Genomic DNA, 59,187 nt, shown 5'->3' with positions numbered 1-59,187 from the left:
AGGAAAGTTCCCTTTTGGCATCGTTGTGAGAAAAAGCGTCAAAGCGCGACAAGCGGAGGCTGGCAGTACTCATGTGAACTTGATAGCAAAGTTCGTATGAAATTGGCGTTTGGAGGCAATCATTATTTATAAGGGATTTTGAAGTAACCGACTCGGGATTGAGATGGCGGTTACTCGGACGTGGGCAATTACATGGATCGTGGCAGAATGCAATACGGAAAATAAGGAGAAAGAAAGGGAGATTTTATTGACGAAAATCGGGATCTGAGCCGTCTTGATCCCCTCAAGCGATTCACGAGTAAACGTTCAAACTTCTTATTTTTATCTATGTACATATTCCTAGTATGACGTCGGTCTACTACTGCCTGCATAACCCGAGCGCAATCGGCTCGTTTCCTCTCTTCTAAGGAAGCCGCGAACGTTTTCGGTTGATCTTCTATAGAGGATCGACGAGAAAGTCTTGTCGATCGCTGACTTCGAGTCTTCTCTAGTTCTCTCTCTATCGCCAGCCTTTGTTGCTCCGGGGTAGCCTCCTTCTTATCTAAAGCAGCAAGCTCGTCGACAGCGGATTGAAGGGACTGTTCTCCTTGAGTTACAAGTTGCCTTGCCTCTTGGGTCTCGGAGCTAGGAGAAAAGAGGCGATCGGGAAAATTCGACAGAGCAAGCACCTTGTCCCGACACTGTCGAAAATGCATAAAGGGAGTAGGAAAGTGCTCCAAGAATGTTTTCAGCCGGCGGACTAAGCCTTCAGGAAGCTTCGCGCTAATTTCCTCTTTGATCGACCACTCCATCACGGATTGGATGTTTCGAATATTCGATGGGTTGTCAACAAAAGAGGCTACCCCTGAATGAACAAGGTCGAGGGAGCAAGATAGCATGATTCCCGGTTTGCTGAAAATCTACGAGTCGGGTGAGCTGCTTGATTCGGGCATACTCGGGTGATCCGAAGAGCGAGAAGATCCAGCAGGATGAGCTTGAACGTCTTCGATGGGCGACGGAAGAAGAGAAGCGCGGGGAAGATCCCGGATAATATCCGCGAGATGAAGGGTCTTGGTGTTGAGGGACCTTCGGCTATTAAAGGAGCTTCGACCATCGGGGTCGGGACAATGGCAAGGGTCATCGAAGAAGGTTCCCCTTGAGGCTCTGTAGGCGAAGGAGCCGCGGGTTCAGACGGATCCTCAGCAATGGTAATATTGCTAGACCCCCCAGCGGGTGGATCAAGATCTACCAAAGAATCTTCAGGACAAACGGTTGAAGACGCTTCGACAAGCCGAGGGACTATCGGAGATTCCACCGGAGATTTGCTCTTCTTCGCTATCATCTTTCGCCGTTTAAGAGAAGTGAGCGTCTCCTCATCAGCTCCGTCATCAGAATCGTCACCTAACAGCGAACATAAAACAAAAATCACCTCGGGCCGATATCTGCGAAGACCCGGGGAAGAAAGAGACCCACACAAACGGTCGTCGGACGTTTGCGACCACCAATCGAGAGGGCTCTAGTGGCACCCTTTTTCCCGATTTTCTTCAAAGCGGGACCAAAGGGCTGTATCCGGCTACTCCGGAGGATGGATGAGATGGCATCTTCGAAAGGGCTTTCGAAGGCAAAGGACGTCCACCAGGTCGTAAACTCAGATGTCACGCCAGGGGCTAGAACGAAGTATTGTTGGGATATCCCCGAACTGGCTGGTACATCATGGTGGTAATCTCGGCGCGGCCAGGTGAACGGTTCGTCAATCTTGATATTATACATCTTCTTGTCCATCGATGGGAAATCCATGAGATAAGGGATAGGCATAGGCACTTTGCTGTCGAAGACCGAATTGCCTGGCGCAGTAATGAGGAGAATATGGTTCGAAGCCTGGATAGAACCTACCCTTAAGACATAGCCGGATTGGAAGGTCTCTAGGGAATAGGACAAAGGTCCAAAAATCACGGTGGTTGAACCGTTTCAAGGTTCGAGAGTTGAAACAAGAATTGAACTCGCCTGAGCGGTAAGGAAAGAAATCTATTCGATCGGACTCGTGAGACGAGAAGGCGTCGAAGGAAGAACCGAAAAGGCTGAACATCACCGGGGACCTTTGAGGGACAGCTTGGAGTAGTCGTATACCAAGCTTCAAAGGAACCATGTTGGGATTGAAGGAAGGGACGCTTTCAAACATGAAAGGGAAGTAGAATGCAACCCAAGCTTGAAGAATCCCGAGCGGCCCTGACAATACACCATCCTCTTCGAATTCGACATTAGCCGAGCGGCATAAGAAACACTCCTGTACGAGAGACGCCCGAGCAAGAGGGCCAAGGGCAACAAGATTCCCTTTTGCTAGAAGTAGGGCGAGATCGTAATAGTCCTTGGACACTTTGAGTGTTGGGCTGAAGAATAGATATTTCGACGACCAAAAAAGAAGGAAGGGCATTCGTTCCTCGAGGGAAACATCCCCGGACGTTTTACTATGGGCATCGATGAACTTCCCATAAGCAAGAGAATCGTCAGAAATGGGGCAATCCTTAGTTTTTCCTAGATTCTTGACCGAGGCCCCATAAGGAGAGAGACCAGCTATGGCGAAAGTATCTAGAAGGGTTACAGACATGGGACACCACGGGAAGAAAAAACAATTAGTGGAGGAGGACCAAAAGCTTGTAACGGACCCCGGTAGACCTCTATTCAAATCGTGGGACAACATGCTGACCTCAATTGCTGTCTCGATTTGCGCTGTTTCCCGGAGGCCAACTGTTGGAATATCCTCCCGAAGCCTTTGGAACCAGGTATAAGCCTTGTCGTCAAACGACGGGAAACTCCTAAATCGCTGAGCCGGCATGGACCAAATGTCCTTTAGTGAAGAAGCTTGAATGGGAAGCTGCTCGTCGGCCCGCATTGGAAAGCAAGACCGAAGAGATGATGGAATGTGGTGGTGATCATGGAGACTAGGCCCGAGAATGAGACCGGCGTGCTCTCGTTGAGAGTTCAACAACTTGAGGAAACAGTGATCAGCGTCATCACTATTGATGATCCCATCGAAGCGGGCGATGAGTTGGTGAGGAAGGAACTCGGGAGTTTCGGTCGCCATGAAAGCTTGGAATGCTCAGAGAAAGGGGTTTAGGGTTTAAGGGAAAACCGCTGATGAAGAAAGACGACAATTGGGAGCTTTTTTAAGATCCTTAAAAAGCAAGATGAAAAAGGCCGATGCACGGTACGAAGTCGAAAAGGTTGCGCTTTGGGAAAAGAGATCAAAGGGAAAGCGTAATCATCATTTGTACAGTTGGAGATCACCAAACCAGAGGAAGATATTTTAAAAGAGGTAAATCTTCGATTTACATCTTTTAAGGGGGCATATGTTGACACTTAAAAGAGACTCGTGACAAGCACGTGAGGAAGCGATAATCGGCTACGGGAAGGGACACCGAAGCAAGGAACGTATCAATCAGAAAGGTGCCACGTGTCGGGATAAATTCCGGCGCCACTTCCTTCTAGAGCAAGAAAAGCGCGCGGAGGGAGGCCACGATCGAAGCGGTTGGCGGTAATCCCCACGAGGTGAAAAGAAAAGGCGCGAAGACTGGGAAACCGTCATCCACGTAGCTTATGGAAAAGAGCAAAGCGTGGGGCCAAAGGAAGAAACCGCTCGGCGGTTACCAAAGAGCTTACCTATAAATACCTCGCAATAGCAAGATACAAACACACACAACAAATCCAAAACACTTGCATTTTCCAAACTAGCTCTTAGCTCTTAACCTTTAGCCTTTAGCCTAGCCTAGTCGTAGCTTTCAGATCCCCGTCGTCGATTCAATTCCGGCGAGTATCATATCCAGAGTTAGGTGTCGTCGATTAGATTCCGGCGTCTACTCGTTAGGTTGAGCACCGTCGATTAAATTCCGGTGTTGCACCCTTCACCCATCCTGTCCGATCATCACGATTCAATTCCGGTATTGTGTCCTATAATTCCCGTCCGATCTTTGTTGATTGAATTCCAGCATTGTGTCCTACGTTATTCCCCGATCCTGTCGATTCAATTCCAGGGTCACGTCGAAGTCTGTCAACATACTATCAGCATTGCGCATTGGGCCGTCGAAGTTGTCGAAAGCACGTTTGTAACGCGCCCTTTTGTGTAAATCTATTGCATTTGACACTCTCTGTCCAAAACTGACCCCGAACCCCTTTTCGGAAAACGAACGGATTAAGTTCGATAAAAGATTCTCGCGTAAGCAACCTTCATTGGGCCACGATCAATCTGGGCTTAGAACCCATAACCAGCAAAACCTTGTCGAGGGATTTTAACGCGCAACAACAGACCTATTTCCAATTTTATTGTAGATCAACATTGGTGTCTAACACCCACCGATCGGTGGCCGAGTTGGTTTGAGTTCGGTTCCTTTCACGAAAGATCCTGGGTTCAAAACTCCTCGGCACCGGTGTCTTAAGTGGGGGGTCGTGGTGGTGGGTTCCTGCGCTAGCCCCTCCCGAGGACTAGTCGTGCTCCACCGCTGTGTTGAGCGAAGCTCGCCGGCCGCGCGGAACCTTGGTTATCAAAAAAAAAAAAAAACATTGGTGTCTAACTGCTACTTTCAAGAAGTTACTACATCCGTATAACCGTGTTCATTTTACAATGGCGTTTCTTCAAGAATTTCACGAAAAAAGTTAATAATTTTCTTAAAACAACTCCTTGATTGTTGTGTTAGTCATTTCATAAGAGAACACAAAGATTTTTTCCTTGGGAGGAATATCTCGTTGTCAATCCAAGCAAACTCTAAGGAATAATCTAGAATATGAAATTTGTCACCATTATAAAGTGGATCCAAACCTACGTTCTCGTGTTACAGATTTCTAACATTTTATAAGTAGGAGTACTCGAACTTACATAACAATATCTAAAAAAACATGGATTCAAATGTCATGCTCATTCATTGTTGGACTCTGAAGACATAATCGGCAGAAGAAAAGAATGTAGAGGACAGTATAAAAGAAAAGAACAAAACGAATGTTACATTGAGGTTACACCAAGGGAAGAAATGCTATCTTAAAATTTCAAATTTACTCGGGCAAATTTCTCCTGCAGGATCTAGACAAAAAAATTTCTTTAAGGAAGTGTTTTTCTAGGAAAAATGAAGCAATATCGGTTGGCCTTTACAACTCTCTCTCTGTGTCTTTTTTTTTTTTTCCTTTTTAGATACTAGAAAACTTTAAACATGTTTTTGAGCATCAGACCCTATTAAAGTGCACGATGACTAGACCCTTGGACTCGGACCGATGCTTGGACTTGGGAAACCAGGGGTCGGGCTTAGGACCCAAAGGATGGATTCAAGGGCCTGACCCTGGACCTTGGAAGTTTAACCGAGGATTTACGAGGGCTAGACGCGTCCGAGGCAGCAATTCAATCCGGACACCTGGATTCCGAGCCCCGAGGCTAGGACCTCAACATGGCACCTAGGCACCTGGAGCCGACACTTGATGCCAAAACTGTCATCTTGGACACTTGATGGACGATCCCTTACAAAATTCACGTTCTTGGGGCTAGAATCCCATTCACAATCCTTATTGTCTCAAGCCCAGTGTCAAAGTCTAGAACCTGGCAATTGTTGGGTTTCAGCGCACAAATCACAAACGAAAGTAAGCGTAAAAACAAGAAAAGAAAATCAAGACACAAGATTTATCATGATTCACCCTTTTACTAAGATTACATTCAACTGAGGATTCCACTATAATCAAAACCTTGTACCACTTTGTTATAGCCCTCAATTACAAGGAAAATACATAATATGTAACAATAGCTATTCAAGAGTCCAAGCCCAAATTATTAATGAAAAAATATGAACTTAAACTATAAAAGCTCATTGGCGGCTCGAGGGCGCAACCCCCGCGACTCCAGCGGGGGCGGCCTCTCGGATCCCCGCCCCCTCATCAGGAGACGGGACCCCGTGTCTTTCTGTCGATGAGGAGTATGAATCACAACTCAACAGCCATAAAGATCATAGATCCCACAATTTAGAATTTGGGCTCAACCGTTGAGATCAAGTCTTGAGCCTAGGTCTCGAGTCTTGCCCCGGGGCCAAAGTGTATGGGTCTAGCCCGCCCTAGGTTTGATACTCAATTCCAGAGTGGAAGTGTTGAGGTCTCGTGTTTGGGCACCAAGATTTGTTTCCTAACTTGTGGGCCACTTTTCAAACTCTCGGGGTCCTGATTTCGGTCCCGGAGTCTAGGATGAAAGCACTCGGGTGCTAGGTGACCCGCCAAGGATCCGTGAGGTGAGGTCGAGGTCGAGAATAAAGTTGCCGCCATTTTTTTTTATTGCACATAGCTCTTCGACACTCACAACTATATGAAATACAGCAACACAAAAATAAAAAAGGAAAAAAAAAACCGTCATATTTGAACACGGAACAATACAATCCTCCAATTTTCTTTCTATCACGTGCATATGTGATCGGATCTATACGGCACCATACATCAGATTTGAAAACCTTAATTTATATTCAAAAGCATGCAAACATCGTTGTCCTTCCCCAATAAAATAAAACGGAGCGTGCCCCACGCTTTCTTTTTAAATTCAGAAGGGATACTAAAAAAAATATGTCAACTCATGTCTTTCGTGATTCAAAAAGTCTAATTGAGCATTTGAAACATGTGTTGAGAATCATTTGAGTCATCAGTCTTCAGCAGACGCACTTTCTCAGAAGCTCCATCCAAATTCATCCCTTCAATCTTCCACCACTCAAGCAGTCGAGCTCAACCTATATAAAGAGCTCCCACTTTCAAGGCCTTTTCAATTCTTCACTCTTTGCTTCGGAAACCAAATCATTCCCTCAATCTCCCACAATCAGTGATCACAAAGCTATAAATTTCTGGCCAAAATCGAAAATGCTTCAAGAAATCACCAGTCCTTTTGAGACCGATCGATTCGATGTCTCGAAATCCATTTGGGAGCATCTTCTTATAGATAATGACGATGGTGTCAATGCAGCGTTTTATGCACCAACTCCCGCAAACATGTATTCAAGGAGCTCAAGCTTCAGCAATCTTTTGCTGATGGACAGTTGGAGCGAACTGCCCCTCAAAGTCGACGACTCGGAGGACATGTTGGTGTACGGTGCTTTGCGCGATGCGCTCAATTCCGGGTGGATGATGCCTCCGGCTTCAAATCAAGAACTTGATTTTCAAGTGACGTCCATTGATTACAACAGGATTGGTCGGGCGATGGAGGAGAAACCGGATATGGTGGAGCCTGAGGTACAAGTGCCGGTCGAGAAGACGCATTATAGAGGGGTGAGGAGGCGGCCGTGGGGAAAATACGCGGCGGAGATAAGGGCCCCCAAGAAGAACGGGGCGAGGATTTGGCTTGGGACATACGAGACGCCCGAGGACGCGGCATTTGCCTACGACCGGGCTGCTTTTAATATGAGGGGGTCCAAGGCCAAGCTTAACTTTCCTCACCTCATCGGCTCGGCCGAGTACGAACCTGTCAGGGTCAGACCCAAGCATCGATCCGCCGAGCCTAGTTCGCCGTCCACGTCCGGCGACGACGACTCGATGACAAGAACAAAGAGGAGAAAGAGAGAGGTCACCGTGGATGCTGAGGTGGATTTTGGAAGTCCAATCCCCTTTCCCATATTGGATATGGGTTTGTTGAGTGGGGAGGGACAGTTTTTATTTTGATTATGCATACTCCAAAGACGTTGTCTTGATCAATGAAAAGTCAATCAGGCAATTTTATCTTCTGGAGATTATGAGTTTAGCGTTTTAGCTTCAATGATCTTTCACTGACAAAGAAATCCCGCCTGTCTTGCGACAAGCAACTAATGTAACTGTTGATGAATCCTGTTCATGAGAAATACAAAGAAAAGATCAAGTTTCCACAGCCAATATGGTCTCGATCCTAACTTAAGGAACAACAAAGATTGGTGACAGATGTAAAAGGAGTTATTTTCTGAAGACTCTTGAGATCATTCTCAAGCCCTAACCACATTCATAAACCCTTTTCTCATTCTCATTCACTGGTCTCTACTCTGGCTATTCTTGGGTCAACGCTTGTAAACTCGTAACATCAAATTGTAATTGGCTAAGTTCGTATATAAGAGATTGCAATTGAATGACGAACAACTAACCTAAAGCCAATGCAAATGAGTATGCAGAAAGTTGATCCGAGCCCAACGTATTGTCGTTGTGTCCTTAAGACAAAATTCTCCCCCTCAATTAGTACCCGAGGAAATTGGACGATTGTCTCCCAGGATAGAACGGATCTCGTTCCTCTGAAGTGGTACGTGTTCGGAGGATCCCACCGAACGCAATTTTGCAGAAATAATCGCAGCAAATGAATGTATTGAAAGAGAGCAAAGAAAAAATGATGAAGAAGTATGTTTTCGGAAAAACCGACAGCTATATATTGTCACAAACAATTGAAGAGTCACGAGTGGATCAAATAGACGAAGAGTCACGAAACCGTACTGTTTCGTCTATGAAGGATTACGAACCGAAACACCTCCTTTCGAACAAACATGTTCGTTTAAAGAAAAAATTCCCGAACAAACACATTTGTTCGGACGAAGGAAGTGTTCAGAAATTTCAATAGTGTATGTTCGAATTGTGTCCATTCGATTTAAAAAGAGTAGAACAAAATAAAATAATGGAATGCTCGGACCCGGGCCCGGGCCCGGCCCGAACCGAGTCGAGCAGGCGGGCGGGCGGCGGCGGCGGCGCGCGCGCGTGTGGGGACACCTAGCTTTGCGTAGGTCCTCTCCCTTCCACAAAAGTGGGGTGCCCCTCGGGGCCTAAACCCATTTGTGAGGTTCCAATATTTAAACCCATCTTCCATCTACTCTTTTTCCCATGTGGGACTCTCCATTCTTCATTTCTCATTCACTTCTTATGGGATTTCTTGCAACCAAATCCCAACAATCCCTTACATGAATGAGATATTCAGATATCACGACTCTTCGTATATGCATGAGATGCAATGTGCGATTATTTCATGAGAGAGCGTAGCATCGGGATAAGTAGTCTAAGACTTTGAACTTTCCTTAGTGAAATCTATCGAACTTACTCGGTCAATCAGTAGACTTGATGTCTTTGAACTGTCGACCTTTGGTGTAAACCTAGACAATAGAAATCACACAACTGTCCCTCAAACAAAATTGGTTCTCACCGTTGTGTTCATTTTGGCCATGAACACCACCTGGTCTCATGAGTGTTTTAGAGAATTCGGCCTTTTCAATTCTCACAGAAGCGGCCCTTACTTCACACTCACATAGGTGATTTCCGAATGTACGATATATTGCACTCTCAATTCAGAATCATTAAAAGCTTTCGCTTAACCTTCATATATTAGTACTGTCTTTATCCGGGAATGAGAAAAAATTTACGGTACTTTACACTGTCTTCATAACTTGGTTGTCCCTTTGAACCTAGATTTTGGGATCTCCAATCAACAAGGTAGGGTTTCCGCTATGACGACTTATTTATCAGCCTTAACCCCATTCCGCTTGATGTTTTCACAACCATATCTCTAATTAGGCCTTTCGTTAATGGATCCGCAATATTATCTTTTGACTTCACATAGTCAATTGTGATAATTCCACTAGAAAGAAGTTATCTTACGGTATCATGTCTCCGACGTATATGTCAAGACTTACCGTTATACATGACATTCCTTGCCCTTCCTATTGCCGCTTAACTATCACAATGTATACACACGGTTGGCACCGGTTTGGGCCAATTAAGAATATCTTCTAGAAAATTTCGAAGACATTACGCTTCTTCATCGGCTTTATCCAAAGCAATAAATTCTGCTTCCATAGTAGATCTTGCTATACAAGTTTGTTTAGATGATTTCCAAGACATTGCTCCCCCACCAAGTGTGAACACATATCCACTTGTTGATTTTGTATCTTTTGTGCCGGTTATCTAATTTGCATCACAGTATCCTTCAAGTACCGCTGGATACTTTGTGTAGTGCAAAACATAGTTTTGAGTATGCTTCAAATAGCCCAATACACGTTTCATAGCTTTCCAATGATTTTCATTTGGACTAATTGTAAATCGACTTAGCTTGCTCATAGCACAAGCTGTGTCCAGCCTAGTACAATTTATGACATACATTAAACTACCTAGTATACTAGCATACTCATTTTGAGTCTTGCTTTCACCAGTATTCTTTGAAAGATGTAAATTAACATCTATCGGGGTCTTTACTAGTACAATGACCAGATTCTTGCACTTTTCAAGAATGTTTTCTATATAGTGAGACTGTGAGAGTGCTAATCCTTCAGATGTTTTATGGATTTTAATTCCCAAAATAACATCTGCGGCCCCCATGTCTTTCATATCAAATTTACTTGTGAGCATACGTTTGGTTACCTTAACGACTTCATTGTTGCTGCCCATTATAAGCATGTTGTCTACATAGAGACATAAAATGACAAAGCTATTATGAGTGCTCTTGACATATACACATTTATCACACTCATTAATTTTAAAACCATTCGACAACATTACTTGGTTGAATTTAGCATGCCATTGTTTTGGTGCTTGTTTCAACCCATAGAGTGACTTGATAAGCCGACATACTTTCTTCTCTTGTCCTTGAACAACGAACCCTTCTGGTTGCTCTAGATATAATTCTTCTTCTACATCCCCATTTAGAAAGGCTGTTTTGTCATCCATTTGATGGATTTCAAGCATGTACACAGCTGCTATAGCAATTAACATCCGTATAGATGTAATTTTTGTGACAAGTGAATAAGTGTCAAAATAATCAAGGCCTTCTCGTTGCTTATAGCCTTTTACCACAAGCCTAGCCTTATACTTATCAATAGTACCATCTGCTTTCATTTTCCTCTTGAAAATCCACTTGCTTTGTAGTGGTTTATTACCAGGAGGAAGGTCAACCAATTCCCAAGTATGATTCGACAAGATGGATTCGACTTCACTATTGATAACTTCTTTCCATAATGGGGCTTACGGGGATGTCACTGCCTCTTTAAATGTCCGAGGCTCATTCTCTAACAAATATGTTAGAAAATCAGGTCCGAAAGATGTAGAAGTCCTTTATCCGTTACTACGTCTAGGTTCATCCTCCATAGGATCGCTTCTAGATGTAGTATCTCGAGACCTCTTATTATTATCAATTGGTTCTTATACTATGTTATACGGAAATATATTTTCAAAGAACGAAACATCCCTTGATTCAATGATCGTATTAACATGTATATCTGGAATCTCTGACTTATAAACAAGAAAACGATATACATTGCTATTCTGAGTATATCCGATAAAAACACAATCGACAGTCTTTGGTCCTATCTTAACCTTTTTAGGCTTAGGAACCGCAACCTTAGCTAAACACCCCCACACTTTAAGATAATTCAAGTTAGACATTCTGCATTTCAACTTCTCATAAGGAGTTTGTTGTGTCCTTTTGTGTGGTACTCTATTTAAAATAAAATTTACTGTTAAAACAGCTTCCTTCCACAAATTCTGCGGTAAACCGGAACTTTTCAACAATGCATTCATTGTTTCTTTTAAAGATCGATTTTTCCTTTCCGCCACACCATTCGATTGCGGTGTATAAGGAGCGGTGAATTGGTGAATGATGCCAAACTTAGAGCATATTTCCTCAAAAGGAATTTCATATTCACCTCCTCTATCACTTCTTATCATTTTATTTTTTTATTTAACTAAGTTTCAACTTCAGATTTATAAATTCTAAAAGCATTAATTGCCTCATCTTTGCTACTAAGCAAATAAACATAGCAATACCTTGAACAATCATCTATAAAAGTGATAAAGTACTTATTACCACCCCTTGACGGTATTGATTTCATATCATATATATCCGTGTGTATTAAATCTAAAGGTTCCGTGATTCTATTGTCTATAGAACGAAAAGGAGGTTTAGAAAATTTAGATTCAACACACACTTGGTACTTTTCACTTGGACAGTCAAACTTTGACAATAGTCCCATACTCATTAATTTCTTTATTGATTTATAATTAACATGTCCTAATCTAGCATGCCAGATATTAGGAGACTCAAGCACATCAGTAGAAGCAACTTTATTCATAACATCCTTGGATACAACAGTCATTACATTCAGCTTGAACAAACCATCACTCGGATAACCCATTCCTACCTACATCTCATTTTTAGAGAGTACAAACTTATCAAATACAAAAACCAACTTGAAGCCATTCTTACTAAGGAGAGATCCGGACACTAAATTCTTACGAACATCCGGCACATGCAAAACATTATTTAGTGTCACAATTTTTTCAGATGTCATTTTCGGAGCAATCTTTCCAACACTTTCAACCTTAGAGGTTGATGAATTACCCATATAGAGTTTTTCATCACCCCCGACAGTAGTGTAGGACGAGAACATCGATCTGTTTGCACAGATATGACAAGTTGCTCCAGTATCAATCCACCACTCCTTGGGGTTTTCCACCATGTTGCATTCGGATATCATGGCAGTAAGATTGATAGCATCAACGCCATTGGAAATTTGTTCCATCACATTCACCCGAGTTTTCTGTCTTTTCTTGGCTCTGTAGTCTTTGGCTCAATGTCCGGACTTTCTACGGTTGAAGCACTTGCCAACGAACTTCTTCGGGCCTTGGGTGAATCCCTCTCCGGACTTGTTAGGCATTTTTCTCTTCTTGTTGGGTTTTGACCCTTTTTCAACAACATTGGCCCTTGAAATCTCTAGATTCTTGCCAATTTTCTTCTCAGAGAGTCTATTGTCTTCCTCAATCCTCAATCGAACAATCAAGTCTTCAAGTGACAATTCCTTTCTCTTGTGTTTGAGATAATTTTTGAAATCTTTCCAAAATGGTGGCGGTTTTTCAATGAAAGCAGGCACTTGAAATGACTCACTTAGAGTCATTCCTTCAGCATGAATATCATGCATTATCACTTGAAGTTCTTGAACTTGACTTAAGACAGTTTTAGAATCAACCATCTTAAAATCCAGAAATTTGCCAACAATGAATTTTTTCAAACCAGCATCTTCTGTTTTGTATTTCTTGTCCAGACTTTCCTATAACTCATTAGCCGTCTTTAGTGGACTATAGACGTTATAAAGAGTATTATCCAGACCGTTGAGGACATAGTTACGACACGGGAAGTCAGAATGCTTCCATGCATCCACAGCAACAACTTTTTCCTTGTTTGTCTCTCCTTCATCCAACTTAGGAGCATCCTCATTGAGGAACCTTGCCAAGTTCAATGTCGTGAGATAGAACAACATCTTTTGTTGCCATCTCTTAAAATCAGAACCATTGAACTTTTCCGGCTTTTCTCCATGATTCGGAATAGGAGTCACCGAAGTTGAAGTCGAAGCCATTTCTATCACAAAATCTATAAAACAGAATGTATATATTATGAAATAACTATATGAACGAAGTCACAGAATTTCGACTATGGAATATACGAAATTTCCAAACAATGTAATAAATATTTGATAGAAAACTCAAAAAACAATCCATAAGAATACGCACAAAGTCCATATCATTATACGAACAGAACCGAACAGAATTGAAAACAGAATACCATTTCAAAAGAAGAGAAATTTTTGTCTTAAGATTGTAATCGGCTAAGTTCGTATATAAGAGATTGCAATTGAATGACGAACAACTAACCCGAAGCCAATGCAAATGAGTATGCAGAAAGTTGATCCGAGCCCAACGTATTGTCGTTGTGTCCTTAAGACAAAATTCGCCTCCTCAATTAGTACATGAGGAAATTGGATGATTGTCTCCCGGGATAGAACGGATCTCGTTCCTCCGAAGTGGTACGTGTTCGGAGGATTCCACCGAACGGAATTTTGCAGAAATAATTGCAGCAAATGAATGTATTGAAAGAGAGCGAAGAAAAAATGATGAAGAAGTATGTTTTCGGAAAAACCGACAGCTATATATAGTCACAAACAATTGAATAGTCACGAGTGGATCAAATAGACGAAGAGTCACGAAAGTCACGAAACTGTACGGTTTCGTCTATGAAGGATTACGAACCGAAACATCTCCTTTCGAACAAACATGTTCGTTCAAAGAAAAAATTCCCGAACAAACACATCCGTTCGGACGAAGGAAGTGTTCAGAAATTTCAATAGTGTCTGTTCGAATTGTGTCCATTCAATTTAAAAAGAGTAGAGCAAAATAAAATAAATAAATAAAATAATGGAACGCGCGGACCTGGGCCGGCCCGTGGCACGCGCGCGTGTGGGCTGACCTAGCTGTGCGTAGGTCCTCTCCCTTCCACAAAAGTGGGGTGCCCCTTGGGGCCCAAACCCATTTGTGATGTTCCAATATTTAAACCCATCTTCCATCTACTCTTTTTCCCATGTGGGACTCTCCATCCTTCATTTCTCATTCACTTCTTATGGGATTTCTTGCAACCAAATCCCAACACAAATTACATATTCAAACAAACTAGTTCTTAATCAAGCATTGTTACCATAAAAAGAAAAACATCGGACTCACTTTCCTTATAAAGCACAGGACAAATAAGATTACCATCTATTTTATTGTTTACATATGGTAGGGAGCAGGATTATTAGCTGAAAATAACAAAAATGAGCGCCAACAGTTGGATTGTATGTAAATTTGTTAGATATCTTAGAGACATGCCGCGGATATGTTTATATCTTACTTGATTCTTCATATGTTGTTTTGTATCTCTTTCACATTCATATCTCTTTTTGATTATGCATATCCTTGATTGATCTCGTTAACTCAAATAGTCATATGGTGAAGCCTATGAATATGCTTATGATGACTTCATCATAATACAAACACATAAATGCAATTCTAGTTAACTGAAATAGTTAGGGAAATTTGTCAAGAAAGTGCTAAACTTTTTGTACTTTTACCAATTAAGTCCTAAACCTTTTAACTTTGCCGATTCAATCCTATTAGTGGGAAATCACTTACGCGAACCGCTTGCGCTGACGTGGATAATTTTTAGTAATTTTTTTTATTATTTTTCTTTCCTTTTCTATTTTTTCCCTTTTTGGGTTCTACAACCAGTAGCCTTGCTGGCCCTTGGGCGAGGGCCGTAAAGCCTTCCCCGACCATGGGCGATGACAATGAAGGAATCGTGAGCCCTCGCGAGCCACGACGAGGGCGCGACAGCCCTTCTTGACCACAGCAAGGGCGGGCGAGGGCTGCAACTCCCTCGTAGTCGCCCACGAGGACTCATAATGCCCTCGCCGACCTGAGCGATGGGTTGCAATCCTGCGGAAGGCAAGAGCTTTGCGGTCCTTGCCCGGTGGCCAATGGTACCACGTAGGACGTTCGGCGTTCACGTTAGCGATTTTCGGTCAATATGAGTAAATTGGCAAAAGGTGAAAAGATTTAAAACTAAATCGACAAATTAAAAAGATTTATGACTGAATTGATAAAAGTGAAAAGGTTTAGGGCTTTTTCGATAATTTCCTCCGAAATAGTCACCTGGGGTCAAAATCCTTGACTTTTTTACATGGATCAAACTTGAGATAGAATTTAACAAAATCGACAAAAGCTCGATGTCCGACGTTACACGTCATCGTCTAGGTAGATGTCATCTTCAAGAAGATGATAGCCAATGGATTCGAGAATGTCGAAATGAAAATGGGGTTCTTCCCCTTTCCTTGTGTGTTGTTTTCTTATAGAGTGTTCGGCTGCAGACTTTCCCTGGGTGACCATGAATGGACGAAGCAAGAGAAGTACATATGGGTGGAGGATGTGGACTAAAACAAACAAAAAAATGTAACTTTTGGCTTAATTTATTACTTCTTTTGGAGTTTCCAAGAAGTTTCAATCAAGGTCGAGACTGGAACACATGTTTCAAATGTTGATATTCTAGTTCTTGAAATGTAATAAGTCAGCTATAAATTAATGTATTCTAATTCTTATGATCCCATTCAAAATTAGGAAAAAACATTTTATAATTTTCTTATTTTATTGACCAAGGACTATAAAGTTCAGAATGCATGCATGCCTGTATTATTATATGAAAAGAGTTTTGAATACGACATTGAGATTCTCGTATCTGGTGGGTGCCGTATGCTTCCAACTATAAATGGAAGACATTATATGCAAGAAATATTAGAAGGGATGCACATTTCTGCACTTAGATCCATAAAACAATATCTTTATACAATAACTTTTCCTCGATAAAATCTCGTTAAAACCACAATTTATTTAGTTGCCATTGTTGAAATATATAAATATTAAACCACGCTTTTTTTTTATAAGCTTAAGTTTTTATAACAGTTGGCAGTAGTTTCATAAAATCTAACATGGTATTAGAGCGATAGGTACTGAGTTGAACAATGGTATTAAACAAAGGGCGGAATTTTAATTTAGAATAAATCAAATCTCTAAACCTTTACGTACATCACGATTCTATAAATCTGCAGTACCTTTTGAAAATCTGCACTTAAATTATAGCTACCCATTTCGTTACGATCAAAGTTAGACCTCCACGCGAAACTAGCATTGCTATAATCAAATGACAGAGAAATGAATATCCGTCGAGATTTAAGAAAATATGATTAGGTTAATGAAAATCGTGATTTTAAAAGGTTTCTTGGTTCCTATATGGACGGTCTATCTTTAAGCGGACTAGGGAGGAGGACTTCATCTGGTCCATGAAACCAACTCAATATATGACTTGATCGCTACACCCAAAAAATAAAAAGAAAATTATTTGATGGTGAAAAATCATTAAAGGGTTTACAACGTCACTTATTATAGCTCGATCAATATTGAAAATCGAATGAGATTTCTTATAATTTCTTGACGAATTAGCAGGATATATGCTGGATGCATGAGACGATGTTTTCTCCAAGATCAAATTTCGTGCGACTAAATTGAGAGAAAATAAATCAATGATTCACCGCATAACATATGGATGTGACCGATTCAATTAGAAATTCAGGACACAATAACCCGTCTAATCTTGAATCACAATTCAAACTTTGATTTTTTTTTTAGGCAGAGTGTAAATGACAATATTTGGTTGGCATATAATAGCCAATAGGATAGAAAAACTTCATTTCCTCGATCTTTGTAAATCCAATAGCATTTTTTTTTCTGGGAATTGTACCTAATTTACCTTAAATTCTTAAAGGAATTTGTGTCCTAATTCGTCCACTAGACTATCGCTCAATGGCCAGGAAAATTACAAAAAAGTCTCAAACGTATTGTCATTGTGCCAATTTAGTCTTAAACTTTTTTTGTTGGACAATTGAGCCCTAAACTTTTTGCAATTGTGCCAATTCAGTTCATTTGGCAGGTTGGAGCCGATGTAACGCCGTCGGTGCTAACGTGGCAGATTTGTGATAATATTTTAATATTATTCAAATTTTTAATTTCTTATATTTTTTATTTTCTTTTTCAAACAAAAAAAAAGGAAACAGAAAAAGACAAAAAATTATTTTTATTAAAATATTATTAAAAAAATTTCACATCGACGTCGGAGGAGCCATGTCGCCTTCGGCCGGCCAAATAGAATAAATTAGCATAGTTGCAAAAGGTTTAAGACTGAATTGATAAAAAAAAATTTAGAAATGAATTGGCACAATTGCAATAAATTTAGGATTTTTTTGATAATTTTCTCCTCAATGGCTGAAAACCTAACATGATCCTCGAATTAAAACTTGGTATGAAAAGAGCCCTATAGATAACGTGGATCTAATGAAAAAGAATTTCACAAATGAAATGTTTCATTGAGAAAATAACGGTCATTCGTGAAGTTAATTGCTTTTCTTCAACTAATATGTACAATGCTGCTAATTTTCAACGACACAAAGCATTTTCTCTATTGTTAGTTTTGACTGACAAGAGCATTGATTGGGAAAATAACGACTCGTTTTAGGCATTGATTCACACTTGCAGTTAAAGTTAACAGCTACATAGGCGAGAGAAATTAATAAAACACTATATCAACAGCCTCAGTTAGTCAAATTGGGCACAGTTAAGGAAGGAGACATCTCCAACCCCCACCCCCCACAAAAAAAAAAAAAGGAGGGATCATGATATCAATTTGGCAAATTTAAGGAGTTGATTGCATATTTTGGAAGTTTTGTGACTTAACTGCATTTTCTTGATTTAGAATTCTGATACAGTTATTCCATTTTTAAACCATAATTATTTGACGCTTACCAACATCTATTAAATGTTATTATCACATAGAAAAATCGGTATATCTATATAGAGAACGAATACAATGCTACAATTTTCTTTTGAATCACAAACTGAATATGTGATTGAATGTATACGAAACCATATTCTAAATACAAAAGCATGCAATAATATCATTGTCCGTCCCCAATTAAATAAAACGGAGCGTGCCCCATGCTTTTGCTTTTCAATTCAGTACGGATATCAACAAATAATATCAATTTATGTCTTTCTTGATTAAAAAAGTCAAATTGAGCATTTGAAACATGTTTTTGAGAATCTCATTGGTTCTCGCCAAATGCACTTTCTCAGAAGCTCCAGCCAAAATCGTCCCTTCATTCTTCCACCACTCCACCAGTCAAGCTCAACCTATAAATGTAGCTCCCACTTCCATGTTCTTTTCAACTCCAGTCTCACTTCAGAAACCAAATCTTCCCTTCAACCTTCCACATTCAGTGATCTCAAAGCTACAAAATTTCTAGCCAAAAAACGAAAATGCTTCAGGAAATCATCAGTCCGTTTGAGACCGAACGAATGGATGTTTTGAAATCCATCTGTGAGCATCTTTTTGACGACCATGATGATGGTGTCGACCCAACATTTTATGCACCGGCTCCTGCAAACTCCTACTCATGGAGTTCAAGCTTCAGCGATCTCTTGCTGATGGAGAGCTGGAGCGAACTGGCCCTTAAAGTCGACGACTCGGAGGACATGTTGGTGTATGGCGCTATGTGCGACGCGCTCAATCCCGGGTGGAAAATGCCTTTGGCTTCGAATCAAGAACTTGATTTCGAAGTGACGGCGGTTGATTATGACAGCATTGGTCTGGCTTCGTATCAAGAACTCAATCTCGAAGTAACGAGCGTCGATGACAACATCACTGATTTGGCAACAGAGAAGAAACCAGAGATGGTGGAACAGGAGGTGCAAATGCCGGTCGAGAAGACACATTATAAAGGAGTGAGGAGGCGGCCATGGGGGAAATACGCGGCGGAGATAAGGAACCCCAAGAAGAATGGGGCAAGAATTTGGCTCGGGACTTACGAGAAGCCCGAGGATGCTGCATTGGCCTATGACCGGGCAGCTTTTAAGATGAGGGGGTCCAAGGCCAAGGTCAACTTCCCTCACCTCATCGGTTCGGCCGAGTACGAGCCTGTCAGGGTCAGCCGCAAGGATTTGTCTCCCGAGCCTAGCTCGCCATCCGGGTCCAGCGATGACGGCTTGATGACTAGGACGAAGAGGAGAAAGAGAGGCTAATGCGGATGCTGAGGTGGATTTGGGAACTCCTATCCCTTTTCCCATTTGGATATGGGTTTTTTGAGTGGGAATGAACAATTTGTACTTTGATTATGCAAACTGCGATGATATTGTACGATCAATGAGAAGTCAATCAGGCAATATATGTTGTAGAAATGAAATCAAAACGCTAAATTGGTCAAATTCAGCCACGCATCGGACACGAGGTTGACTTTGTACCTACGAGACTGTGTCCAAAGGATGGCGTTCCGGTGTGCGTCCTTGAACGAGGTTCCAACCAAAACCAAAGGAGAAAATAAGATGTAACGCGAGTGGGGACCCCTAGCCACATGTCGCTTCTTGATTGGGTGGGACCAAGCTGACGTGGAGGGGCCGGCCTACCTAATATTTTCTCGAAGAGAAAGCGCCATAAATGTGTGCAGCAGCAGGTCTGGTTTACTCCAATAAACAGTGCGCGTGTCTACTAAAGGGAGTATTGTTTATTAAATAAGAAAGGAAAAAAAAAGATTTAAAGGCAGTGGGGATCACTCGCACATGTGGAACCATATGTCGCTTCCTGATTGGGCAGGCACCACGCTAACGAGAAGTGGCCGAAATTAAGGATCATACTTGTCATTATTCTTTAAAATTAAAACGAAAAACAAACTACCTGGCGCTAAAATCTCTGGTATTCTTATTGTTTCTCATTTATTTATATGGTGATTTTGAATTGATTTAAAGTGGAAGATCTTGTCAGTGTTCACACTAATTTTACAACGCAAAGGTCGACCTACCAACGGTACACGTTATTATCAATGTAGATGTCATCTTGAAGAAGATGATGGCGAATATTCTCGGGAATGTCGGAATGAAAAAACAAGGGGGGTTCGACGGGAATATTAATGCCCGCAAGCATTTTCCTCCCCTTTCCTTTTGTGCTATTTTCTTAAGGGAGTGTTCGGTTCGAGACTTCATTGGGTGACCAATTGATCATGAATGGACAAAGCAAGAGAAGTACACATGTTTCAAATGTTGATATTCTAGTTATTCAACATCTAATACTATCAGTTATAATTTAATGTACTCCAATTCTTATTATCCCATTCAAAATTAGAAAAAAAAATGACGGGTCGCATTCTATTATAAGTTCCTTATTTATTGACCAATTACTAGAAAGTTCAGAATGCATGTATCCTGGTATTAATTTATCAAATATCCGACATCGAGATTCTCATATCTATGTGTGTGTATGTATATAATCATGGTAAACATTAGGTGCAAGAAATATTTAGAGGTGGTGCTTATTTCTGCACTGTAGATCCATAAAATAATATCTTTATACAATAACTTTTCCCAAATAAAACCTAGCTAGAATCACGGTTCAGTTAGATGACATGACATTAAACAAGGGACAAAATCTGAATTTAAAATAAATCAAATCTCTGAAACTTTATAGCCATTACAACTCTTTAAATCCTTGGTACTTTTCAAAAATCCGCACTTAAATTGTGGCCAAACAAAAAAGTAAATAAAGACAATGTTGTGTAGAACAAGCGATCGAATAATAAATAAACAAAATAAGAAAATAAATCGGACATCGGATGTACGTGGTTTGGTCATAAAAGCCTACGTCCAAGGAAAGAGGAGCAACAAATTCCACTATAGAACAAGTGATCTGACGGGATTACAGGCCACACTTGGATCACTCAAACATTCTTAGTATTTTTCAGCCCCTAATTACATCAAATAACCCACAAGTGTTTAACCTTACAATTTCTCACGAAATAATCTCTCAATCTCGCAAAGGAATTAAGTAATCTCATCGGCTTCGACACTTGAATATTATTGTCCCCACATTTTGTCCCCACACCGTCCAAAACTGTCCAATTTTCTAACTCCTATGTGGCTGGATTTATACGGCGCCGTCCGGATATGAGAATCTTTCTGATGGATATTATTGTCTATACGTACAAAACCCTCGATATAATTTATTCATTCCCACTATAGTAATGGACAAATAAACGTGCCCATGCGTCTAATTATACAAATTCGTTTCTAGATAAGGCTAATGTACATTATTCTTATATGTGGGCCGTCGATTAAATAAATCGGGAATTCGACATTCAATACATGTGCCTAGAATCCAACCATCAATAAAGAGGCACCTTCTCATCAACTGCAATAAGGGAGCTAATTATGTTAGAAAAATTAGATTGAATGGTTGATTTGTTTTTAATGATTTTTCAAGCTAACTCAACCTATATATATATATATATCTGTGTGTGTGTGTGTGTGTCTTCCACTTTGGTCATCCTCTCACCCATTCCTCTCCTGCCCTTCTTCAATCATCAACGATTGCATACTACACACAGGTCAAAAGCTGCTCGATCGCCATTAGTGAATGCTTCCAGAAATCATGAGTCCCTTTGAGACCCATCATTTCGATGCTTTGGAATCCATTTACGATCACCTTCTTCAGGATGATGATGTTGTTGTTGAGAATGCCACGGTTTTTGCGCCAAGGAGTTCGAGCTTCGGTGATCTTTTGCTCGCGGAAAGTTGGAGCGAACTTCCGCTGAAAGTTGACGACTCGGAGGACATGTTGGTGTACGGCGCTTTGCGCGACGCCCTCAATTCTGGGTGGACGATGCCTTTGGCTTCGAATCAAGAACTTCGTTGCGAGGTGATGACCGTTGATGGTGATGGCATTGGTCCGGAGCTGCAGAAGAGGCCGGAGACCGTGGAGCGTGAGATGCAAGCGCCGGTCAAGAAGGTGCAACATAGAGGAGTGAGGAGGCGGCCGTGGGGAAAATATGCGGGGGAGATCAGAGAACCCAAGAAGAACGGCGCTCGGATTTGGGTTGGGACTTATGAGACGCCCGAGGACGCGGCGTTGGCCTATGACCGGGCTGCTTTCAAGATGAGAGGGTCCAAGGCAAAGCTCAACTTCCCTCACCTCATCGGCTCAGCCGAGTATGAGCCCGTTAGGGTCAGCCCCAAGCGTCGGTCTGCCGTGCCTAGCTCGCCATCCTGCGACGACAGATTGACCGGGAGGAACAGGAGAAAGAGAGAGGTCGATTCAGATGCTTTGTTAGGTGTGGACGGACAGTTTTTATTTTAGCTGTACACACTGTCAAGGCGTTGTCTTCATCAAAGGAAAATCCAACCAGACAATTTCACGTGTGAAAAGACTGTTAATTTGGTTTTTCCTATTCCATTTCCTAAAGAGTTTGACAAACGAAGTCAAAGAATTCTTGAAAGCTTGCAGGAGAGTCCTACCGATCATTCAAAAGAGAAGCGAAAACGAGATTATTGGACAAATTCGATAGGAGTGCCGATAAAGTCACCGGAGCATCCACCTCCGCCTCCGGATGAGGTGATGTGGAGGTCCTTGGTGAGTTTCAGACCATCTCCAACAGCCCAAAGTTTGGCCGCAGAACTAGCGGTCAATGTAGCGAGCAAAACCAGTAACCCAATAGCCACTAGCATCCGAGATTAAACCTCCTCGACCCGCGACACCAGGGTTACGAACAGCTGAGCCAGCAATATTTAACTCGAACCAGCTCGAGGCCGGGCGGGTCCGTTGCACGAACGCGATTTACCTCATGGTGTTTGAGCAGCTCCCCACAAGACGAAAGTTCCTTCAAGTTTATGAAACCTGGCTTTGTCATCGACGACTTCATTATTGGGTCAGGGCCGAAGCAACCGGAGAGCAGGAGGGAAAATTGACCTTCAGACTGCCCAGGCGTCAGTCCAGAATAAAGAATTCTCAGCATCATCAGCAACATTCCTAACTCTCCCCCTAAGGAGTCCTCATCTGCACCAAGGAAGATGATGATTCAGTATGTTTGCTTAAAGAAGTAGAAAAATTATGTTCTTGTGTCGATTGGAATTAGCTTTTTATTAATTAACTACCGTAAATTTGTTGCCATAACAAAATGGATCGTAGGGTGAATTTGAATTGTCTAACATTGAAATTTTCGTGACATGTGTGATATTACTCAAATCAGGCTGTCCAAATGAAAATGGACGGCTTGATTTGGGCCACGTCATGTGTTGAAATAGATGGAAAAAATGCGAGCGGAAATTTTTTTGGGATTTGAAAAATTTTGAAATTTTTAAAAATTTTCAAAATTTTTAAGCAGTAGTTGCTCAAACTTACGAAGAAAACATGGAAACCGTGGGCGTAAATTTCGTGCTCATTGGTGGACTCATAAAGATATGATGGAAACGACACGAACGTGAACGACAGCGCAAAAGGAAGACCAATGAATTTTTTTTTTTTGGCAATTGAAACTGAAAAGAGTATTAAATTGATGATAGTTTGAGTTCTCTATACTTTCTAGGAATTACAAATAAGTATTTAGAATTCAGAAATCAATTGGGCCCATTTATATTGCGAAAATTAGATAATCCCGTTGCCCAAACTCGGAACCTCGAGGCTGGGACCTAGGCTTGGGAACTCGTATTTGAACCTATGACCTTGATGTTGAACCTGGAACCTTAGGGGTACAAGGGTACGCATGATAACATTTTTGGAAATTAATTGTTGCACCACAAACACTTCTGAAGTAGAAATCCGTTTGGTAAAATTTTTTTAGTTTTGAAAGAAATTTCTACTTCTAAAGTGAATTTTCACTTATGAAGCTGTTTTTCCCTCAATTTGAAAAATTAAAAAAAATTACTTCTCAACTCAAGAAGTACTTCTTTGACCAAAAAAAAAAAAAAAACTCCAAGAAGTACTTTTTGCCTCACCATCTTTTCATTATCCCTCACCCTCTTTTTGACCACGCTCGCCTCCGCCAACCGCTGCCACTGCCCACCGCAGTGCCCACACTTGCTTGCGACTATTGCCACCTACCGCCCCCCGCCGCCAATTGTAGACCACTGTCGGTCGTCGCCCCTTGCTGATTTCCACTAGTCGCCGCCCATTGCCGCTTGTGACCATCGCCAATCATTGACAATCGCCCGCGGTTGCCCACCGCAGACCTGCGGTGATCGCCGCCCATCACTAGCCATTGCCCATCCCCGCCCGCGACAACCGCTACTCGCTGCTAACCGTGGACTATCGCCGCCGCTGACCACTTCCATTGCCGACCTCTATCGGCCGCTGCCCATCGCCTGCTACAATCACCGCCCACGGTCGCTAATAGCCGACCACCGCCGCCGCCAACCACTACCCACCGTCGACCTTTACTGGTTGCCGCAAACCGTTGACCACTACGAACCTCTACCACGACCACCAACCACCGACCACGACCTACCCCCGCCATCAATAGTCGACCATAGCTCCGCCCGCCACCTAGTCTACCGTCGACATTTGCCGTTGGAGCAAAAAATAAATAATATTTTTAATTAAATTTTATTTTTTTAAAGAAATTTAAAAAGTTTAAAAATGAAGTAGAAATCTTTCAGCCGTCGACAATAATTTTTCACAGAAGATTTTGTATTAATAATGTTTCAGAAAAAAAAAAAATTCAACCTTTACTAGACAAATTTCTTTGATTAGAAATTGACTTCCGGAGCAGAAGGAGAAGTGTTGTCATGCACGCCTTTAATTTCTGAATCCCAATCATAAAGTCTTGTCTCGAAGCCTTAGCAAAAAATCCCAAGTCAGACTCCAACGGTCGCGGCCGTGGTGTCGAATACTTGGTTCAAGCACCAGGGTGCTAGGTCTACCCCTCGAGGTCCTAAGCAAGGTGCTAGGGTCCTAGGTTCGAGCTCCGAACAACGAGGAAAATCATGTTGCTGGGGAAGTCAAGTTGGAATTTGAAACATTGAATTTCGATAACCTCTCGATAAACATTGAAATGAAGCTTTTTTTAAATACCCTCTCAATAACTGTAGTCTTTGAAGCACTTAGTCATTTCACCACCAATAAATACATACTGAAGTACATTTCTTATATTTCGGCTCCGCTTGTTTCGTGAAAAATGAGTGATTTGAAAAATATTTTTCAAAGTACATTGTTTATATCGCTAACAAAAATGAATGTAACATAAGAAAAAAAATAAAATTCTGTCACATTATGTAGTGAACTTTTTCATGCCACCAAAAATTTTCTCTCTTCTCAAGCATCAGTCATCGGGTCCACCAAGCACCTCGAGATCCAATAACCATTGTCTTACCTCCAACAAAATACAAAGAAGTGTGCCCCATGCTTTGGTTCCTCAATTAAATATATCAACTTGGGTCTCTCCTGATTAAGGAAGTCTAATTTGTTTTCCTCTTTTGGTCATAAGAAGTCTAATTGAGCATTTGAAACATGTGTTGAGAATCTCACTGGTCATCCCTAGATGGCACTTTCTCGGAAGCTCCCTCCAAAATCATCCCGTCAATCTTCTTCCACCACTCAGGCAATCACGCTCAACCTATATTAAGAGCTCCCTCTTCCATGGTGTTTTCAACTCTTACACTCTACTTCAGAAGCCAAATCATCCCTTCTGTCTTCCACATTCAGTGATCTCAAAGCTACAGATTCTAGCAGAAAGCCCAAAATGCTTCACGAAATTATCGGTCCCTTTGAGACCGATCAATGCGATGCTTTGAAATCCATTTGTCAGCATCTTCTTGAAGATGATGATGATGATGGAGTCAATGCAACATTTTATGCACCGACTCCTGCAAACATGTACTTGAGGAGCTCAAGCTTCAGCAATCTCTTACTGACAGAGAATTCACTACAAAAAAACACGGATTTAGCCACGAAAAATTTGCCACGAAAAAAAATCGTCGCTAATTTCCGATGAAAATAGTGACAAAATAAATATTCGTCGCTATTTGCGACGAAATAAGCGACGAAAACATTCGTCGCCCATTAGCCACGAAAATAGCCACGAAAAATTTTTCGTGGCTAATTAGCGACGAAAATGGCCATGAAATAATTATTCGTCGCTATCTCCTTTGCGACGAAAATGGGCTTCGTCGCCAATTAGCGACGAACGTCCTTTTTCGTCACAAATTCTTTTATTAAAAGTTAGCGACGAAAATCGACGTTTGTCGCTAATTAGCGACGAAAATAAACGTTCGTCGCTAATTAGCGACGAACTTTTGTTTTCGTCGCAAAATTAGCACTATGAATAAAAATAACAAAGAAAATATTAAAATTAGCGACGATTCATTATTTTCGTCGCTAAATTAGCGACGAAATGTATTATTCGTCGCTAATATGAAGGAAATAAAAAAAAAAAGAAAATGTTCAATTTATTTAATTTACGACGAACAAACAGTGTTAGTCGCTAAATTTGCAACGAAATAATACATTTCATCGCAAATTTATTTAATTTATTCTGGAAATTAGTGACGAAATTATTTTTTCGTCGCTAATTATTTTTTTTTCTTTTTTATTTAATTTATATTAACAATTTGCGACGAAATGAGAATTTGTCGCAAATTTTGCGACGAATTTCATCTTTCGTCGCAAATTTTTTTTTTTAAATTTGCAACGAAATTATGTGTTTCGTCGCTAATTAGCGACGAAGGACTTTATTTCGTCGCTAAATTTTTGAGGGAGCTTTTGAAATTTTGCGATTCCCACTCTCTCCTCCCGCCTAATCCCATTCTATAAACTCTTCCGCCCTCTTTCTATCATTCCACTCTCCACAACATTCAATTCCCCCCCCTCCCCCTAACCCCACTCACCTTCTCTCTCTTCCCCCCACTCACCTTCTCTCTCTTCGTCCTCTTGGTGCGAACAGACCCCCCTTCCCCCCTGTTCATCATCTTCTTCTTCATCTTCTTCTTCTTCTTCTTCTTCATTCGGCAGCCTCCCCCTCACCTTCTCTCTCTTCGTCCTTCTCTCTCTTCCCCCACTCACCTTCTCTCTTCCTCCTCTTGGTGCGAACAAACCCCCCTTCCCCCTGTTCATCATCTTCTTCTTCGTCGTCTTCTTCTTCTTCTTCTTCTTCTTCTTCTTCTTCTTCTTCTTCTTCTTCTTCATTCGGCAGCCTCCCTAGCCAACGCTAGCCTCCAGCTGACCACCACCCGCCTTCGTCGTCACCCCGCCGTTGCGGCCATTGCCGCTCGCCCGCCAGCCCCGCGTAGCCGTCGTCGACCTCCACCCCACCACCTCTATGTTCCCCACAACTCAGGCCACGACGCCCACAGCCTGCAGCCGTCCGCCCCGAGCCCAAGCCCGAGCCCCCGACCTCCATCTCCATCTCTCGGTCTCTCTCCCTCTCCTTGTCCCGGCACCCCGACTACCCTCCTGCTTTGCTCCTCCTCTGCTCGCGACACTCCCTGCTCCAGCTGAGACCCACCCCCTCCGCCACTGTCCAGCTCGCCAGCCCCGTCGCCATCCACCTCAGCCCGGGGACTCCCTCGACCCGCTGCCATCCAAGACTCTCTCACCCCCTATGCCATTGAATAAAAAGGAACACTAAAAAAAGAAACGCGCTTTTTGCGACAAAGATTTGCGAGGAATAAAAATTCGTAGCAAATTTTGCCACGAAAAATTCGGTAAAATACGTCGCTAATTGGGTTTTGCGATGAATTTTGCCACGAAAAAAAATTCGTGGCTAATCTGGCGTCGCAAAATTTAGCAACGAAAAATTATTTTTTCGTCCCTAAATTTAGCGACGAACAGAAAATTCGTCGCTAAATTCGTTGCTAAATTTAGTGACGACATTTTTTTTTGTGGCTAATTAGCGACGAATAAGTTTCGTCGCTAATTTGCCACGAAGAGTAATTAGTCACAAAATTCGTGGCTAATTTGCGACGAAACTTATTCGTCGCTAATTAGCCACAGATAAATAGTCGTCGCAAAATTCGTCGCTAATTAGCGACGAACTTTATTTTTTTGTCGCTAAATTTTGCGACGCCAAATTGGCGACGAATATTTTTTCGTCGCTAATTTTCGTCGCAAATCGGTTTAGCGACGAATTTTGGTCAATTTTTCGTGGCAAAATTCGTGGCTAAATCCTTGTTTTTTTGTAGTGATTGGAGGGAACTGCCCCTGAAAATTGACGACTCGGAGGACATGTTGGTGTGCGGCTCTTTGCTCGACGCGCTCCATTCCGGGTGGACGATTCCTTGGGCTTCGAATCAAGAACTTGATTTGGGAGTGACGACCGTTGATTGTCACAGCTTTGGTCTGGCCTTGAATGAAGAACTTGATCTGGAAGTGAGCATTGATTCGGCGACAGAGGAGAAACCGGTGATGGTGGAGCACGAGGTACAAGCGCCGGTTGACAAGACACATTATAGAGGAGTGAGGAGGCGGCCGTGGGGAAAATATGCGGCGGAGATAAGGGACCCCAAGAAGAACGGGGCAAGGATTTGGCTCGGTACTTATGAGACGCCCCAGGATGCGGCATTGGCCTATGACCGAGCAGCTTTTAAGATGAGGGGGTCCAAGGCCAAGGTCAACTTTCCTCACCTTGTCGGCTCCGCCGAGTACGAGCCCATCAGGGTCGGCCCCAAACGTCGGTCCGCCGAGCCTAGCTCGCCATCCATGTCCAGCGATGGTGGCTTGACTACCGGGACGAAGAGGAGAAAGAGAGATGTCAATGTGGATGCTGAGGTGGATTTTGAAAGTCCAATCCCATTTTCCATTTTAGAAAATGGGTTCGTTAAGTGTGGATGAGCAATTTTTATTTTGATTGCGCAAACTACACAAAACAGAGATTTGATCAATGAAAAGTCAATCAGGCAAAATTTATCTTGTCGAAACTATCAATCTGGAGTGTTTATATTCCATTTCATTCGTACAAACGTTACTAACTACCAATTATAGATCAATCAACATTTACCTTTCATATTATGGTTTCGTGACTCTATGAATAAGTTTGGTAGTTACTAACCCCACAGAAATTACAAATCACGAATTGGTTGTATTTTGGCCAAAAGTGGTATTACTATGTTCAAACCTATTTATCTATGTTGGAAGTTGCTATCAATGTTGAGATAAACACATAAGTTGTGTTAGAAAATGTCCCACGTCGAAAAATTGATGTAATGTGCAGTATTTAGTATATCTTAATTGCTCTATATCTTATTGATGGATCTAACCGGATATATAGTATAGGCTCATATTTAAACTTCTTCTTGGCAATCTTCCTTCCGAGGGTATCAGGCTCCAACACCAATATGGCAATTGAAGGTTACTTTTTCCCGGGGATGAAAAACTCATCGACACTAGTTGTACGTATGTGCTTTCTCAATGTAGAAAGATGCTAACAAAAGTAAAAATCACAACTGCATTTATAATTAGCATTTGGTTCCTTGTGAACCTTACATAATCTATCAGTTAGGTCCAACCCAAAAGTTCAAAATTATAGATTAAAGGAGACAATATGAATATAAAGAGCACATAAGATCCATTGTCAGCCAATGTGAGGCAACAGCTTCAACACTTACCACGTCCATTTTAGTCATCCTTTATGACTTCTTTGTTTTTTCCCAAATTTTAAGTCTTGAATTTTCGCAAATACTTCGTTGTCACCGGGCCGGCGTCGCCCAACCATGGCGAGGCTCGGTCTCACCGTCACCGCACCAGCGTTGCCTTGCGCAGTGTGGCCTTGCCCGGTGATGGTGAGGTCGAGCCTCGCCCGGCCAAGGCTCGACTTCGCTATATCTAGCCCGGCGATGTCGTCCTCGTCGGCCCCGGCAAGGCCGCCCAGCTAGAGGAAGGGGAGGGAAGAAAGGAAAGAAAAACAAACGAAAAAAAAGGAAATTCAAAATTCAAAAAAGTTCACATGAAAAAAACATATTAAAATAGTATGTCACCCGACAGCAGACGCCGGTTGATATCCACATCGGCACTAGCTAGCCAAAATTGGCCAAATGACTGAATTGGCACATTTGAAAAAGGTTTAGGACTGAATCAACTAAAAAAAAGTTTATGACTGAATTGTCACAATTACAATAAATTTAAAACTTTTTTGATAATTCTCCCCAATTGCCACTATAGGAATCGACAAAGAAAGGTGCCCTACCTCGAATTATATAATTTCGTATCGTGATAAGGCAAAAGCACATTATTCGATATAGACCGTCCACTAAATAAATAGGAATTCAACATTCAAAACAGGTGCCTAAAATCTGACCACCAATGCAGAGGCCCCTTCTCAGCAACTGCAATAAGGGAGCTTATTATATAACAAAAATTAGATTCAATGATAGATTTCTTTTAATGATTTTTCAAGGGAGCTCAGCCTATATTTGGTCATCCTCTCAACTATTCCTCTCTAGCCCTTCTTCAATCATCAACGATTACAAACTATACACAAGTTAATAGCTCCTTGATCGCCATTAGAAAGTGCTTCCAGAAATCATGAGTCCCCCTGTAACCCATCAATCCGATGTTTTGAAATCAATTCTTCGATCAGCTTCTTCAAGATGATAATGTTTTTGTTGAGAATGCTACAGTTTTTGCGGCAAGGAGTTTGAGGTTCGGCGATCTTTTGCTAGCGGAAAGTTGGAGTGAACTTCCTCAAAAAGTCGACGACTCGGAGGACATGTTGGTGTATGAAGCTTCGCGCAATGCGATGCTCTCAGTTCTGGGTGGGTGATGCCTTCGGCTTCGAATCAAGAACTTGGTTGCGAGGTGATGACTGATGATTATGGCGGCACTGGTCCGAAGGTTCATAAGAGATGAAAGCGTCGGTCAAGAAGATGCAAGATAGGGGAGTGAGGAGGCGGCCGTGGGGGAAATACGCGGAGGAGATAAGAGACCCCAAGAAGAACGGCATGAGGATTGTTAGAAATTAAATCAAATTCATGAATGCCATCGATATATGAACCATGACCATTTGACTCCCTAGATGTATGCACGAACCTATGCACGAATCAAGACTTGTCTTAATTATTGTATAATTTTCAAGAGTCATTATTAGTTAAGTTTTTCAAGAGTCTGTTCATATTCCGATGTGTAGTTAATGTAGGCTCCGTTTGTTTCACGGAAAATATTTTTCCGGAAAACATTTTCCCCAATTTCCGATGTTTTGGGGGCGGAAAATGAGCGGTCAACGGAAAATATTTTCCGATCAACAAAAAAAACCTTCTAAAACTAAGGAAAATGATTCCCTCATTTTGAGAAGAGAAAAACATTTTCCACACTTTTCATTCCCCCTCTCTTTCAACTATTTTTTTCTTTTTAATTATTTTTTTCCTTTCTTTTTTCGTTTTTTATTTTTCAGATAAAATCTATTTTTTAATTACTTTCTTTATTGTTTTTTTTTTGTGTTTTTTTTTTTAGTATTCCTTCTTCTCCCTCGGTAGGTTGCTAGCCACAGCCGCAGCCAGTGGCTCCAGCCTCGAGCAAGGAAAGCTATAGCGAGGAACAAAGTTGTGACGTCCGTCCCGAACTTCTCGTGCTCCACGCAGAGCTCGGCCGCGGACTCGCCGCGCAGGATGACATCGGCCTTCCGGTCTTGAGACTCACCGCCCCGACGTAGTTGACGTCGACGAGGCATTCAAAGGTCGATTCCGAGTCGCCGCCAAGGGTGGCCTCCAGGAGGCGCTGCGAGACCTTCGCAGCGTTCGATGGGGCCCACCTTCATTTGTTTCCACAAAAATTAGAGGTGCATCTCTCTCCCTCTATTCTCGCACTTTTACTAATGGCCGAGCGAAGCTCCATTCTCTCTATTTTCACAAGTTTGCCCGATGGTGAACATTTGCCGAGAAAACGATTCATAGCAGTCACCCATGAGCTCCCTTACTAAGCGGTGATGACAACCAGACGACTCTTCCCGCATATTCCGATCACTAGAGACTTTTGAGGCCATGGAAATTCATTGAAGACTTCACGGCCACAATAGAGAGCACGGTTGCGAGTCCCCCGCCTTGCAAGGTGGCAATTTCCGTGGGCGCGATAAGTTGACATATGGAATTGATTTTGATTTGAAATTGCCGAAGCATCCCCAGAACTCACCATGAACCGTGAGGCTCCTTCGCTTGAGACACCGCCGTTCGCACCATCGCCGACCCTATCCGCAAGTAGGATCGAATCGATTTGATATTGTTTCAAATTCTGAAAGGTAACCTTGAACCAATTCACTTTATTTTTCCTTTATTTTTTAATTTCAAAATATAAAAAAAATCATAAAAAGAAAATCCAAAAAAATGCACCTTTGAACTTCAAGTCAGAATTCATCAAAATTGCCAAATTGAACTTTTTCATGAAATTGGTACCGGAAGGGCATTAATTAAAAAATTAATATAATCAAGTTTCCGAACTTAAAATAAGACGAATTTTCCTTACCAAATGGCGGAAAATATTTTCCGGAACTTTTTCAAGTTTTTGCCAAACATTGGAAAAGGAAGTCATTTTCCTGGAAAATGACTTCTTGGAAAACATTTCCGGAAAGGTCATATTTTCCGCGAAACAAACGGAGCAGTAATGTATTTACATTTTGTCTGTTCATATATCTAGAGTAGATTAAAAGTCATGTTTCAAGCCTATAAATAGGTGTGTCGTGTAACCATTTTGATATGGGTGAATCAATTGTGAATATGGAATATTAAAAAGCCATATTCATCTCCTCCTCCTTCGTGAGTAGAGTTGAGTTGTTAGTGTTTGTTTAGAGCCCTACTTTCGATTTATCCCATCAAATCGATATTACAGCCTTACGGTTTTCGTAAAAACTTACGGTTTGTGATCATGGCTACAAACACTCATCTTCCTCGCTAGTATCCTAGTCTTACCGAAGAAAATTTTGGTAATTGGGCTTCTCAAATGAGAGCATTACTCGGCGCCCATGGTGTATGGGAAATGGTCAACACCGGCTATGATGAGCTAGACGACGAAGCCATGTTGAACCAGAATTAGAGGAATGCCCTCGACAAGGTTTGAACAAAAGACCAATTTGCTCTATCGACTATCTATCAACCCTTAGTTGATTCCATATTCAAGAAGTGTCGTACGCCTCGACATATAAAGAGGCTTGGGAGATTCTTCACAACACGCATCAAGGAGTTGAGAAAATGAAGAAGATTCGTCTTCAAACTCTAAGAGGTTAATTTGAGGTAATCCATATGAAGGAATCTGAGTTGATTGCTGATTATTTCACAAGAGTTTTAACAATTGTCAACTAGATAAAAATGAATGGTGAAGATGTTCTTGATGTTCGAGTTTTTGAGAAAATACTTCAGTCATTGGACAAGAAGGATGACTACATTGTTGCTAGCTACTTGGTCATTTACTTATACAATATAAATTGAAGCTTTTAATTTGGTATCCCCCACCTAATTGCCTTTTTGTCATAGGAAAATGCAAAGATGATATTTAAACGTTATATTTGTAAAGTTCCATATCTTCGAATTATATATCGAATCTCACAATCTCATGCAGTTCATCCCTCACACTTTCAAGTTCATATTTCTATTCTTCTACTAAAAATTACTTGCATTCATCTCTTATCTGACACGTGTATAGCGCACGCGAAGGATCTCGTTGTACTTCATAGTAGTGGATTTTAATTCTTCTCCATTTCATGCTCTAAATTTCTCAGACTCCAAGACAATTTCTTTTAGAACAAGATTCTAAGACAATTGAATTGTTAGTAAGTTGTCAATTCTATTATTACGAATAGTGAGTTAAAGTTGAGTATTAGAGATTCTTCTTTTTTTTTTGGTCGAAGTATTACAGAGTCTTTTAAATACTTAACACTTCATCATGTTTTTATATATTCAAAGGTGTCTTCACACTGTCATACAACACTTTTCTTTGCTTGTATTAACTAATATGAAATTGTTCAGCGACATCTACAAAATTACACATATTATTCGACTTTGTGATGGTTAATTATCTGTATTATTCCTTAAATTGTTTATTCCGAACATTCATTTAACATTGGCTTTCCTGTCATTCCTTTTAAATGTTTAGTGAACATAAGTTTTTGTTTTGTTTTTTTATTCGTAGGAAGCAACTGTTTTTTTTTTACAAATTTTTAGTCAATTCTAACTTTTAAAAGCAAATTACGATGTTTACAAGATTACTCGAGGAAATTAAAAGATAGGAGTAATGGCGGCTTTGGATAAAAGTGGCTTTCAATTAGTGAAGTCGTCCAATAATATCATGCCACGGAGTACAATTTATGCCAGCAATTATCAAGATTCAAGATAACATTCCATCAAACATGGGAGTATGATCTCCTTCCCGTGTACACATCCTGATCTCCCTGTTCATATATTTTATATGCGTACGCAATATCTATTGATGTATATATGAATTTATAAGGGATAAATATCTTTATTTTTCAAGAAAGTTGAGAAGATATTTGCACCTTACATGAAACAAATTTTTGCTAAATTGGTGTACTCATGCCACAATTACCCGAAAAAAAATTATATCCCAAAAACTCTCAAATTGGTACAACCGAGCCAAGTTTGCTGTCAAGCGGGGGCACCTGTGTCACATTTATCACGAAAAAAATTCAGATTTAGAACAATTTAGGGTAAATGTGACATGATTATAAATGCGGCATGGGTGTAGCAATTTGAGACTTTTTGCGGTACAAAAATTAGTTTGGGATAAATGTGATACATGTGTATAAGTTCAGGATAAATGGGATACAAATGTATCAATTTGGGTTCTTGTTAGTATGGGTCCTTGATCTTATGCACTACTAATATTATATTGAAATCAACTATGCATAAAAAAAATGCTATATGGTAAGTTTTATCCTATGAAAGGAAGAGTGGTCATTCCTATATAAGTAATATTATTATTTCAAAGATTATTTACTAATTCTTGTTGGAGGCACCTGTTAAACATACTAGTCATTTACATCTACCCTCATGGAATTAGATATTTACCCGAGAACAAGTTTGTGTGCTCAACGCCTTGCTCAGTTCAATTTATTGTTCTCGAATCTAACCATGCCAAAATTACTTTCTCAAATGTACTCATCAATAGTATCTTCAAATAGACACTCATAAGTCTTATAATGATCTTTTGTTTATAAAAATGCTCTTAAGTTATTTGTTAAGCAACAAACTAAGTAAAATATTATCATTTTCAATACACTAAATGTTCTCATGATATGCACAGCCAATAGATTCAAGATCGAAAATTCCTTCAGTAAACACATTTAACAAGTACCGCTAGAATGGTGATTAGCAAGACCCTTTTTAGTAATGTGCAACCAACTTACTTGATATTTTTTAACTCATTTAAAAAATGACTAACGTTCATTGAATTCTAGCAATCTTAGACACTTAATCCCTGATTGGAGTAACATATCTCTAAAATGTTTCAATTTGAAGGGGTTGAATTTTAATCAGAGATTTTACATCTTGATTTTTGCTCAATCAAAAACAAAAGGGCCGTACACTTCAGTCCTTTAAAATGAGATTAACGCAGACAATCTAGAAGGTTAAAAAAAAAAAACGAAATGTGAGAAAATACGAAGACAATTGGATACAGTTGTCATCCTCACTTGCAATTTGTTATTTTGCAGACACGTGTGATAGTTATCTTAATCCCACTTTGCACGGCTGATCTCCTATTAATCAAGATCTTTTCACACACTCTTTTCTCCGGATTTTGACAAGATTTTAAAAATAATCAACAAAATTTAAATAATATGATTTCGGATTCTTGCTAACAAAGGAAAGATGTTTTTTGTTAACCCATTCAAGAAGCTGTTCACTTGAGGATAAAGTTCCAAAAAATTGGCTGACTTTAAGCCGGTGAGATTTTCACATTCCGTCCATGTTTATAAAAGCTCACGAGACCAAAAGTCTCTCTTTCGAAAACCAAAAATCCAGAGAAAAGGAAGAACAAATTCTGTCATTGCTTAGGAGTTCACTACGATGGTGGTTTGGTATCGTGGGCTTCGTTTTCTTCCCACCGACAATGAACTTTTCTTCGATTACTTGATGCGGAGGCTGAATCGAGAATCGCTGCCCGATCCGGACATCGTCCGCGATTGCGACGTGTACGGCAGTGGCGATCCTTGGAAGATTTTTGGTAAGGACCGGGATGAGAAGTTCTATGTTTTCACCATGTTGAAGAAGAAGAACAAATCGAGAGTGGACAGGACCGCTGGCTCCGGCACTTGGAAGGGCGAACAGAGTTACAAAATCAAGGGTTCGCATGGTGAGGTAGTTGGCTACAAGAAACTCTTTACTTTTAGATCGAAAACCAGCTCGAGCGCGGAAGCCGACAAGGCCGATAATGGGCACTGGATCATGTACGAGTACTCAAAGCATCCCTATAATGTATGCGTTTCTTTCCCTTTTCTGTTAGGTTTATAATTATCCCAAATACATGTTTGATTGGTATATCTTCCTCAATGCTTTTGTCAGTATGAATACCTTGGACATGATACTCTGACATGATGCTCGTTCCATGATAAATTTGTCAATGTTCGACAATCTTGTTTGTTTGACTGCGGAAGGCGCTAAAGCACTTAATTCTAGTGCTTTTTGTGGATCCTAACTAGTTCTATCCAATTTAAAGAAGAATTTAGGTGTTCGCTATGATACAAATATGTTTATGATCCACCCACAATGGACTGAAAATAAGATTAGTGTATAAAAGGAATTCTTTGATCAATCGGTAGATTGGAAAAAGCCACGAATAACTATTTTCATCATGATGTGGTTGATCAAGAAAGTGTGCTTTTTGTGGTAACACCAATTTGGCCCTCCCCCTATAGGTTGCATGTACAATTCTAGGGCATACATGTTGTTTCAATTTTCATATATGTGTTATCGTTGTTTAATTTCTTGTTTTCCCCTTTTTTAATCAAAAGGAAAGGATAATTTAGTTTGTTTATAAATAATGCAGGACACAGAGTGTGTACTATGCGTGATCAGCAACAAATTCGCTGAGCAAGCAAGCAAGAAGGTGTGCCCGAATCTGCACGGCCAAGTGCAACTTGAGGAAGAGAATAGACGAGCAAAGAAGGCACGCCCGCTCCGCGATGATCGCACAAACATCTTCGGCGTTTCTTCCGCCACATCGCCACCCTCAACCACCGCCGCCACTCAAGCTCAACCAGCAGCGTCCTGGGTTTTCAACGAAGATGAAGTTGTCATTCCACGAAACATTTGCGGTCCAACTTTGCCGGATTTGGATGGCGACACCAACCTCAACTCGCTTCCCGTGGCGATGACAACGGCTGAGACGATGGACATCAGCCGCACCGCTGATTTCCCAGCTTTTGGCGGCGGGAATGCCAGTCCACTTTCCATGATGAGCATGGTGGCACCCATGCACGGCAGCACCTATGCTCGAGTGCGGCACCCATGCACGTACCCAATTGCAATCGAACCCGCCCTGGCTTACGATGAAGCTGCGAGGGCAATGTACGGTCCATGTGCGAGGTTGAATCTCCCCAGCACGTCTCATCCCATGTCTTTCGGTGATTCGGCCGTCACAGCCATGACATCTGTGGGCACTACTGCTAATACGGCTGGTATCCCGAGCACTGGTTATTCAGTTGGTACCCCAAGCAAGACCACGGCTTGGTCAACTCAGTCTGAATTGACTTGCGGCGCGGAGGTTAAGGACGGCCATCGTGAGGGCAAGTCGAATGCGGATGGTGGAGAGTTGGAGCCGATGAGCGAAACCATTGTCGATTTCGACTGGCTTAGCGACTACACAGCAGACGAGCTGTTCGATGAGGACGAATTGTTGAGGACTTTGGAGGATGACCCGAAGTTCTCCACCGGATGTCAAGATGGAACAGCAGAACATTTAGAACACAAATAGCTAGAATTGCGTATGAAGAGAGTATTAACTTTGTTCTTTCACTGACAGATATTGAATATCGTTTATCTGATGGGACAATTACGTTTTTAGGAGTGCATTGTCTGGGGGGGTTTCTGAGTAATGGTTTCATTTGCTTTTTGTGAGCTGAACTCTGTAACTGTGAACTGCTGGAATACTGGAAAAAAAAGGACTGGATATATTGATTTGCTTTTGGTTCTGACATTTGAGCTTCGCCTCTCTTATTCCGAATTTGTGCCGTTCCGATGTTATGACATTTCGTGGCATGAATCAGAATTTCTGTTAAGACGATAGGGAATCCATTTGGAGAGCAATTATTGCATGATCACGGTGTACGTGAACCGAGCTCACGAGAGACTGATCCAATTTGACACAGCCACGGACGGAGTCAAGAGTTAAATCAACGGAGACGGGATAAGTCGAGGAGGACGGGACAATTATTTCAGATAATGAATATATACATCTATACAACTGATTATATTGATATTCTTCCTTATAGATCTCGCAGTAGGGGCGCGATGGCCATCGGCAACCTCTCTTGAGTCCACCACATTTGTCACATGTTAATTGCACGTTTCGGAGCTTACCTTTTGACTTTTAGGATCTATTTGTTTTGCGAAAAATGAATGATTCTATTTGTTTCACGAAAAATGAATGACTTGAAATATATTTTCTTGAAAATGAATGGTGTATCGCTTGAAATAATTAGTTAATAACAATATTTCCATTGCAGACAACAATTTTGACAAAACAGTTTTGTGAATAAGGAAAATATTTCTCATTCATTTATTTTTGTAAGAGATATAAGTGATTATTTTTAATAAAATATTTTCAAATGATTCGTATTACAAAACAAATGCACCCTTGTTTTTATTCTAAAAACCTAAACCTTTCGTAACATACATATGTTGGCACGCAAATTCTCAAATACTTTTTGCATTTTTAAAAAAAAACTTGGATGATACTTCAAATTTGGAAGGGAAATCGAATGAATATTTTCTACTTTTTCTTAGTCAAGAACAAACATGTCCTACAATTTATTCCTACAAAATGAGATTAAAGCCTGCTATCCAGAAGTAAAAAATTTGAAAAGTAGAAAGTACAAAGGCAATTGAGATTTATGAGCATGACTTAAATATATATATCAAGATTTACATGAAATTTGTTAGTTTACAGATATGTGAGACTAGTCATATTACTCCTATTGGCATGGGCTAATCTCCTTTTACCATTTTTGTGTATACAAGAAGAATGGTTAATATCGCGAAAAATCTCAAACCAAGACACTGATGACAAATTTACCTCAAGTTAATTTTTTGACAAAAAAAAAAAAAAAAAACCGAAACGGTACATTTATGACAAATTTATCCTAAACTAATTTTTTAACCACCAAAACCCTAAGTTGATATATCTGTGATAAAATAACCTTCAGTCATTTTCCTAAAATTGGATTAATAAAATTAATATCCTAAATTGATACATTTGTGATAATATAGGGTAAAAATCCAAAATTTGTATATCCGCTCACAGCCACATGTCATCTAACTTAGCAATTTGAATGTTAAATTTAATGAAAGCTAACATATGGTTAATTTTCCTTACCAAAAAAAAAAAAAACATATGGTTAATTTGGCACGGGTGTACCATATTAAGAATTTTGGTGGTCAAAAAATATCTTACGGTAAATTTATCACAAATATACCAGTTGGGGGCTTTTCGTGATTTTAACGCTAAAAAGAAAACATTTGAAAAGATATTTATAATTAGTTGGCCACCCACTAACCCATTAATCAGTGTCTTCAAATCGCTCCTTTCTTTGCAATTTTCATTCATCATTATTGACCTGATTTTCAAATAATCAAAGAAATTCATATAATTTGATCACGCCAGGATTCTTGCTAAAAGAGGAGACACGGTTTCTTCTAACATATTGAGTATTTCTCCAAAAATCTATTGTTGTCTTGCTCTTCCACGTTTACAAAGATGGGTTCTTGTCTACCCCTCTGCCCATTTTACCTATTGATTCATGCATGTGATTTTGAAATTGATCCCTCTTTAGTATTTTACTTATATCTTATCCACAAATATAGGGGTCATTTTAATCTATAAGTACATCATAAATTGTCACGATAGAAGGATTGGAGATAATCAATATGAAATTGAACTATCGACGGGGAAAATTTTGACGTGGAGTAATGCCTGAAGTTACGTACGCGTGATGTCTTATTATCGTGATATATCCATCATTTCAATCCTAATTGTGGCGATTCTCAAGGATTGGAAATTTTGTGAATTGTAACAAGATGTACACGGAAATATTACTTGACAAGGAAAAATCTCAAATTCTTTTGGCACATTCAAGATTAAAAGTTGTCATTAAAAGGGTGATATCTCAATATCAAAAGACTGATTTGAGCGAAAGGGCTATCTTTAGAAAGCTCTCAAACAAGTCATCGAAGTTTCAAAGAAGTTTGATTTCATGTCAAATCTGATCAAGCATCTGGAGAAGATTGTTCGAATCAGTTAGGTGAACAAGAATCTAATCCAACTACTCTTGCCAGATGGATGGCAGACTAAAAAAGTGAAACTTTGCGTGATCAACTAATGGAACTCAACCATCTATCGAAATTAACAGAAGTCGGCTAAATGTAGAGGATAACTAAGTTAAGACGGCGCAATGCATCAATGGGAGTGCATGTGCAGAGTCTACAGGTCTATGATGTAGAAAAAACACTACCATTATAAAAAGGAAAATTAACGAGAAATTTTTTATGTATTTGATGCATAATATAACGTGGACAACCGTTGAAAAGAAGAACAAAGCATCAGGGACGTACACTGTTAGTTTTGATCATACAAAGTGTCATGCCACTTGATATATATAAGAGAACCGATTATGTAACTGTGGTTAATTCACAATGAGATTAACAGCTCGTTTTGAGCCACAAACCAAATAATTAGAATTTAATGTGGTGTCTACTCCTTCAAAAAAATTTGGCTCGCAACATATTGTTTTTCTTACAGTCATCTAAAAACTATTGTGCTAATGGACTTTGATTTGATCTTTAATCACCGTCATGTTAAAAATTTTAAAATTTGGGTACTTTATGTTAGATCTAGAGAAATGGATAATGAAATGCTTGATTACTATTAAGCGCGAGGCCAATGTAAATATACATATAAGGAAGGATATAAATGTAAATACATACACTAAAGGGGAAAACTCCGTCCCCCAAACTCAAGATGGGTCAACCAACCCGAGTTTGGAAAAAGAGCAACAAATCGTAGTTGGGGATTGGTATATAATACTCACAAGAAACAAACCCTAGCTCCAATACCATGTTAGATCTAGAGAAATATATAATGGAATGCTTGATTACCATATATGCACAAGGCCAATATAAACACACATGCAATGAAGAGAATAAACGTAAATACATACACCAAAAGGAAAAACGTTAATCCTAATATATACAATATATCTACATTTAGTCTTTTAGAAAGTGAATAGCAAAGTTTAAGATTAATTTTAAAATTAACACCATCAAGTACCTCAACCTGGTACATCCATGCCACATTTACCACAAACTACTTCTTGTATCGCAAAAACTCTCGAACCGGTAGACTTGTGCCACATTTATCCTAAATTGGTGTACTTGTGCCATGTTTACCCCAGTCCAAATTTTACGTCCCAAAAAATCTCAAATTGTACATCCGAGCCACAATTGCTTCCAAGCTAGTGCATATGTGCCATATTTACCTCAGAAAGAAATTCAGATTTACAACAGTTTAGGGTAAATGTGACATGATTATAAATGTGGCAAGGGTGTAGCAATGTGAGATTTTTTGTGACAAAAAATTAGTTTAGGGTAAATGTGATACAAGTATATAAGCTAACGTAAATGTGGCACGAATGTATCAATTTGGGGTTCTTGTAAGTATGAGCCCTTGATCTTCTACTCTACTAATATTAATTTGAGTAACATATCTTTAGAATTTTTCCGTTTGAAGGGTTTGAATGTTAATCATAGATTTTAGTGGGTTCATAGTCATTGAAATATTCTAGGTGTTTTACATCTTGAGTTTTGCTTAATCAAGAACAAAGGGATATACATTTTAGTCCTATGAAATGAGATTATTGCATACCATCCACGAATTAAAAATTGAAAAGTGAGAAAGCAAAAGGCAATGGGAATTTACTAGTATGACTTATGTCATGGCCTAAAATTCGAGATTTCATGTTAATGGATTACCGGATTAATTAAATTAATTAATCTAGTTCGAGCTCAACTAATTCGCAACTTAAGTTCAAATAATTAACCTGCAAAGGTTCGAGTAAAGGAATCGGCCTGGTGTATCGACATCATATACGAGCTACATTAGTTTGGAACCAACTAGCATTCCATCGGAAATCTTGAGGAATCAAATCCTTCATGAAACCCTACCATTCGGAAAAGTGATAATCTGGAGTTTCCTTTGTTTATTTTGAAAACTATGATGGGGGGACAAAAATTTCTGAAATTTTCAACCATTACGAGAATGGGCACTGGATCATGTACGAGAACTCAAAACATCCCCACAATGTATGTATTTCTTTCCCTTTTCTTTTAGGTTACTAATTATCTCAAATACACGTTTGAATGGTTCATCATCGTTAATGCTTTGGTCGATAGGAATTCCCCAGACACGATATTCTGGCGCTTATTTACTCAATTCTGGTGCTTTTTTTTTTATATATAAAATGTGTTTCTGTTCATTTTACAATGGCGTTTCTTCAAGAATTTCACGAAAAAAGTTAATAATTTTCTTAAAACAACTCCTTGATTGTTGTGTTAGTCATTTCATAAGAGAACACAAAGATTTTTTCCTTGGGAGGAATAGCACGTTGTCAATCCAAGCTAACTCTAAGGAATAATCTAGAATATGAAATTTGTCACCATTAAAAAGTGGATCCAAACCCTACGTTCTCGTGTTACGGATTTCTAACATTTTATAAGTAGGAGTGCTCGAACTTACATAACAATATGTAAAAAAACATGGATTCAAATGTCATGCTCATTCATTGTTGGACTCTTAAGACATAATCGGAAGAAGAAAAGAATGTAGAGGACAGTCTAAAAGAAAAGAACAAAACGAATGTTACATTGAGGTTACCCCAAGGGAAGAAATGCTATCTTAGAATTTCAAATTTACTTGGGCAAATTTGTCTTGCAGGATCTAGACAAAAAAATTTCTTTAAGGAAGTATTTTTCTAGGAAAAATGAAGCAATCTCGGTTGGCCTTTACAACTCCCTTTTTTCTTTTTCTTTTTTTTTTTTTTTTTTTCAATTTTAGATACTAGAAAACTTTAAACATGTTTTTGAGCATCAGACCCTGTTAAAGTGCACGATGACTAGACCCTTGGACTCGGACCGATGCTTGGACTTGGAAACCAGGGGTCGGGCTTAGGACCCAAAGGATGGATCCAAGGGCCTGACCATAGACCTTGGAAGTTTAACCGAGGATTTACAAGGGCTCGACGCGTCCGAGGCGGCAATTCAATCCGGACACCTAGATTCAGAGCCCCGAGGCCAGGACCTCAACATGGCATCTAGGCAACCGGAGCCAAAACTAGGACCTTGATGCCAAAACTATCATATTGGACACTTACAAAATTCACGTTCTTGGGGCTAGAATCCCATTCACAATCCTTATTGTCTCAAGCCGAGTGTCAAAATCTAGAACCTAGCCACTATTAGGCTTCAGCGCACAAATCACAAACGAAAGTTAGCGTAGCAGTAGAAAAAATACAAAAGGTTTATCATGATTTACACTTAAACTAAGATTACATCCAACTGAGTATTCCATTATAATTAACACCTTACACCACTTTGTTGCATCCCTCAATTACAAGAAAAATACATAATATGTAACAATAGCTATTTATGGGTTCAAACCCAAATTACCAATGAAAAAATATGGGCTCAAAATATAAAAGCTCTTTGGCGGTTTGAGGGCACCACCCTCGCGACTCCCGCCGGGACGGCCTCTCGGATCCCCGCCCCCTCATCGGGGAGCAGGAGCCCCATGTCTTTCTATCGATGAGGAGTATGAACCACAACTCAACAGCCATATGATCATAGCTCCCACAATTTAGAATTTGGGCTCAACCGTTGAGATCAAGTCTTGGGCCTAGGTCTCGAGTCTTGCCCCTAGGGCCAAAGTGTATGGGTCGAGCCCGCCCTAGGTTTGATACTCAGTTCTAGAGTGAAAGTGTCGAGGTCTCCTGTTTGGGCACCAAGACCCCTTTTCAACCCCTTTTCCCTCCTTTTTTTCCCTTTTTTTTGAATAAATGTTTTTGGGTGGTGGGGGGTTTCCCAAGGTGCCGTGGGGGGGGGGGGGGGGGGAGGAAAAAAAAAATAACTTTTTTTTTTTTTTTTTTTTTTTTTTTCCTTCTCCCCCCCACTTCCAAATAAAAAACAACAAAACAAAAAAAAAAAAAAAAAAAAAAAAACCGTCATATTTGAACATGGAACAATACAATCCTCCAATTTTCTTTTTATCACATGCATGTGTGATCGGATCTATACGGCACCGTACATCAGATTTGAAAACCTTAATTTATATTCAAAAGCATGCAAACATCGTTGTCCTTCCCCAAAAAAATAAAACGGAGCGTGCCCCACGCTTTCGTTTTTCAATTCAGAAGGGATACTAAAAAATAGTCAACTTATGTCTTTCGTGATTCAAAAAGTCTAATTGAGCATTTGAAACATGTGCTGAGAATCATTTGAGTCATCAGTCTTCACCAGACGCACTTTCTCAGAACCTCCATTCAAATTCATCCCTTCAATTTCCACCACTCAAGCAGTCGAGCTCAACCTATATAAAGCGCTCCCACTTTCAAGGCCTTTTCAATTCTTCACTCTTTGCTTCGGAAACCAAATCATCCCCTCAATCTTCCACAATCAGTGATCACAAAGCTATAAATTTCGAGCCAAAATCGAAAATGTTTGAAGAAATCATCAGTCCTTTTGAGACCGATCGATTTGATGTCTCGAAATCCATTTGGGAGCATCTTCTTATAGATGATGACGATGGTGTCAATGCAGCGTTTTATGCACCAACTCCCGCAAACATGTATTCAAGGAGCTCAAGCTTCAGCAATCTTTTGCTGATGGACAGTTGGAGCGAACTGCCCCTCAAAGTCGACGACTCGGAGGACATGTTGGTGTACGGTGCTTTGCGCGATGCACTCAATTCCGGGTGGATGATGCCTCTGGCTTCAAATCAAGAACTTGATTTTCAAATGACGTCCATTGATTACAACACAATTGGTCGGGCGATGGAGGAGAAACCGGAGATGGTGGAGCCTGAGGTACAAGTGCCGGTCAAGAAGACACATTATAGAGGCTTGAGGAGGCGGCCGTGGGGAAAATACGCGGCGGAGATAAGGGACCCCAAGAAGAATGGGGCGAGGATTTGGCTCGGGACATACGAGACGCCCGAGGACGCGGCATTTGCCTACGACCGGGCTGCTTTTAATATGAGGGGGTCCAAGGCCAAGCTCAACTTTCCCCACCTCATCGGCTCGGCCGAGTATGAACCTGTCAGGGTCAGACCCAAGCATCGATCCGCCGAGCCTAGCTTGCCGTCCACGTCCGGTGACAACGACTCGATGACAAGAACGAAGAGGAGAAAGAGAGAGGTCACCGTGGATGCTGAGGTAGATTTTGGGAGTCCAATCCCCTTTCCCATATTGGATATGGGTTTGTTGAGTGGGGAGGGACAGTTTTTATTTTGATTATGCAACCTCCAAAGACATTGTCTTGATCAATGAAAAGTCAATCAGGCAATTTTATCTTCTGGAGATAATGAGTTTAGCGTTTTAGCTTCAATGATCTTTCACTGACAAAGAAATCCCGCCTGTATTGCGACAAGCATCCAATGTAACTGTTTAAGAATCCTGGTCATGAGAAATACAAAGAAAAGATCAAGTTTCCACAGCCAATATGGTCTCGATCCTAACTCAAGGAACAACAAAGATTGGTGACAGATGTAAAAGGAGTTATTTTCTGAAGACTCTTGAGATCATTCTCAAGCCCTAACCACATTCATAAACCCTTTTCTCATTCTCATTCACTGGTCTCTACTCTGGCTATTCTTGGGCCAACGCCTGTAAACTCGTAACATCAAATTACATATTCAAACAAACTTGTTCTTAATCAAGCATTGTTACCATAAAAAGAAAAACATCGGACTCACTTTCCTTATAAAGCACAGGACAAAGAAGATCACCATCTATTATTGTTTACATGTGATAGGGAGAAAGGATTATTAGCTGAAAATAACAAAAATGAGAGCCAGCTGTTGGATTGTATGTAAATTTGATAGATATCTTAGAGACATGCCTCGGATATGTTTATATCTTACTTGATTCTTCATATGTTGTTTTGCATCTCTTTCACATTCATATCTCCTTTTGATGATGCATATCCTTGATTGATCTCGTTAACTCGAATAGTCATATGATGAAGCCTATGAATATGCTTATGATGACTTCATCATAATACGAACACAGAAATGCAATTCTAGTTAACTGAAATAGTTAGGGAAATTTGTCAAGAAAGTGCTAAACTTTTTGCACTTTTGCCAATTCAGTCCTAAACCTTTTAAGTTTGTCGATTCAATCCTATTGGTCAGAAATCTCTTACGTGAACCGCTTGCGCTAATGTGGATAATTTTTAGTAATTTTTTTTATCATTTTTCTTTCCTTTTCTATTTTTTCCCTTTTTGGGTTCTACGGCCGGTAGCCTTGTTGGCCCCTGGCCAATGGCCGCAAAGCCTTTGCCAACCATGGGCAACGGCAATGAGGGAATCGTGAGCCCCCCCAAGCCATGGCAAGGGCGCGACAGCCCTCCTCGGCCACAGCAAGGGCGGGCGAGGGCTGCAATGCCCTCGCAGCCGCCCATGAGGACTCGCAACGCCCTCGTCGGCTTGAGCGATGGGCTGCAATCCTGCGGAAGGCAAGGGCTTTGCGCTCTTTGCCCAGTGGCCAACAATGCCACATAGGACGTTCGGTATTCACGTTAGCGATTTTCGGCCAATATAACTAAATTGGCAAAAGGTGAAAAGATTTAGAACTAAATCGACAAATTAAAAAGATTTAGAATTGAATTAATAAAAGTGAAAAGGTTTAGGGCTTTTTCGATAATTTTCCTGAAATAGTCATCTGGGTCAAAATCCTTAACTTTTATGCATGGCTCAAACTTGAGATAGAATTTAACAAAATCGACAAAGCTCGATGTCCGACGGTACACGGCATCGTCTAGGTAGATGTCATCTTCAAGAAGATGATAGCCAATGGATTCGAGAATGTCGAAATGAAAAAATGGGGTTCTTCCCCTTTCCTTGTGTGTTGTTTTCTTAATAGAGTGTTTGTTTTGCAGACTTTCCCTGGGTGACCAAGACTGGACGAAGCAAGAGAAGTACATATGGGTAGAGGATGTGGACTAAAGCAAACATAAAATGTAACTTTTGGCTTAATTTATTACTTCTTTTGGAGTTTCCAAGAAGCTTCAATCAAGGTCGAGACTGGAACACATGTTTTAAATGTTGATATTCTAGTTCTTTAAATGTAATATGTCAGCTATAAAATAATGTATTCTCTAATTCTTATTATCCCATTCAAAATTAGGAAAAAACATTTTATAATTTTCTTATTTTATTGACCAAGGACTATAAAGTTCAGAATGCATGCATGCATGCCTGTATTATTATATGAAAAGAGTTTTGTATACGACATCGAGATTCTCGGATCTGTTGGGTGCCGTATGCTTCCAACTATATGTGCTTCCAACTATATGTGGAAGACATTAGATGCAAGAAATATTAGAAGGGATGCAAATTTCTGCACTTAGATCCATAAAACAATATCTTTACACAATAACTTTTCCTCGATGAAACCTAGCTAAAACCACGATTTATTCAGCTGCCATTGTTGAAATATATAAATATTAAACCACACATTTTTCTATAAACTTAAACTTTTAGAACAGTTGACATTAGTCCCATAAAATCTAACATTGTATCAGAGCAAGAGGTCCTGAGTTGAACAATGGTATTAAACAAGGGACAAAATTTTAATTTAGAATAAATCAAATCTGTGAACCTTTACATACATCACAATTCTATAAATCTGCAGTACCATTTGAAAATCCGCACTTAAATTATAGCTACCCATGTGATTACGATCAAAGTTAGACCTCCACGTGAAACTAGCATTGCTATGATCAAATGATAGAGAAATGAATATCCGTCGAGATTTAAGAAAAAATGATTAGGTTAATGAAAATCATGATTTTAAAAGGTTTCTTGGTTCCTATATGGACAGTCTATCTTTAATCGGACTAGGGAGGAGGACTTCATCTGGTCCATGAAGCCAACTCAATATATGACTTGATCGCTACACCCAAAAAATAAAAAGAAAATTATTTGATGGTGAAAAATCATTAAAGGGTTTACAACGTCACTTATTATAGCTCGATCAAAATATTGAAATATCGAATGAGATTTCTTATAATTTCTTGACGAATTAGCAGGATATATGCTGGATGAATGAGACGATGTTTTCTTCGAGATCAAATTTCGTGCGACTAAATTGAGGGAAAATAAATCAATGATTCACCGCATAACATATGGATGTGACCGATCCAATTAGAAATTCAGGACAAAAAAACCAGTCTAATCTTGAATCACAATTCAAACTTCGATTTTTTTTTTTTTTTGGGCAGAGTGCAAATGAGAATATTTGGTTGGCATATAATAGCCAATAGGATAGAAAAACTTCATTTCATCGATCCATGTAAATCCACTATCATTTTTTTTTTTTGGGAATTGTCCCTAATTTACCTTAAATTCTTAAAGGAATTTGTGTCCTAATTCGTCCACTAGACTATCGCTCAATGGCCAGAAAAATTATAAAAAAAAGTCCCAAACTTATTGCAATTGTGCCAATTCAATCTTAAACTTTTTTTGGACAATCGAGCCCTAAACTTTTTGCAATTGTGTCAATTCAGTTCATTTGGCTAGTTGGAGCTAATGTAATGCCGTCGATGCTAACGTGGTAGATTTGTGATAATATTTTAATATTATTCAAAATTTTAATTTCTTATATTTTTTCTTTTCTTTTTCAAACAAAAAAAAAGGAAACAGAAAAAGAAAAAAATTTTTTTTATTAAAATATTATTAAAAAAATTTCACATCGATGTTGGAGGCACCATGTCGGCTTCGGCTGGCGAAATAGAATAAATTTGCACAATTGCAAAAAGTTTAAGACTAAATTGGTTAAAAAAAAAAATTAGGAATGAATTGGCGCAATTGCAATAAATTTTGGATTTTTTTGATAATTTTCTCCTCAATGGCTGAAAACCTAACATGATCCTCGAATTAAAACTTGGTATGAAAAGAGCCCTATAGATAACGTGGATCTAATAAAAAAGAATTTCACAAATGAAATGTTTCATTGAGAAAATAACGGTCATTCGTGAAGTTAATTGCTTTTCTTCAACTAATATGTACAATGCTGCAAATTTTCAACGACACAAAGCATTTTCTCTGTTGTTAGTTGTGAGTGACAAGAGCATTGATTGGGAAAATAACGACTCATTTTAGGCATTGATTCACACTTGAGTTAAAGTTAATAGCTACATAGGCGAGAGAAATTAATAAAACACTATGGCATTCTCGGTTAGCCAAATTGGGCACAATTAAGGAAGGAGACATCTCCGACCCCCCCACCCGCCCAAAAAAAAGAAGAAGGAGGGATCATGATATCAATTTGGCAAATTTAAGGACTTGATTGCATATTTTGAAAGCTTTGTGACTTGACTGCATTTTCTTGATTTACAATTCTGCTGCAGTTATTCCATTTTTAAACCATAATTGTTTGACGCTTGCCAACATCTATTAAATGTTATAATCACATAGAAAAATCCGTATTTCTGTATAGAGAACGAATACAATGCTGCAATTTTCTTTTGAATCACAAGCTGAATATGTGATTGAATGTATACGAAACCATATCCTAAATACAAAAGCATGCAATAATATCATTGTCCGTCCCCAATTAAATAAAACGGAGCGTGCCCCATGCTTTTGCTTTTCAATTCAGTACGGATATCAACAAATAATATCAATTTATGTCTTTCTTGATTAAAAAAAAGTCAAATTGAGCATTTGAAACATGTTTTTGAGAATCTCATTGGTTCTCGCCAAATGCACTTTCTCAAAAGCTCCAGCCAAAATCGTCCCTTCAATCTTCCACCACTCCACCAGTCAAGCTCAACCTATAAATGTTGCTCCCACTTCCATGTTCTTTTCAACTCCACTCTCACTTCAGAAACCAAATCTTCCCTTCAACCTTCCCCATTCAGTGATCTCAAAGCTACAAAATTTCTAGCCAAAAAACGAAAATGCTTCAGGAAATCATCAGTCCCTTCGAGACCGGTCGAATGGATGTTTTGAAATCCATCTGTGAGCATCTTTTTGAAGACCATGATGATGGTGTCAACCCAACATTTTATGCACCAGCTCCTGCAAACACCTACTCATGGAGTTCAAGCTTCAGCGATCTCTTGCTGACGGAGAGCTGGAGCGAACTAGCCCTAAAAGTCGACGACTCGGAGGACATGTTGGTGTACGGCGCTATGTGCGACGCGCTCAATCCCGGGTGGACAATGCCTTCGGCTTCGAATCAAGAACTTGATTTCGAAGTGACGGCGGTTGATTATGACGGCATTGGTCTGGCTTCGTATCAAGAACTTGATCTCGAAGTAACGACCGTCGATGACAACAGCACTGATTTGGCAACAGAGAAGAAACCAGAGATGGTGGAGCAGGAGGTGCAAATGCCGGTCGAGAAGACACATTATAAAGGAGTGAGGAGGAGGCCATGGGGGAAATACGCGGCGGAGATAAGGGACCCCAAGAAGAACGGCGCAAGGATTTGGCTCGGGACTTACGAGAAGCCCGAGGATGCGGCATTGGCCTATGACCGGGCAGCTTTTAAGATGAGGGGGTCCAAGGCCAAGGTCAACTTCCCTCACCTCATCGGTTCGGCCGAGTACGAGCCTGTCAGGATCAGCCGCAAGCATTTGTCTCCCGAGCCTAGCTCGCCATCCGGGTCCAGCGATGACGGCTTGATGACTAGGATGAAGAGGAGAAAGAGAGAGGTCAATGCGGATGCTGAGGTGGATTTGGGAACTCCAATCCCTTTTCCCATATTGGATATGGGTTTTTTGAGTGGGGATGAACAATTTGTACTTTGATTATGCAAACTGCGATGATATTGTATGATCAATGATAAGTCAATCAGGCAATTTATTTTGTAGAAATGAAATCAAAACACTAAATTGGTCAAATGCAGCCACGCATCGGACACGAGGTTCACTTTGTACCTACGAGACTCTGTCCAAAGGATGGCGTTCCGGTGTGCGTCCTTGAACGAGGTTCCAACCAAAACCAAAGGAGAAAATAAGATGTAACGCGAGCGGGGACGACTAGCCATGTGTCGCTTCCTGATTGGGTGGGACCAAGCTGATGTGGAGGGGCCGGCCTACCTAATATTTTCTCGAGAGAAAGCGCCATAAATGTGTGCAGCAGCAGGTCTGGTTTACTCCAATGAACAATGCGTATATCTACTAAAGGAAGTATTATTTATTAAATAAGAAAGGAAAAAAATAAGATTTAAAGGCAGTGGGCGGGCACCACGCCGACGAGAAGTGGCCGAAATTAAGGATCATATTTGTCATTATTCCTTAAAATTAAAACAAAAAACAAACTACCCAGCGCTAAAATCTCTGGTATTCTTATTTGTCCGTGACTAATTGGTGATTAAATTAGATTGTTTGACTGGGTAGTTGATTGCCGTTGTTTGATCGCGAGTGAGCAATAGGTCAGAGTCGAGTGGGTGGTTGATTGTCTGTTGGATAGAGATGGTTGATTGTTTGATTGAGACGGGTCGCATTCTATTATAATTTCCTTATTTATTGACCAATTACTATAAAGTTCAGAATGCATGTATCCCTGTATTAATATATCAAATATCCGACATCGAGATTCTCATATCTATGTGTGTGATATATAATCAAAGTAAACATCAGGTGCAATAAATATTTAGAGGTGGTGCTTATTTCTGCACTGTAGATCCATAAAATAATATATTTATACAGTAACTTTTCCCTGATAAAATCTAGCTAGAACCACGGTTCGGTTAGATGACATGACATTAAACGAGGGACAAAATCTTAATTTAAAATAAATCAAATCTCTGAAACTTTATAGGCATTACGACTCTTTAAATCCGTGGTAATTTTAAAAAATCCGCACTTAAATTGTGGCCAAACAAAAAAGTAAATGAAGACAATGTTGCGCAGAATAAGCCATCGAACAACAAATAAACAGAATAAGAAAATAAATCGTAGAGACCTATGTCCATGGGAAGAACGGCAACAAATTCCATTATAGAACAAACGATCCGACAAGTGTTTAGCCTCACAATTTCTCACGAAATAATCACTCAATCTCGCAAAGGAATTAAATAATCTTATCAGCTTCGACACTCGATACATGATATAATTTCGTGAATAAAATCAACGAAGATAAACCCTTGCCAAGCACTCCACAATAAACGGCGCTTCAATTCGCCTTAACGAGAAGCCCCACGATAAGAATATATGAAGATGGAAAAGAAATCTTCACTATGGACTTTCCCTTTTCTTGACCATGACATCATCATAAATCAGGGAAGTGCACCTCGGGCTTTATTCGATGAACTCAAACTCGAGACATATTTTTAATAAATAATTTCTTGGATAATTGTGAAGCAATAAGACAGCATGCGTAAGTCTAAGCTCCAATAGCATCATGCACCTAAACCATCCAAATAAGTATCTTTACATTCTAGGTAACATTAACAAAAATCTCAAGTAAACTACATTTTTTTCAGATACATGTTTTTGCATGCATGCGCGATTACCGGAGAACGTGGCAGGTCAAATATGGCCACGCAACGCCCGCGAGGTTGACCTTGCACCTTCGAGACGTGCGTGCGACTTAGGATTTAGATGGAGAGAACGAAAGGCAAAAGGAAGGTGTTCTTTTGTGTGTGTGTCCTTCAAACGTGGGTCCGACCATCTAGAAACACGTACTGTTGGACTTCAAGCTTCTTGATGGAGTCGACTGTGTGATCCATTCCATTTCGTTATGATGAAAGTCCGACCTCCACGTGAAACTGGCGTTGCTATAACCAAACGACAAAGAAATGAATTTCCATTGGGACTTTAAGAAATTGAGCAAGTTAATGACAATTGTGATTTCATGAGGTGTCTTGGTCCTGATGTGAATGCCCTGTCTTTGGTAAGACTATGGAGGTGGACTTTATCAGATGTGTGAAATTAACTCAAGATATCACTTTATCACTACGCCCAAAAAATAAAAGGAAAAATTATTCGATAGTGAAAAACCATTAAAGGATTTACACTATTACTTATCATATCTCGATCAATATTGAGACATCGGATGAGATTCTCGTAATTTCTTGACGAATTATCAGGATACATGTTGGATGACCCGAGGTGATGTTTACTCAGACATCAAATTTTGTGGAACCAAAATGAAGGAAATGACATCCATGATTCACCACATAACATGCGGATGGACTGATTCCATCATGCACATTAGTACCCATGCCCTGCATTTACATTTCTGAGGGTAACCAATTCGATCAGAAATTGAGAACAAAAAACCAGTCTAATCACGAATTACAGTGAAAACTGTGTGTCCTAATTCCTACACTAAACTACCGCTCAATGGCTTATAAACTAACACGATCCCTCGAATTAAAATTCCGTATGAACTAAGCCCTACGTATATGACGTCAATCTAATGAGAAGGAATTTCAGAAATGAAATGTTTCATTGAGAAATGGACATTCGTGAAGTTAATTGACTATCTTCAACGACTAATATGTACTATACTGCTAATTTCCGATGATGCAAAGCATTTTCTCTAGGGTCAGTTTCGAATGAAATGAGCATTGATTTGGGAAAATAACTACATTGCTTTTAGGCATTGATTAATACTTGAGTTCAGGTTAACAAGGAAAGAAAATTTAATAAAACAGCCACACCGGCATTTTCAATTAGCCAAATCAGACGTAGTTAAGGGAGGGGACTTCTCCGACCCCCCCCCCAAAAAAAAAATGGAGGGGATTTCATTGTATCAATTTGGTGAGTTATAGGACTTGGTTGCACTTTTTGAAGCTGAACCAAACATGCCTTCATCAATCATGGTTACGATAAAATAAAAAGAGTCGAGATAAACTCCGGTGTTGGTTCATTGAACTTAACTTTCTTCATGTGATAAAGGTCAAATTAGACTTTCATCTATTTTATTAGTTAAATATGATAGACAAAAAAAGGAGAAAAAAAAAAAGAGTAGCTGAACCTAACAAGAATGCGACAGAGCTGTTGGTTTCTAAATTTGTAAAATGTATGTAAAATTGACCCAGAAAGAAAAGAGTGGAATTCCAAGAATGGAGTCGTTCATAGGAGCCAGATAGAAAGTAAGATGTGAATCAAATTATTTATCATGGAAAACATGTGTTTAAAATAATATCCAATAACCCATGAAATTATTCGAACTGCCAAATAACGAATTAACAAATAATCATCTGTGGGAGTAGTCTAGTCACTTCATTCGCCTAGTTCAAGCGACCGATGGTCAATGACCTAAGTTATGAAGCCAAATTGCAAAGATCCGTAGAGTAATACTGTTACTTATAATACTTTCAAGTATACTATTGTAGGAAGAGTACTTGCTAGTTAACTCGCTATTTATTAAATATTAATATCAGTTCTCTGTAAATTTGATAGATCTATTAGAGACATGTCTAGGAGATTTTTGTATCTCACTTGATTCTCCATAGATTTCAAGATTGTGCATATATGTTGGAGGGTTTTTTTTTTTTTTTTTGTCTCTTTTTGATTGTACATATAAATTGTGCATATTCTTGATTGATTTCATTAACTTAAAAAGTCAACAGGTGAAGAAGCTTATGTAGTCTTCACAATCTAAAGTATTGTCAACTATTCCAAAAGCTTAAACTGTTAGATAAATATATGGTTCAATATTTAATATTTTAATACGCTTAAGCTATGAGATAAACACTATTGGGGCTTGGAAAGGTTCAATATTTAATATTCTGACATGCTTAAGCTGTTAGATGAACACTAATAGGGCTTGGAGAAAGGTTCAATATTTAATATTCTAACATGCTTAAGCTGTTAGATGAACGCTAATAGGGTTTGGAAAGATTTAATATCATGTTTTGATATCATGTGAGATTTTGTAGGACAACATCGAACTATTAAAAAAGCTTAGGCTATTAAATAAAGGTATGGTTCAATATGTGATACTAACACAGACTTTCAATGGGTCAATGTGAATAGACGAAGCAAGAGAAGTATGTATAGGTTGAGGATGTGGATTAAAGCAAACATAAAACGCACTTCTTCTTAATTTAATTTGCTTCTTTTGGAGCTTCCAAGAAGCTTCAATTAAGGTCGAGACTGGATCATATGTTTCCAATGTTGATGTTCTAGTTATTTAATGTAATCTTTTCAGCTACTAATTAGACTAAGTTTGTTTCACGAAAAAGGTTTTTTTGGAAATCATTTTTCCCAATTTCTTATATTTGGGGGGCGGAAAATAAATGGTCAAAGAAAATGTTTTCCGGTCAATGAAAAGTTCTTTCTAAACCCACAGAAAATGATTTCCATATGTGAAAGGAAGGAAATCATTTTCCAATTTCTTCCTATCAAACTCGTGCCCTCTCCCCTCACGTCATCTCATCCATTTCCCTCTTCACACGGCCTTCTACTTTCTGAGCCGCTCTTTTTTCTTCATCTTCTTCACGCAACCATCGGAGCCGTTGCTGCCTATCGCCACCATGTCTCCCTCATCGCCTCCTTCATCTACCTCCTCGGCGAGTCACGGAGAGATCAAGACCTCACAAGTTGCAGCGAACTCATCAGTTCTGGAGCTCGTGGCCTCACGAGTCGGCATCGAGCGAAGCCTCGTCTCGCCGGATCTAGCAAATCCAACGATACGAGATTCGCCCTCGCCCAAGATTGGTGAGCTCGGGTCGAGCCTCTCTGGATCCGGCGATTCGAAGCCTTGCTCGAGCCTGGTGAGGCTTGGCCTGAGCTCGCCTGCCTCGGGCAAGCTGGGGTGAGGTTCAACTTGATTGTGGCCGGTCGCCGGCCATCACCGTGGCCGGCAACTGGTTGATGAAGAAATTACAATAGAAGGAAGAAGCTGACAATCTTCCAGAAGAAAGAAGAAAAAAAGGGAAATTTTTTTAAAACAAGTTATTAAAAAGTAAAATAATTAAAAATACTAATTATTTGATAATTTTTTCTAGAAAAATTATTGTTGTGCCAAACGGTAGAAATTGTTTTTCAGAGCATTTTTAGACTTTAGCCAAATGACAGAAAGTTTTGTCATTTTCTTGGAAAATGGCTTTCTGGAAAATATTTTCTAAAAATGCTATATTTTCCACAAAACAAATGGAGCCTTAATGTATTCTAATTCTTAACTATCCCATGCAAAATTAAAAGAAAAGTGATGGGTCGCGTGCTTTTTCAATTTTATTGAACAAGGACTAGAAAGTACTGAACGCATGCATGCGTGTATTATTATATCAAAAGAGTTTTGAATTAGACATTGCTATGATCGTATCCAGTGGGTGCCGTATATATGCTTCCAATTAATGATGCACTATGTTAGAAAAAGTAGCGTAACAAAAATTTTGGGCCGTATCCTTTCCCATAATGGATGTGGGTTTGTTGAGGCGGGATGAACAGTATTTAATTTGATTGTGCAAGCTCCAAAGACATTGTCTTGATCAATGAAAAGTCAATCAGGCAATTTATCTTCTGGAAACTATCAGTACCAATCAAGATGGGTCAAGTTTCAGAACTGGGAATTTCCCAACTTTTAATGACTGGTTCCATGTTTCTCCTGTGGTTTCTGGGAGCGATGTGAACATAGTAGCCATAAGAGTTTGACATACCAGTCTACACTATGAACATTCTATTTCCAAGCAAATAATCTCTTCATGAGCTCGCAAAGCGAACTTTGACGAAAACGCGAAAGGTCGGAAGCAGATAAAGGCAACCAAGTAGGAAAAAGCAGGACAAAAGTTTCTGCAGATTAGTCTAGTGAAGGAACTGCTCGATTGCGGCAATTACTGAGCAAACAGCGGCAACTACCGATGTCAGAGTGAACTCCAATGTCGTTCCTTCTCCTTCTGTATTCATTGTCTTGCTCTCGATGCCTCGATAAATCTCAATCATGCATTGATCTCTGAAAATGAGATCTCCATGAAAAAAGAGAGAGAGATCGTCAATATGGTCGACTCTTGGATGTCGCCTAACTTAAGTTACGAAGCCAAATTGCAAAGATCAAGATAGTACTATCGTTAAGTATAATACTTAAGAAGAGTATTTGCTAGTTAGCTCGTTATTTATAAAAAAAGATTAAAAAAGTTTGATATGAATTCTCTGTAAAATTGATAGATTTATTAGAGACATGTCTAGGAATTTTTTATATATCACTTCATTCTCCATAGATTTCAAGTTGCGCATATATCTAGGAGGTTTTTTTTTTTTAATCTCCTTTTGATTGTGAATGTTCATATCTCCCTTTGATTGTGCATATCCCTGAATAATCATCTGGTGAAGCCTATAAATAAGGTTATCTAATCTCCATTATTATGTGAACAAAGAAATATAGGGAACTTATACAATTCTGAATCATTCATCAAGGGTCAAAATCCTTAAAGTCTTATAGCAGGAATTTAACTAAATCAGCGAAGGTCGAGCTCCGACGGCACACGTCGTCGTCAATGTAGATGTCATCTTCTAGAAGATGACAGCCCATAGACTCGAGAATGTCGAAATGAGAATGGGGTTCATCCTTCCTAGGAAATATTAATGCACCCAAGCATTTTCTTCCCATTTCCTTTTTTTTTTTCGAGAGAGAGAGTGTTCGGTTGAAGACTTTTCCTGGGTGACCATGAATGGACAAAGCAAGAGAAGTACATATGGGTAAAGGATGTCGATTAAACAAGGAAAATGTTTCACTGTAACACATGTTTCAGATGTTGATATTCTAGTTGTCTAAATGCAATGTAGCAGCTATAAAATAATGCATTCTAATTCTTATTATCCCATTCAAAATTAGAAAAAAAAATGATGGGTCGCATTCCATTGTAGTTTTCCTATTTTATTGACCAAGGACTATATAAGTTCAGAAGGCATGCATGCTTGTATTATTATATCAAAAGAGTTTTGTATCCGAAATCGAGATTCTCGTATGTGGTGGGTGCCGTATGCTTCCAACTACTGATGCAATACGTGTGTGTATATATATATCAGGGAAAACATTAGGTGCAAAAAATATTAGAAGGGATGCACATTTCTGCATTGTAGATCCATAAAATAATATTTTTATACAATAACTTTTCCTCGACAAAATCTAGCTAAAACTACGATTTGTTTAGATGCCATGATATTAAATGAGGGGCAGGATCCTAATTTAGAATAAATCAAATCTATGAACATTTACAGACATCACAATTCTTTAGATCTGTAGTACTTTTTGAAAATCCACACTTAAATTATGGCCAAACAAAAAGTCTTTATGGAGTAAAAACAATTTCTTGGATCATTTTGAAGCAATAAGACAGCATGCGAAGTCTAAGCTCTACTAGCAAATGCTGGTTTATGCACGTAATCCATCCAAATTGTTATCTTTAAATTCTAGGTAACATTAACAAAATTTCAAGTAAAATACCTCTTTTTTTTTTTTTTTTTTGCAGATCCACGTTTTTGCATGCATGCGTGATTTTCGAAGAACGTGGCAGGTCAAATGTAGCCCACGCATCGCCCACGAAGTTGACCTTGTACCTTGGAGACGTGTGTGAGACTTTGGATTAGATGGAGAGGACCAAAGGCCAAAGGATGGTGTTCTTTGTGTGTGTCCTTGAACGAGGTTCCGACCATCTAGAAACACGTTCTATTGGA

The 59,187-nt window shown here is 39.8% G+C and overlaps 7 protein-coding genes and 1 pseudogene across 7 annotated transcripts; all 8 read left to right on the top strand.

Annotated features, from left to right (window-relative positions):
• The first annotated feature begins 6,811 nt into the window (after positions 1–6,811).
• LOC125315085 (ethylene-responsive transcription factor 13-like) lies at positions 6,812–7,831 on the top strand. Its single transcript, XM_048279072.1, has one exon. The coding sequence runs from the start codon at positions 6,844–6,846 to the stop codon at positions 7,636–7,638; it is 795 nt and encodes a 264-aa protein (XP_048135029.1). The 5' UTR covers positions 6,812–6,843; the 3' UTR covers positions 7,639–7,831.
• Positions 7,832–18,583: 10,752 nt separating this feature from the next.
• LOC115733962 (ethylene-responsive transcription factor 13-like) lies at positions 18,584–19,401 on the top strand. Its single transcript, XM_030664566.2, has one exon. It carries the CDS (start codon positions 18,640–18,642, stop codon positions 19,399–19,401), a length of 762 nt encoding a protein of 253 aa, XP_030520426.2. The 5' UTR covers positions 18,584–18,639.
• A 2,324-nt stretch (positions 19,402–21,725) lies between these two features.
• Positions 21,726–22,592, top strand: LOC125315049 (ethylene-responsive transcription factor 13-like). Its single transcript, XM_048278930.1, has one exon. It carries the CDS (start codon positions 21,782–21,784, stop codon positions 22,499–22,501), a length of 720 nt encoding a protein of 239 aa, XP_048134887.1. The 5' UTR covers positions 21,726–21,781; the 3' UTR covers positions 22,502–22,592.
• Positions 22,593–25,826: 3,234 nt separating this feature from the next.
• LOC125315278 lies at positions 25,827–28,979 on the top strand (annotated as a pseudogene).
• A 7,129-nt stretch (positions 28,980–36,108) lies between these two features.
• Positions 36,109–37,620, top strand: LOC125315277. The gene is made up of 3 exons (XM_048279729.1): positions 36,109–36,543; positions 37,115–37,504; positions 37,552–37,620. Exons 1-3 carry the CDS (start codon positions 36,136–36,138, stop codon positions 37,618–37,620), a joined length of 867 nt encoding a protein of 288 aa, XP_048135686.1. The 5' UTR covers positions 36,109–36,135.
• Positions 37,586–38,241, top strand: LOC125315050. Its single transcript, XM_048278931.1, has 2 exons — positions 37,586–37,687; positions 37,739–38,241. Exons 1-2 carry the CDS (start codon positions 37,634–37,636, stop codon positions 38,039–38,041), a joined length of 357 nt encoding a protein of 118 aa, XP_048134888.1. The 5' UTR covers positions 37,586–37,633; the 3' UTR covers positions 38,042–38,241.
• A 6,806-nt stretch (positions 38,242–45,047) lies between these two features.
• On the top strand, positions 45,048–46,081 carry LOC125315091 (ethylene-responsive transcription factor 13-like). Its single transcript, XM_048279087.1, has one exon. It carries the CDS (start codon positions 45,048–45,050, stop codon positions 45,840–45,842), a length of 795 nt encoding a protein of 264 aa, XP_048135044.1. The 3' UTR covers positions 45,843–46,081.
• Positions 46,082–50,437: 4,356 nt separating this feature from the next.
• On the top strand, positions 50,438–51,424 carry LOC115733974 (ethylene-responsive transcription factor 13-like). The gene has a single exon (XM_030664575.2). The coding sequence runs from the start codon at positions 50,512–50,514 to the stop codon at positions 51,364–51,366; it is 855 nt and encodes a 284-aa protein (XP_030520435.2). The 5' UTR covers positions 50,438–50,511; the 3' UTR covers positions 51,367–51,424.
• Positions 51,425–59,187: the final 7,763 nt, after the last annotated feature.

Source organism: Rhodamnia argentea, chromosome 5 (assembly GCF_020921035.1).
Source record: "Rhodamnia argentea isolate NSW1041297 chromosome 5, ASM2092103v1, whole genome shotgun sequence".
Lineage (NCBI taxonomy): Eukaryota > Viridiplantae > Streptophyta > Magnoliopsida > Myrtales > Myrtaceae > Rhodamnia > Rhodamnia argentea.
Note: the sequence above shows the minus strand (reverse complement) of the source record. Positions and strands in the feature narration are given on the sequence as shown.

Coding starts and splice junctions, on each gene's coding strand:
- LOC125315085 (XM_048279072.1), top strand. CDS start 6,844: ATGCTTCAAGAAATCACCAGTCCTTTTGAGACCGATCGATTCGATGTC.
- LOC115733962 (XM_030664566.2), top strand. CDS start 18,640: ATGCTTCAGGAAATCATCAGTCCGTTTGAGACCGAACGAATGGATGTT.
- LOC125315049 (XM_048278930.1), top strand. CDS start 21,782: ATGCTTCCAGAAATCATGAGTCCCTTTGAGACCCATCATTTCGATGCT.
- LOC125315277 (XM_048279729.1), top strand. CDS start 36,136: ATGGTGGTTTGGTATCGTGGGCTTCGTTTTCTTCCCACCGACAATGAA. Junction 36,544..37,114: donor ACTCAAAGCATCCCTATAAT/GTATGCGTTTCT, acceptor TAAATAATGCAG/GACACAGAGTGTGTACTATG. Junction 37,505..37,551: donor CAGCTTTTGGCGGCGGGAAT/GCCAGTCCACTT, acceptor CATGCACGGCAG/CACCTATGCTCGAGTGCGGC.
- LOC125315050 (XM_048278931.1), top strand. CDS start 37,634: ATGTACGGTCCATGTGCGAGGTTGAATCTCCCCAGCACGTCTCATCCC. Junction 37,688..37,738: donor GCACGTCTCATCCCATGTCT/TTCGGTGATTCG, acceptor ACTACTGCTAAT/ACGGCTGGTATCCCGAGCAC.
- LOC125315091 (XM_048279087.1), top strand. CDS start 45,048: ATGTTTGAAGAAATCATCAGTCCTTTTGAGACCGATCGATTTGATGTC.
- LOC115733974 (XM_030664575.2), top strand. CDS start 50,512: ATGCTTCAGGAAATCATCAGTCCCTTCGAGACCGGTCGAATGGATGTT.